The following is a 64,777-nucleotide window of genomic DNA, read 5'->3' as shown; positions in this document are numbered from 1 at the left end:
TTTGTTTATATTCTTCATATTTCATAATTTTTATATACCTACGTATATGTACATATTTTTTATATATATACATATTTATATATTCTTTATATTTTAAAATATATTATATATTTTATAATTCACATATACATATATATTTTAATTTATATCTATGTACATATATATATGTATATATCTCTTTACATTTTTAATTGTATTCATTATTTATTTATTTTATTTTCATGAATGTTTTAATTTTATTCGTTTATATACGTTGTTATTTTGTATGTTGTAGATTTGACCTTTTATTTATTTTGTATTGTGCTATTTCTCGTATCATTTTTATACTTTCGTATTCATTATGGTTTTGCCATGCATAACAATAATATAATTTATTCTCGCATTCTTTTCATTACGATATCATGTTTTATTTTACTCAGTATATCAAAATTCGTTTAAATAAATGGCTTTTCTCGTGTTTAGATTCGAGAAGATCGTACCCTAACTTACTGGGTTTCGACTTTCATAATAAATTTAAATACACGAATTTTTTCAAACTCAAGTTTTAAACGATCTCGAGAATTAAGAAAAAATTGTATCCTAACTTACTGGGCGTGATATCTTTTTTAAATCCCGAGATAGTTAAAATATCTTTTACATAAACATTTTTTATTCGCGTATCGTGAATTCGAGACATTGTGTCCTAACTTACTTGATATGATTCTCTTTCTCGAATAACGTGAAATATGTCCCTTTTCCTGAAAATTTTCAACGTTTTAATACAAAGATCCTATTTTTAAATTCTTCAAAGTTTTCACTCTTCGACATTAAGACATTAAGTAATCAACTAGGTACCAATTTTGGGCGTATCGAGGGTGCTAATCCTTCCTCGTGCGTAACCGACTCTCGAACCCGTTTTTTTAAATTTCGTGGACCAAATTTGTTGTTTTAATAAAATCAAACCGTTTATTAAAAACAATCACTTTTCAAGGTGATCCAATCACACCTCATAAAAAAAAGGGATTGGTGGCGACTCCTGTTTCATTTTTTTAAAACCCAAGTCGACCCCGTTTTTCATCCAAAAAATGGTGTCAACACTTCTAATTTTTATTCTCTTTATACATTTAAAATTTAGTCACTCTATTTTTATTTTAAAATATTTAATCTCACCATATTTTGTTTTAAAATGCAAGCCTAGTGACCTCACTAATTTTTTTTTGTTGAAATTAAGCTTGCAGTATCATATATGAGGTTTTTTTTTAAAATTTTAAAATATCAAAACAAGGAATTTAATAAAATACTTTTAATATTGTTAACAATTGAATATAAATTTAAAAAAAATTCCTAAAAATAAAAGTAATAAAAAGAAATAGAGACTCAAGTGATACTGATAAGGATAAAGATTCTAAAGAAGATAGAAATGTCCGTCGGTTGCTTTGGACAATTGAGGTAGAGAATGAAGGCTTTAAGTTGGAACACTTGATCTAGCAATATAAAACCAATTTAAGGGGTTTTTTTAATGGAAACTAGGAAGTCCTTAAATTTTATGTGTAATTGAGTTGGGAAATGGGGATTTTGCAATGTGGTGGGCACATATGGACCTTTGGTCACCCCAATCTCTTTTAATAAAAATGACATATTGCTTTATGTGTCTCATTTTAGATTACTTGTGTGTATGGTAATAAGAAGGAAGTTCGAGATCAATTAAGAGATTATTTTATTCCAAAATTGAGCAAAACAGTCAAGTTCTAAAGATATAGTAGTTTGAAACTCAAGAAACGAGATCCAATGAAGCTCAGAACAAAATTGCTCAACTCCAGTGATTAACTCTTTAGGCCTAAGATCAAATGAAAGCCAAGCCCCATTAAATCACATCCTATAGCATCCTACAAGGTTCCAGAACTCAGTCTTTAACTTACTTATTAGAATACCAACATTATAATAAACCTCAATCCTAAAAAGATTAAGTGGTTTTTAACATCATCAGACGAAAATTATTGGTAAAAGTTATCATGGAGGCTCTCTGTTAAAAATGTCATCTATTTCTACTGTTAAAAATTGGTCTTTGTACATCAACCACCCCAGTTTTTATAGGAAAAATAGATGAAATTTTTAATAAAAAATACCGATTTACTCTTTGATTTAACATATAAAGACTAATTTATCTATTGTTTGAGTAAAGAGAACAAATGCATTCTAACTCGTAATACAAGAGCTTCTATGATACTTTTACAGGAAATCACTTAAACTTCTGCTATCACTGCCTGCACTAACAATCCTCAAAAAAAAAAAAACAAACAAATTTAACTCAAAAACAACTCGACCCTACTCAACACACTTTTGGTTGTGATGGTGATTGGTGGCTCATGAAATAACAAGTAAGCAAAGAGAAGCTTCCTTTATCACATCATATTTCTTCACAAAGTATGAGTCTGCTCGTGAGAATTGATCACTTAAGACCAAACCAAACCATAGAAAAAACAAAATTTAAAACAAAAAGACAGCTTTCTTTTACTTTATTTTTTTGTATCCATGATCCTTCCTATCCTTTTTTTGTTGCCACAAATTCCACATGATTTGTTGATAAAGAGTATCAACGGTAGTGAAGAAAAAAAGGGAAAAGAGTTTTGGTTTAGGATATGAGAGGGCTATTTAAATCACATATATTTCAGATCAGATTTCGAATCGGATTATTATATATTTTATTATAATTATATAATAGGATTGAATTGAAAGTTTGATGTGCATAAATAATTTCGTTATTAATCTGATTATGTTTATTGATTTTTTATATAAAATAAATCATAATTGATAATAGGAATTATTGTAAAATTTGGTTTTAAATTAGTCAATTTTAATCTCTATATCTTTTAAAATTTGAAATTTTATTCTTGACTACAGTTTAAATTTGTTAGGTCAAATTATGCTATTAGTCATGTACTATGGGTAAATTTTGGATATAGCTTAAGCTATCCGATATGATTATTTTTAATCTTTATACTTTTCGGATTTGGAATTTTTAATATTTACTTAAACGATAGCCATTAAACAAATTAACTAAAATAATGTGGCATTTTGTGAGTGTTATTTATGAAAATAACAAGTTGACATAAAATTATCGAAATAACAAAATTTAATTTAATGAATTTAATATTTATAATTATTCATAAATTGAGATTTTAAAATTAAAAAAAAATTATGAAACTGAAAAACAATGAAATTAGAATTCGGAGATTAAATTCATTTATTATTTATAGATAAAAGAATTGATTAAGGAATTAAGATATGCTTCAAATTCTAATAGTTATCCGACTAATTATTTGACCACCATTTTCAAGTGTAATTATTGCCTTCTATAGGAATAATTAATCAAATTGTACAATTTTGACATTGCAATTAGCATTATTTGTCGTACATTACTCTCGTAATCTAAACATTTTCATATGGGTAGATAGATACTATTTTGTATTCATTGAAATTTTACAAAATGTTGATTAAAAGTTACAAGTTATTTTTCTTTAAAGCAACCTACATATTATTTGTTGACTCTTATAATAGAATTTCTGTTATGATGCTAATTATTATCAACCCACTAACCTGTTAATTTATCGTGTCTTGATCTGTATTCTGTATGGGTTCGCACATGCATAGTGCTTGTACATGGGTGAACACTAGAGGAGGACGCGTAATATGGGTTCACCTACACATTGTGCAAACTCACTTTAAGTATACACATGTTAACCTTAAGCTAGGGTATGTGTCATTATGCATGGAAACCTACCCAGTATGTCACATCTATGAATAGTGACCGTATTATATAAATACACAGAATTAACCCACCTAAGAGGAGATATGAAAAAACACTCAACAATTTTATATATTTTTAATGAGTATCTATTTAAAAAAAACAATACTAATAATTAAAAAAAGCATCCTCGTTAAACAATATCAATTACCCATAGTAAAAATACACCCAAAAGAAAAAAGAAAAGAAAGAAAAAGAATTGCACACAATTACAAACCAAAACTTCTTTTTGTTTGTTTTCTCCTTTATCAAAAAAAAAAAATCAAACATTATAATTCCCAGCTCTCTCAGCACTTATTTGGCAAATGGCAAATCTTCAGCAGTATTTAGCAATTTCCTTGCAAAGCAGAGCAGCTTCAAGCACACATGTGGGACTTCGGGGCATTAGCTTCAAACTAGACCTTTTCCCTTCAATAACCTTGTAAATCTTTTTCACCATTCCCTGCATTCCATTGTATAAAAAATTATCATTAATCTATAAACAGTGGGTAGATTCATTTGTGAGAAGTAACCAATTAATCTCCTAATAATGTCAAATATTCTCTTGATGAGAGTTTTGTTTTCCATATTTTGTCAAGAGCCAACATGCTGTGAGCGGCTGTCCGATAGGTTTGGCTCACAGAATCTTGTAGATCCACCAATTGAGGCATTCTTGGCGGCGTAGATGGGTTTTGTCTCCCATAGTCTGTTGAGAGCTAGTGTGCCGTAAGTGACTGCCCAATGATCTTGGCTCACAAAATCTTGCAAGTCCACCACCAATTGAATCGTTCCCTGCAATGTAAACCAACCCCACCGAGCAGCCTCTTGCGGCACACCAACTCTTAGTAGAGTATAAGAGACAAAACCCTCATTGAGAACAATACCTTCAATTATTGGAGGACTAGCCGGCTGCCTAACCGATAATATTTTGAAATTTTCTCTCGAAATAGTTCCCTCAACACATACATACATATATTTGAATTGGGTCTTACAGTGTTAATTACTTGGTTCACTCCATTGTGCAAGTGCCCCAAATTCTGTTCATCAACACTGTGATTAGTGATCCATAGTGCCACAGCTGCAGCAATTGCTGATGGAGGATAATCCAATGAATCAATGGCTGCTAAAATTATCAGAAACAAGAAATTAGGAAACAAAACAGATTTTTTTTTCTTCTTTTAAGCTAGCAAGGAATTTATTTACCTATACATGTATTAATAATGAGATCAGACGCTAAAGAAAACAGGTGACAAAGCCTGTTTGGTTGGTGGGAATCACTAAAACATGACGAAATCCTGGCAATGAAACAATGTACAAAATCGAAAGGTGTAATGATACGCAATCGCCAATTCAAGGTTTGCATGACTAAAACCTCCATTCTTTGGACTGTTTTGGGCTTAAACAAGAATCTGGGTTTCATTATTTGCAAGTCTAGGAGAAAAGGAACAGTTGTTTCCTCCATTTTTGCTGCTAGTGAAAGGCATGATACTGATAAAAGCTGCATTGGCCAACCTTTCCCTTGCTAAATTGACATGAATTTTCAAAAACGAAATCAACCAAATTAGTGCTTCATCAAAAAAAAAAAAAAATCAGTGAGATTAAAAATAGGTAAAAGTACTGTCCTTGTCTGCAAAGTACATTTTGGTTCATGTATTGTAAAAATGAGTAAAAATATCCTTATAGGATTATGCTGTAGTGGAATCAAGCATTAACTTTTAGATGGTATAATTAAAATTTTTCAAAAATATTGTACAAGGACTTTTGTGCTCTTTCTAAAAGTATAAAAACCAAAATACACACTGCTCTATAGTACAAGGACCTATATAGCAATTTTACCTAAAAAATAACCATTCTAAATCTTCTAAAATCCAATTGAAGTAAACAATATATATACCGGCAAAGGTCGAGCTGATAGGAATCGATCCATGTAATTAATTGAAAGATAAGCAGTTTCAGGCCTAAACCTGTAGAAACAGTGAACCTGAAATTTGTTTGAAACATTAACAATAACATCACAAATCTAAGGTAAAAATACCATGAAAGTTCCTATATCAAGGGTCAGACTACATTTTGTCTCTCTTCTATTCAGAAAATAGGTAAATTAAAATTTTTATGTTAGATTAAAGAGCAAATTAATCTTTTCTTTTAAAAGTTTCATCTATTTCTACTGTTAAAATTTGATATAGTTGACAAAATAACTAAACAGTTACAAATGACGTGCCTCGTGAAGTTTATGCCGACATACATAGACCGGTTTTTAACTATAGAAATTGGTGAAACTTTTAAAAGAAAGATTAGTTTATTCTTTGATCTATGGGACTAATTTGCTCATTTTTAATTGAGGGAAAAAAATATAATCTGTCTCCTAATACAAGTACCTCCATGTCTCCTAATACAAGTACCTCCATGATACTTTTACGGGATCTAACAAAGAAAAAAAAACAGGGTTTACGTAGTACCTTTAACATCCATTGGATAGCATCTTTACGAGCAGTAACAATACTATGATGAAATCTTGATGAAACAACCTTGGATTCCAGCATCTGATCAACCTCGGTCTCAAACAAATTAATCAATAAATCGTCGTCGTAGTCGACTGAGCAGTGATCACTTTCATTATCATCATCATCATCACCATAAGCTTCGCAGGAGACAACAATCTCATTTGGTGCTTCATTGCAGTACAAGTTTAGGGACACTGCCATTGGGTTTCTTTTGTTGGTGGAGCTGAATCAACACAAGAGCCTATATATATATATGGTGATAAAGGAGGGATGTAGGGGGGACCTGTAGGAGAATTGTGCATGAAACTTCGTTGTGGAGTTGATACAAAAAGAGTAGGGACAATGGGTTGGGTCCTGGAATATTTGGAAGACATTCAGCTAAAAGTACCATGGAGTATCGTCTACTAGAGTTAGATTATATTTTATCCTTTTTACTAAATAATTGGTAAATTAGTCATTAGATTAATGAGTAAATTGATTCTTTTTTTGTTAAAATTTCATCCATTTGTACTATTAAAAATTGACATGTCTACTAGAATTACCATACAGCGACATATAGTGTGCTATGTATACCTCATTCTGACATACAAGGATCAATTTTGAACAACATAAATAAATAAAATTTTTAATAAAAAGATTAATTTACTTTTAATTCTAGCGTACAAAAATTAATTTATCTATTTTTTAATAAATGAGATAAAATATAATTTAATTCTTAATAAAAAAAACTTTCATATTACTTTCATGATTAATTACTTTCACTGTTTTGTTTTATCTCATTAGTGATTTCACATCAGTAGCTATAGATGTATGAGATACATCAGTGCAACATCCTTTTCATGTGTAGTTCTTTGACATTATCTAATCTTTATCAGACCAATTATTGTTCTTTTTTCTCAGTTTCAAAGTAGAGGAAAGATTTAAATTACTATTATACGTTAAAAATGATGATTTTTGAAAATTGTTTAATTGAAAATTTTATACTCTAAAAGAAGTTTAATTCAAATAGAGTCGCATCGATTTTGAAAAAAAGTTGTTCAACCGAAGAGATTGAACTCATTTTCAAAATTAAGTCGCATCAATTTTGGAAAAGTTACTCTCTGATTTTGTCCAATTGATAGACCCGTTTTCAATATCAAGTTTGGATAACTTTTGAAGTAGAATCATTAATCTAATATCAAAACTCTCAAAGACTTTTAGATCAAAACTCTCTTAAATCCCTTTCCATCAATACAAAGAAGATAAAACTTTTTTTTATCAAGTTTAGAAAACCCTTAAAGCAAAATCATTTGTCCAAGATCAACTCTCGAATAGTCGATTGGTATAGGCATTGTTGCCAATAAATAGGGACGTGGGTTCAAGTGCGCTGAAGTGCATTATCCTCTTATTTATGGGTTAGGGAGAGGGTATGGGTAGTTCTAGACATTATGTCACAAAGAACAGATATGATCAAAACTTATAATAAGATTATTAAAAAAAAATCAACTCTCGAATACTCTTACATACACCCTCTCCAAACTGGTTTTCAAAGTTAAATCTTGACGACACTTAAAGCCAACCTTATTAGTTTAAGATTAAAACATAGTTAAATAAAATGATTTAGTTGCACTCGGTATCTCTAAACTAGGAACTAGATTTTAATTTAATTCATGAACTCTAAAATGTTTTCATTGAGTTCTCGAAATACATGGATCAATTTTTTAATATATGAATACCTATTGTAAGGATAATTTTGATCCGGTGTCTAAAAGAATAAAAAATATTAATAAAATTTAGAAGGGCTATGTCTTTTTTTTAACACGTCAAAATTCAAGCTATCTATGCAATAGGTACAAATGTGTTTGCTTTTGATCCACATATTTTAAATATGCTCATTATCATATTCGAGATAACATTCAACCCTCACATTGATGGCTAGGTTGGTAGAAATACTTAATTGATACAATTCTGACATTTTAAGATTCAATTATAACATTTTAAAATTTAAATACTAATTTAAAATTTGAACCATAGTTGAAGACTTTGGGTGTAATTAACCCAACAAATATTTGAAAAGATGATTGAATGAATTAAGATATGTAGGAGTTTGGGCCTGAAAATAATGGACTACTTTTTTTCTGGTAGGCCTAAGTTTTACAATTCGAGGCACTTACATTTTCTTCTCAATATATATAAATAATAATACCAAAAAGTATTTAACTCTCTATGAATTTTGTTACAAAATATTTAACAATTATAAAATTATGGGTAAATATACATTTTTGCACCTGAACTTGGCTTCAAGGTTCAAATTGGTACCTAAGATTTTTTTGGTCGAATTAGGGGCATAAACTTGGCCGTAAGGTTCAATTTGGTACCTAACTCTTTTTAATCCAATTAGGTACATGAACTTGACTTTTAGTTCAAATTAGTACCTGAACTTGGTTTCATAGTTCAAATCAAGTAAGTCATTTACTATAAATGCTAATTTGGACCAAAAAGCCAAGTTCAGATACCTAATTAGACCAAATAAACTTTAGGTATCAAATTGAACTTTAAAGCCAAGTTTAAGTACCTAATTGAAACAAAAAAAAGACTTTAGGTACCAATTTAAACCTTGAAATCAAGTTCAAGTGTCAAAATATATATTTACCCTTAAATTATCTATCCACCCTTTACTCAACTAAGTATAAAATTAACTTGGTTATCTCTATTTTTTTTCTAACTGAAATCATTCTAACTGAATTGATTTCAAGTTAACTAGTAACTCTAACTTACTATGGGTGCAGTAGCAAAGTATATTACACTCTCAAAAAGAGAACGGAATTCAAATGAGATTACATTGTTAAAAAGGACAACTACAAATCTTGAACATAAATTATAAAATGAACCTGAAAAGTATAAAAAAAAAAGCTATCAACACTAACTTAATAAAAAATTTAAATAATATATATGATATCACTTAATCACTAATAATAATTGTATATATATATATATATGCAGACATTACAAAGTTAGTAACTCCAGCTTAAAGAAAAAAATGAAGAATTTCGCATCTAATTGTATGGAAGTTGACGAAAGTTGGTGAATAGAAAATTGAATCTAAAATAGCTTAGTGTTTGTATAGTGAATCTCACTCACGTGATATGTCTTTGAAAACGTATAATAGTTTTAATGGAGGAGAGGTGGCGGCGGTGCATTGGCCATTAATTTTTTATGCGACGGCGGCTAATCGGACCGGTGGGCAGCTACTTGAATTTGGAGTGGCCTTCTACCTTCCAGAAAACAGTTCACTTTTCACCCCAACTAATTTAGATGATTATTCGAATTAAATTGAACCAATCAAGTAAATGATGTAAATTGCAATTCGAATTTTAGTATAAAGACTTTAACAGGCTTGACTTTAGAGGTTATTTGAGAGTATAGCCGCCGAGGGTCCTAGTCTGGAAGGAGTCTCAAAAAAATATTTTTTCACCTTTTAATATGGGAAAAAATTATTTATTAAATGTCTAGAGTTTTCAATTTGTCACCATAAATTTTTTTTTAAAATAGACCTAATTGATTGTTTCGCTTAAGGCCCAAAAATGTCAAGAACAAACTTGAATTTTGATAATACTTTTATCGGATCAAATCATATATTTGAAGAAAATTTAAAGGTGTAAGAAAATGATGGAATAATGTTATTAGCAACTAAAAATAATTAGTTGGTAAAATTCACAATTTCAAATTTTCAATTGAAAAAGAGAATGAGAGAAAACTAGAGAGAAGAAAGTTAAAAAGGTTGGAGTGTCTTTTAAGTTTTAACTTATTATGGTGTAAGAATCATTAAAGATTTAATTCCCCAAAAGGGAAGAGTTTGAGAAGGTAAAACATTTAAAGTTCTTAAATAAGGTGAAAATAATGTAAATAAATGTAAAAGTTTTTACGAAAAATATTTTTAATTTTTTTTATATTTATTTCATATAAAATAGGATGGTCAACTTAAAAGGTTTTCCAAACACCGTAAAATTACCCTTTTATTCACTGTAAAACCTCCATACTCGACTCGAGCATCAGGTCAAAGTACTGAGATATTACATTCTCTACTACATTCTTCACTTATCAAATATTTTCTTACAAACTTTCATAACTTTTCAATTTGTCCTTTTTTGTCATAAAAGTTTAATATTCACTAATTAATCATATTAAATCAAATTTCTTTCTTGTTACACTTTAATCACTTAATTTATCTCAATATCTTGTTTCACATATCAACTTCCATGTATTTTGCTTCTATCATTTTGTCCACATATTTTCTCAAGTTTAACAATTTAGTCCTTATCATCATAAAAATTCCATATTTTTCCACAATTTCACATTTACAATACTTTATGCATATTTCATCATCTCATAACACATTCATTAAGCTTTTATCATAATTTCCTTATTCGCTTATTAAATTGTTTCACACTAAAACTTTTGTACATTTTTAAATTTAGTTCATATTTCCATGTAATTTATTTTTCACCATATAAGCACTTTAATCAAATAATTTATTATAATATCTTATTTTTAATAACAAATTTTCATGCATATCACTTCTCTTGTTTCAATTATAAATTTCACAAAGTTTACAATTTAATCCTTAACATCTTGAAGATTCACTATTTACTATAATTTCACCTTAACATCACTTTGTAATCAATTCACTACTTATCATAAATCTCAAATGTATGTTTGTTTTATTGAAAATAACTTTTATGAAATATTTTCAAGAAATCTACCAAACAATAGAAAATATTTTACACAAGTTCATCCAAACACTAGAAAATATTAGTTTTCTAAAAAATAAATAAGTTATTTTCTAAAAATCATTTTCCCAAAGCCATTTTTAGTGAAAGAAACGGAGTCCAAGATATTCAAAAATAATTTGCCCAAAACATGTTTTTAATATGTTTGGTAATAAATTTATTTAATTGTATAAATGATCAAAATTATTATAATAATTAAGTTATACAGTACAGGAAGTTGAAGAATGAGGGGATATTTATAGTAATGATGGGATATTTATACAAGGAGGCTAATTTGGCATGGGGTCCAAATTAGAGGTGTCCATGGGTCGGGCCGGGTCAAAAAAATTTTTCATCCCGCTTCCTAGGCCCGGGTCTGGCCCGGTCCGGCCTATTTTTTAATTAAAATTAAAATTATATTTTTATTAAAATTAAAACTAATTGTTATCAAAATTAATTGTTATTAAAATTGTATCAAATTATATTTTTTTTGTACCAATCAACATTTTGTAAGTAAAATTATTAATTTTTAATTGTATTAATTGTTATTAAAATTATCAAATTATATCAAATTATTAATTCTTAATTGTTACTAACATTTTGTTAGTAAAATTATTAATTGTTAATTGTATTAATTGTTAGTAAAATTATCAAATATATCAAATTATTAATTGTTAATTGTATTAATTGTTGTAACAAAATATAACATTTTGCAACTTAAAACTTAAAATAAAACTAAAACTAGTATATTTTAAAAATAAAAATATATATATTTAATATATTTTCGGGCCGGGCCGGGCTAAAAAATTTACCCGAGGCCCGGCCCACTTTTCTAAACTGGCCTCGTTTTTTGTCCAAGCCCATATTTCGGGCCTATATTTTTACTCAAACCCTCTCATATTTCGGACGGACTGCCCAGCCCATGGATACCTCTAATCCAAATCCTCAAAGCACTTTGTAGAATGACAAATTGTCAGCTTAAGGGTATTGTTGGAATCGACATGAAAGGACGTTAAAATGATCAGATAGGTATCATCAAGCTTGAGGGCGATGGATTGACAAATAATGGTAGGAATTCTTCCTTATACATCCTTTTGGGATTGTGCGAGCCTCTTTATGTGATGTGATACTTTGGCAACGCAAGGTTGAGGCTAATCTCTTAGCAAGGCTACAAGATCGAGTTTTCTTTTAATTATAAACGGACAGTTCGACAAAAAACGATATAAGGAAGGTATAACAAAAAAAGATACATATTTCAATTGTTTTAAAAGAAATTTCTATATTTAAATATTACTTTATGTATTTCAAGACTTGTTAATTTTATTTATAAAATCTAAATTTTAGAATCAAATAATTTCTTTTTAAAAAAAAGTAATTTTCCATTTTTTTTCACAAGCCAAGATTAGTGTAATTAATTTATTTTCTGGACAGCTATGATTATAATAACATTATGATTTTCCTTTTAAGGATTTTGATGTAATTAATTTGTTTTCTCTTATTCCACTTTAAGAACTGAAAATGCTAAATATCTTTAAAAAGATAATAGTATTTAATAAATTACAGTATATATATAATAATTACATGTGTTTCCTTATTAATAAAAATATATAACCATAATGCATAGATTTACTTTATGTATATATGCCAACAAATCATGGTACTAATTAATCAATTTATCATCAAATGATTATTTTTATCAATGATTCAATGTATCACTAAATCATAAGATGTTGAATTGTATCCAAATGTTCCAAAACAATTATGTTTTCATGCCTCATGATCATTACTTATTAAAAATCATGCAAAGCCCATAAAAAACACCGAAGTCAAAAAATCTTTTTAGGGTTCGAAATTAAATTACAATTCTACCATTTCAAGCAACCGGCTTAAATGAATTTTTTTTTTATTTTAAGGGAGTCAAGGCCCCTTCCAGCCCTCGCCACCAATGTTAATAGAGACCTATGGAATAGTAATAAGGTAAAATCTTTATAATAAACATATTTTTCTAAAACTTCATAATTTTGTCGGCAAAAAGTTTGTTGTTTAATAGTCAAGGCGAAGTGACGGAAGTTGGTAAAAGTTCTAACTTTTACTCTCAAATTTATAGTTTGGTCTTTTGAGTATGTTAGAATTTTATTTTAATCCTTTTGAAAACCATAAAGATATAAGTCAATACAAGAGTAAAATTTGTATTTCAACTCTCATAAAAATATATAACTTAATCTCAACTCTCTTAAAAAGATTTTCTAACTTCACTCCTGACAATAGGCCTCGACTAAATCTAAAATTCAGATAGATCAAACTCCTAAACCAAAAAAAAAGTTCGTACCCTCAAATTTCTTACTAGTCAGTCCATGAATCATTACTCATTAGCCAATAGTCATATAGGTTTAGGGCTTGTGTGTGAAAGTGGGACCAATGGCTTGGTCCATTCCCATTTAAAACAGCAGCAAGGCAAAGCAACGAAGGTTATTGCATCAGCTGACGATAATTCTCATTCAATTGGTAAAGTAATAATGCAATATCCCCACTTCTGTTAGAGGTTGCCCAGGTGGCTTTTGCACCTTTAACACGTCTCCCCTTTGTATTGCATTTGCGCCCTACTGGGGAAAAAAATTTAATAACAATCATAAATGGATGGCCAGAAACGAAATTATTTAAAATCCGACACGTATTATATAACTATTTTTTCTCTCCCATTCATTGTGTATATTAATTAAAATATAGCATATAAAATTATTAAAAATCAGTAAAAATTTTATAACGTTTCATATATAATATTATTAAAAAATTAAAAATAATATTAATTTTTAATTTTTATGACGATGGTAATTTAAATTTAAATTGAATTAAGTGTGTATATGTATATGATCCTTATTATATGAATGAGTATTCAATGTTGATATATTTTTACGGCCAACTCTCTCTATAATAATCTCATTTGCCTGTCAAGATTTTGTCTGCTATAACAACATGCTAATTATTTGTCACGTGAATTTGACACTTTTAAAGGTGATTTTTTTAATTATTTCAGTTAAAATACTAACGTGAATCTTTTAAAGGTTTAATACATAATTTGATACTTGAATTTGACACTTTTTTAATTGGGTGCCTATGTTTTTTTTTTGTCCAATCTAGTACTTATATTTGACAAAAGTTATATATTTTGAAACTCAAATGTACTAGTGTTAACTTTATTGTGTTTTAATTCGAGTTTTAGAGTTGATTTGATGAAAATTAAATTAAACAAATTTACAATTAATACTAAATTTATTCTATTAACAAAATTATGAAAATTTCAAATCTAATAATATTAGCAATCAACTTTCATCAAATTGACCCTAAAACTCGAATTAAACACTAAATAGTTAACATCATTACCGTTGGGTACTAAAATATATAAAATTTTTCAAATACAAGTACTAGATTAGACTAAAAAATAACACAAGTACCCATTAGAAAAAAAGTATGAAACTCGGGTACCAAATAATGTATTAAGCCCTTTTTTTAAAAAAATTATTTCTAACTCATAACATTGACAATTTGACATAATGTTTTGTATTAGAAGAGGTGTTTTTAAGAAAACCCATATTATCAGAATAATTAACTACACTAATTATTTGGATTAATTAATCATTTTATAGAGGTAAAAGATTAAATTATACTAGCTTATAGTATAAAAATTAAATTTCAAATTTGAGCATAATAGAAAGATCAAAAGCATAATTATACAAAGACTTTTTTATTTTGAACCGATACCCTTCAATATACAATAGTCACATTAGATACTATGGAAATCCGGATTTGAGTCAAGTTAGGTCCTAAACGAAGGGCAAAACACTCCTATGCTATTTTCTTTATTCATAAGACTTGAATTTAAAAAAACATTTAAAGGATATTGAACTCCTTTATTGGTAAATTCAACGTGCATTTTTTTAATGGAATTTACAAGTATATTCAATTAAAATTACAATCAACTTAATACAAAAAAATAACAAATTAAAAATTAAAATATACCCATACATTATTAACTTAAAAAAATCAAAAATACAAATTTACGCAGGATAAAACTCGAAATTCCGGACTAAATCGTCGTTGGCAAACACCCATTGCTTTTGTTTTCAACGTATTAGACCATAACACTTTCAAAAGATATGGATACAATTAATTTCATTTTGTCTAAACATGTAATTGGGTCAGCATCTGCCCCCAAAAAATATTATAAAAGTATAAGATTACAAGACTCCCCCACTGTTTTCGCATTTACGCTTCTTCCCTTTGTTTTCATCATCATCGTCAGTACTTTTGCAAATCCCTTACTGATATAATACATAGATATATATATGCTACCAAAGACCCCTCACAACTCACCATTGCCTTTAATTTCCCATCATTTTCCTAAACAACCACCACCACCATTGTTTCTCCTTCAAGCCATCCCCCTTCTCTCTCATGGCGTAAAACTCCTCTTTGGTTCTTTCTTAACGTCAACACAAATACGTTTTCGTTTTTCTTTTTTATAAGTTTTTGACTGTGAATTTTTTATATATATATCGTATATGGGAAACTGTCAAGCAGCTGAAGCAGTCACCGTGGTGATTCAACACCCAGGGAACAAGATCGAGAGGATTTATTGGTCGGTTAGTGCAAATGAAATCATGGGGTCGAATCCAGGTCATTACGTTGCCCTTGTGGTGACTTCACTGACGATGAAGAATGAAAATGGTACGCCGGTGAAACAGCTTAAGCTGTTGAAACCTGATGATACTCTGTTGATCGGTCAAGTTTATAGGCTCGTCAGCTTTGAAGGTAAAAAAAAATTCTATTACTTGATCTCTTTACGTCTGCTATGGAATTTTTTCTTATTTGCTTTGTTGTATTGGCAGATGTTTTGAAAGAATTTGCTGCAAAAAAGTGTGTGAAATTGGGGAAATTGTTGAAAGAAAATGGAGGACTTGGGCTTGGAATGGAGTTGAAGAAGAAGAAAAGGGATTTGCCAAGAACTAAACTTGGTTCTGAATCTGGGAATTGCAGTGGTGTTAAGGTAAACTTAATTTGATAAACCTCGTACCCTCAAAACATTGCATCGAGTCTCTCTTTACTTAAATAAAAAGTCAGTAAAAAATAACGTAACCAAATATACCTCATTCAATGAATTTTTAATCTATTATACAATACTTTTTCTATGCTTATAAGAATGGACTAATCTTTCAAGTTTCATGTGTGAATTACCAGAAAAAAATTGTCAGAAACTGAACTGAATATTATTAATTTGGGGTCTCGAATTTTGTAGCCATTTGCAGTGAGGGGATGATAATTCAGGGCTTATGATTTCGATGCAGAAAAAAAAAAGTAAATCTTTTATGGTTCTGAAAAAAGTTTTGAAGATAACAAAAAAAGTGGGAAAGGAAAATATTCATCTGCAAAAGGGCTTGTAATTTTGTATACTACTTTTTAATTTCTTTTGCCTTTTTTCTATCTCTTCCTGTTTGTGGGTTTGATAAGTTAAAAAATGTTATCATTTAGAAGAATCTGAAACTTTGTTTAAATGAAAGATCTCTCAAGGTATACTTGCTCTTTGAAAACAAATTAATTTAACATTTAACACACTTTTATATCATGTTGAAATTCTTCTTCAACCAATTGTTTTAGTGGAATTTGGCACCCTTTTCTTTTACCTTTTTAATGTTGGAAGTGTTAGACGAGTCATTGGTCAATATATAGAAAAAGAAAGTTATTTTTTTTTATCGATTGAGTCTTAGTTCGATTGTCAATGTAGAAGGATATGGGTTTAAATACGCTGAAGCGCAATATTCTCTTATTTATAGGTTGGAGAGAAGCTATGAGTCAGAACTAGCCTAAAAAGGAAAATTTTTCATTTTAGTCCTTTAAAATTTTTAAATTTTTGAATTACTAAAGATAAAATTGTACTTTGTCCCCCTAAAAGTGATAAAATTTTGATTTAATCTTTTAAAAATTACATTTTTATTATGGTTAAAATTACAATTTATTAAAAGATTTTCTGACTTCACCCATGATTATATGAAATGAATGATTTAGGATTAGCTTTGTATTTGAAAAAGAAAATTACAACAATGATCACCATTCATCATGCATTCTTATGCTAGATTTTATGATGTCTACTTATATATAAAGAGACAAATGACAATATTCTTATTGATTATGAAAGTTATACTTTATGAAAAAGCTAGAGCCTTTTTATTAGTGGGGTGGAAATTTTTTTAAAAATAATATATTGTTAACATGAAATGACCATATACTTTGTTTGTATGCATTTACTGGGGAATGTGTGCACGTGTGTGCCTTTCATCAAAAGCTTAATTAGACACATAAATTGCCCATAACAATTTTAGTCCAACAATATCTTGCCTTCTCCCTATGGTCGTAATTTAAATTCCAAACTCCGAAATGAATGGATAAGGTCAATGAATAGGATCCAAGTGTAATGGAAAAAACATGGTTTCAAAATTGACTTATTACACAAACTTTTCATGGAATTGTCATTGTCTTATGGGTGCCATTGCTTTTGTCCTTTGTTGTTGTGTTTTTTTGAATCTTTTCATAGGTGGAGCAGGAAGTTAATAGGGTTGGAACCAGTGGTGGTGGTGGTGGTGGCAGTAGGTACATAGGCAGACATCATGGCGGTGGTGGGCAATGGAGGCCAGCCTTGCAGAGCATTGCAGAGATTGGAATTTGAAATGCAGTACCATTTGCATGCTGTCATTCTCTCCCCCCACCCAATAAAATTGCAAACACCTATATATATATAATCAAGTTATTATCTCTTTTTTTCTCCTAGATGGATAGAGCTTGTGTTAGATGTAAAATCATTTGGACATTTAGAAGATTATAATATGTAATGATCAATTTTCTTTAATAATCTTTATATTTCAATGTTAAAAACTCGAAAACTTTAGAAATTAATACTTGAATCTTAAATAAACCAATATTATGATAAGACATAATAATCTTAAATAAATAAAAATTCTTAGAATTTCAAAATTTTCCAAAGTTCAATGCTCAATCTAAGGTTATACATAATTCTATGTTGTTAAATTCAAGAATGTAGAAGGACCAAAAGCAAAACTATATAAAAAAGTGTGGGAAAAAAAAAACACCATCATGAAGTAGTTACTTTTTTTTGAAAGTAGTAGTAACTTTTTCTTGCATAGGGAAAAGGAATATTTGTACGTAACACATATTCAATATAGATAGATGATTAATAATTAAAATTTTAAATATATTCGTATTGAGAATATATATATATTCGAATTTGAATAACATAAATATTATGATTATTTGATAGGGATCTAACTTTGTTACGATATAAAATACGAGTTATTTGCTATAACGGTTCACATCGTAAGGGTGTAAAGAGTCATTAGGATAAAGGTGATTCACAGAAAAGTGCGAGAATTCTTAAGAGATTGTGGAAAGGAGTTTTGGTAAGGTTATTAGTGTTATCGTGTCTCTTTGCCCTTGTGTTGAAGGAGTATTGCTAGAGCAAGGGAGGTCCCAACCATCGAGCATAGATGTTATAGGAAGACGGATGTTAGCCTAAAGCATTACTAGGGTCGATCTAAATGGACTAGACGAGAGGTTTGCTAGAGATATAATGAATTGATGGGTGTCATTAAGATTCTTTCTCAATATATCTTCAGCAAATTGTGTAAGCCCGTTAAATATGATGTTTAGGAGAAAATGTGAGGCTATATCATCAACCCCATAAAATGATTGATTGTTCTAACCATGAGGAGGCTTAAGGTAGAAGTTCCTTTGAAAACCCTCTGACAAGGGCCCTCCATCTATATTACAAAGTAGAGCTTTCAAAGAATTTGGAGGACTCAAATTGAATAAAGAATAGTGGAGGGGACCGTCTAATTTTCATTGCAAACAAACATTTTTCATGTAGATACAATCAATGCGAGGAATGTTCTTGCTTTAGTTGCTACTTACCATGTAAATTCGACTTAAAATTCAATTCAACTCAAAACCAATTATGAATGTTAATAGTTCGGATCGATTTAATTGAACTTGAGTTTAATCCAAACCAAAAATGACTTGAGTTCTAAAATATTAGAATTCTAAATGACCCGACCCCAAAAATTTAAGCTTTAAAATTTAAATTGACTTTATCAATTTTATCCTATCTAAGTATACAACTTTCTAGTAATTCTTAATTTTTATATTTTTTCCACAACTACTAAAGGATAAACTATATTAGTAGTCACCCAATTATTTTTTTCTTTTTTAGTCACCTAACTATGAAAAGTTACAAAATAGTCACTCAATTATCTAATTGTCTTTTTCTACAGCTTGCTAATGTAAATATAAAAACCCAAAAATCTAAGATAATATGACCATGTTATAATATTTTATAGTTGGATCATTCGTAACATAATTTATCCATTATTAAAAAAAATACAGAAGAAGGGTTCCAACATATTATAGTGGTCTCTCCACTTAAATGACCTTTTTGCAAAGGTAAGAAATGGTAATAATAAAATTTTATATTTTCGGGGTTTAAATATGTAATGTTTGAAAGTAAATAATTGAGCAATCATAAAACTTGGCTTTTCCCAGCTTTAGGTTACATTCTCCCCTTTAATGGATCCTTTGTGAACACCAAAATTTTTCTTGGGGTTTGCATTTTTGGCTGATTTTGCTTTCACCTCTCGTTACAAACTACGATATTTAAGATTTGATTTGGTGGGTTGTAATGTCCACACGATTTTCCCAATAATTATTTAAAGATATTAATTGCTTTTCATTATTTTCATTATTATTCAAGAATTAGATTTTTTTTATGGTAATAGTTTGTCTTATCTCATTCTATTTGTAAGATGGTAAAATTAACGCGAAACATGTATAGCAGTAATGGATTTGACAGCATCCATTTTTCACCATTCCATTATTATCCCGAATTAGATATTTTATAAATGTTAAATTCATTATTTTTAATAAATTTGGGTAGGAAGATTTGAATTCATAAATATTAACAATTATGAACATCCGACAATGTGATGTTTGTTGTTGATTACCACGTGTGGCTTGCATTGCTTTATTGTGCTTTTTGTAGGGTTCTCAGATTTGAGAGTCCATCATGATAGGTATTTCGTAACTGAATTTCTTCAAGTTTAAGCTTTCTTTGGCAGTAAGATACATGAATGAACCGTTAATTATTCAATGGTTTCGCAAAGGAAAGCAGTACCTTTGAAGCCTCCATTTGTTTGGAGGAAATTGAAACCGACACCAATCTATTCGCTTGCTTGATGTCGGATAACGATGGGATTATGAATTGCTTAAAATATGTGAGAAGTTCTTTATAAATTTTAATTTTTATTTATGTGCTTTTATATTTACAATTTTAGTCTCTTTGTTAAAATTATTTTTGTTAAATAGAATTGAACCTAAATTTTAAAATCTTGAAGACATAGAGATATTAAATTCCTGAAAATAAAAATATAATAATTAAACTCTAAATTTATGAAAAGTATATTAACCTATGAAATATTTTAACCTTATTAATTTAACCAATTTTTAACACTTTTATCGATTAGGAACAAATTGTTTTGTCTACAACAATTCACAAAATTACTAACAAAAAAGTACTTATAAAGCAAAAGATGTGTTTTTGAATGCGAAAAAAGAGCAAATAGTTGTTTCGGGGGTTAAAAAGTTTTATGCTTACATTATCAAAAACAAACAGTACGGGAAAACCTTCATAGCTGAGAAGATCCAGATGCAGCAGCAGCAGATGGGACGGGCGCTGCTGGTGGTGGTGGTGGTGGTGGTGGTGGTGGGGCAGAGCCTGATGAAGTAGATGCTGGTGGTGGTTGTGCGCTTGTTGAAGCTGGTGCACTCACAGGTGGTGAAGGTCTTGGAGGTCCAGGGTGTTGATAATGTTGAGGTGGGCCTCGAGGTGGAGGCATTGCTGAATGGTATGGTGGATACTGTTGATAAGGTGGCATCGGTTGCATGTACCCATATGGCGGATAATGTTGATGAGGATATTGTCCAGGTGGCGGCGGCGGCATACCTTGGTAAGGATAGTGTTGTGCTTGTTGTTTATCTGATCCGGGTTTGTTCTCCCCGTCCTGAGACGGAACCAGAGCACCCATTCTTTGAGGGTCCATTGATGGATAGTAGGCTCTATCCATCTGAGGTGGAGGTGGGATATTAAAGTACTGCATAGGTGGTGGTTGGTCGTGCATGCCAGGTCCAGATGGCTGGAATTGATTCTGCTGCTGAGATATTACTGCCCGGGGCAACATTCCGCTATGAGCCACTGCTGCTTGCTGCCTGGATCCATCGGAGGTTTCTGACTCAGGCCTTGGGGCTTGGGGCTTACCCCACATTAGCTTCAGCCTAAGACCCTTTATGACTAGCTTGCTAGAAAGCTCTTCTGCAGCCTTTTCAGCTCCTTCTCTGGTTGTGTATGTAACAAAGGCGCATGCCTTGTCGAGGACCATCTTTATCGATTCAATTTCACCATGGGCATAAAAGTTATCCCTTAAATCTTGCTCGGTGATCCTTTTATCCAGCCCTCCCACATAAAGGGTTTTAATGCTTTCATCCTCAGGCGCTTCCAAAGAAGGCATTTCACCAGCCTTGTTAAGTAGCTTTAGTGCCACTGGATCATTCACCCTGCAAATATTTAGGGGGGAAATAGAGACAAACAGTCATTCGCAATATTAAAATTTTTATCACTAGCAAAATATAAAAATAAAAACAAAAACCAAAACCGAGCTTACCCATAGTAACGGTCTTTTATATTTTGCTGGGACAACTCCCCAGCTTCTGGCATCTCATGCCTATAAGGGCACTCAGCACCTCTTGTACATTCACCCCGCACATAGAAACTGCAAATATGTGCTCGGTTTCTCTTGTAGTAAGGTGTTGTCCTCTGAAGCTTCAGAATAGTGTCGTTTGGACGTACCTTCCCATATGAGGATTCATAATCTAGACCAGCTCTCGCCTGCAAGCCACAAATATTTTTAACCAAGGATAAAGAGAGAACAAAAATAGAAATTAAGAAATCATAGCCATCTAAAACAAATAAATTAGGCACACTTAAAACCATCAACTTATATGGAAGATTACGAATCAACAAAAAACATGAAGAAAAGCTGTAACATCTTGTTATAAACATCATAACAAATTTATTCTCGTAACATGTGATGGTAATTAGTAAGTAAAAACTGAAAATCCATGAAGGATTCATAATCTAGACCAGCTCTCGCCTGCAAGCCACAAATATTTTTAACTAAGGATAAAGAGTGAACAAAAATAGAAATTAAGAAATCATAGCCATCTAAAACAAATAAATTAGGCACACTTAAAACCATCAACTTATATGGAAGATTACGAATCAACAAAAAACATGAAGGAAAGCTGTAACATCTTGTTATAAACATCATAACAAATTTATTCTCGTAACATGTGATGGTAATTAGTAAGTAAAAACTGAAAATCCATGAACCCAAAAAGCAGTGAATACCCTAAACTCAAAGCCTCACATGACCTAAACTCTGGCTACTAAGAGAAAATGGAGGAGAGATAGGGGTATCATATCAACTGAAAAAAATGTAAGATGCACTTGTGTATTTGGCATGTATATGACAGAAATGCAAAGTGTCGTTATAGCAAGTACGCAATGCCAAGTCCACATGATTCAGCAACTGCAATGACAGTAATAACAACTATATTCTAAAAAGTAAACAGTTTACCAGGATGTTGCTTGAAAATTTTCATACAACACCTTTAATTTCTTCATAAAATGATGCTAAAAGATAACTGTTAAGCATGAAGCTACATACCCTCCTGTCATGCTCCTCGGCGAAATACTCTCTATTGACATCACTCTTTGGAATGGCATCATTGGAGTTTATACTTAGAGCAGTATCCCGAACTTGAACTGGCAATCCATATTCAAGATCTAAAACGCAGACTTGACAAGCATTTTTCAACTTACTGCAAGTCTGACAAACCTCAGTTTTCTTATACCTTGCATCACGACCAGGTCTCCACCTAAAGACTGTAAATGGCCGTGTACAAATCTTGCACCCCTTATCATAATCAGCTTTAGTCTGTAGTCAAAGTGTAAAGAAGCCCATAAGAGTAAACACAGAAATTTTTATTATTGAAGAAACAAAAGGATATTTTTTACTATCAGAATACCATGGTGAATCTATAGGTTTAGAACCATAGTCTAACAGACTTAATATATCATAATCCCTTCTTGCTGCTTATTTAGATGCTGATTTGTGTTATCTCATCCATTGTAACAGAGAAAATACAAAAGGTTAGAAAATTTTCAAATATGTCCCATTAGTATTACGATTAATACCTATATGCCAGTGTAAATCATGTTGTTTTGCATACAGAAAATCCATTTTGAAGAATCTTATCTCAAGTTTAGCTAAGGTTATAGAAGTCATAGAACTGGAAGCATAAAAAGAAAATGTAGGAATAAAGAATATAATAAGTCTAGTAGATCTTCTCATTATTAAAAAGTGGCAAGAGTAGAGAGACAAGCACAGCAAAGAACAAGCCTTAGACTCAAACTTGATAATCCATGTCTACATGAAAATGTCCTTCCAACTGTATTTTGATTTACTTATTCTACATTTTCACCTCCAAAAAAGAGAGGCTCGACCATGTTATAGAAAGTATTGCCATATTTCACAACTCTGCTCTCATCCACAAACATGATGGTTAACATATATAGACATATGACTAAAAGCACAGCCAAAAATATAAACAAAGACAGAAACCATATTGATTTAGTTACAGAAAACTTGACTTTACAGTTCCCATATAAAAAATACAATTTCAGATCCATAAATAGGGGCCGACCTCTAGAGTGAGTGAGAGAGAGTATTAAAGAGATAAGGATTAATACCATTCGGACATATGGATTGTCACCAAGGCATGACTCGCAAATGATAGGAAAATCAGAGCGTTCCCAGCCATCCGCCTCATGATCTCTTAACAATCGGTGTGCCATCGAATACTTCACACAACCTCGTGTAGCTATTCAGAGCCTTTAATTTGCAGTCTATTTCCTTAATTCCTACCGCAAGTGAATTTAAGAGACGGACACAAGAACATCATATCAAAATCTGATTTAACATATATACAATTATAGAAACATAAAACATAAACACGTGAACCTTTAGCAGATCTTTCTTATTTAACATAGTATTTATCATTAGAACATTTTAATTTTTTTTTTCATTCATTGCTATAAACCCTACCGACTCAAATAAACGATAATTTCACGCATCAAACTATTTGAAAAGAGTTTCAATTTAGTAATTTCATTTTTCTCGTCTTTCCTACTCAACTGATCAAACTAAAACCATATAAACACCAGATAGAACAAGAAAATCACAAAAGAAAATGACAAATGTTTAAAAGGACATCAAAAGTTGAAATTTAGAGTCTAGAAAGTACCTGAACCGCTATCGATAAGGTGGACTAGTAGAACCGCCGGTTGCGACTGCACGCTGGCGATTAAAACTCAACGGTAAAAGAGATCGGAGGAGATCGGAGAGTAGAACCGAGAGAGCTCTCGCAGGGCCGCCGCGAGGGAGGGAGGGATAAGGGTTCCTTTACGCACTTGATTTTTCTTTTTCTATTTTATTAGCGGTTTTTTTTTTATTTCTTTCAAAGATTTCGTGTTTGGACTCGGAATGGGCCCAGACAAAGCCCAAGTATCTCACCGCCTTCTGCTTTACTAGTGTTATGCTAAGCCCAATGATTAAGCCGCTAAAGAAAGCCTAAAATGCATAGATTTTAGGTTAAAATATGCTTCAAGTCCCGAACTCTTAGTACATTTGAAATTTAGTCCCTATATTTTTATTTCTAGAAATTTAGTTCATCTTCTTTTTGAATTTAAAATTTCAAGTATGAGCTTAACTACTTCCCATAAAGTTGTAAACAATTAGAATTTTTATCATATTAAAAAATTATTTTAAGTACTCTCAATAGAAGAACTCATATTTAAATATTGAAAACAATATTGTTACGAGAAACAACAATGAACCCTAAAATGATTAGTCTATATAGATAATAAAACATATATGAATGTGTTGAGTAATATTTTGCATGTGTCTTATTGATATGAATATACGGGTATTTATATATGTTGTTACTGCTACCATTACAACTCATGATAGGACCTTACTATTTTGTCTTAACTTTGTTGCATCCAGTATTGGCATTCTCTGTGAGCTCCAAGTTTGTTGGGCATGTGTCTACAAAGCATGCAATCCTTTCTGTTCCGAGACTGGCATTCAAGGCAAGCTTCGTACCTACTGGACGCGTTCTTGGGTGGCTTGTGGAGCACGTGACACTTTCTTCAAGTTCCTTGGGTGCATATGAGGTGAGACTGCGACCTTCCCTATGTCCTCACAAGTTGGGCCTGTAAACTTTATCTTGCAAGTTGTATCTACGATATTGCCCTATAAATTTGCGCAAGGTTCCTACGAGCTGGGTCTGTTGCCTTGCTTTACGATCTGGTTCGCCTTATTGTCCTTTCGTGGTCGGGTCATGGATCGGAGACTTGGATCTTTTCTAGGGTTCGAGTCTTAAGCTATTGACATATAACAAATTACTCCACCTTAAAATGGGCCTAAGGGGTGCCATAAAGTGGTACTCCTTAGGTCTATCATATCAACATTAAATGCAACTTATTGGGCACGTTTGCACGTGATTCTCACATGTGCGTATCTGGTCTTTGAAAATTGAACCATTTTCGTTCGTTCATATTTGGGTTGTTGATTTCCTTTGGTCACACGAATTGTCTAAGAGGCGAGAAGGGAACTTCTTCTTTAAAAGGATGTCTCTTTGAACCCTAAATCCCTCATCTTCATCATAACTCAAGTAAAAGAAGAAAACATAATTTTTAAAAGAAAAAAACAATGTTTCTAAAAAATTACCTTTGTATTGATTGCAAAAAAATGCTAAAGATGAAGGATTCATATATATATTAAAATATAATACAATAAAAACACTAAAAACATTAAAATAAATGTTTCCCAACAAATTGAAAATAATTTTTTTAAATTATACTTAAATAACACTAACATAGGTGCAACTTAACAAGCAAATACCTCTAAAATAGTAGCAAAATTAACAATAAAATAAGAATTATACAACATCCAAATAATAACAACAAAATAGTAGTAATATAATACTGAAATGATAACAAAACAGTGAGAAAACAACAATAAAACAATAAGAAAACAACAATTTTTTTTTTGCAAATTCAGACCGAGGCCAGGCAAAAAAACCTTACCTGAGGCCCAACTTGTTTTCTAGAGGAGTCTTGTTTTTTTGTCCAATTCCATTTTTCGAGCCTATATTTTTATCTAAATCCTCCCACTTTTCAGGCGAACCCCATAAACAAATCTAGTTGCAATTAAATTTATATTATATATTAAACTCTTGATTAAGCATTAATTTAATTTTGATTATTTTTTATAAAATAAATTATATTATAATTTTTTCTTATTTTTATATAAAATAAATAAAAAAACAAATATAAAATAAGAATGAAATCTATTATATTATACAAGTTTAATGTTATCATTTCAATTAAAATTTTATTAATTTTTAATAAATATATTTTTTTCATAAACATAGTAATTCTACTATGATGAGAATATTCCTTTAATGATGAGAATATTATACTCAATTATTTTATTCTCAGAAAAATAGTAAACAAACTAAAAATTACTCATCCATCCAGACGTGAAGTCAGAAAAAATTTTTAGGGCCAGAGTGAAATTTTAATTTTTTATAGTCTATATCTTTATAATTTTTAAAAGATTAAATCGAATTTTTATAAGGACTAAAGTATAATTTTAATTTGATTAATTTAAAATTTTATAAAATTTATAAGACCTAATTTTATATTTTAAGGGCGGGGTGTGAATCGTGTGATTCGCCATCCGTCAACTTTAATAATTCTAAAAAGTTAAAGTCGAAAAAATTCCCAAAATAATGTAGGAAAATAAATAAACAAAATAAACGGCATCCATGGCCATGGGGACCACCATGTATTATTATTACATGAACTCAGAACAAGTGTGGGCTTAGATTCCCAGGTCAGTTTGCTTGTTTTTGTTTTTATTTTTGTCTCTCTTTTATAAAAATTATTTTTTATTTTGGTTCAAAGCCTTCTCTTTCACTATCCAGCCACCCACCTCTTCACACCGTTTAGCCGCGTTTTCTGTTTTTTTTTTCTGGTTCGACGATGGCGACAGCAGCTAAATCAAACCCTCATCATCAACCATGGAATTCCCGACAAGGAATTTGCAGTTCATGTTGTGATAAACAGGGTTTTAAGGGTTTCGTAAGGTTCAAAAGGAGTATGTTTTTTAATCAAGGTTTTCAAGGGATGTTATCGAGATCGGTTGTTAATGGTGAAGCGAAAGCCATCAATGTCTGCTGCTGCTGCTGCTGCTGCAGCTTGGAGAAGGTTTATGATGTGGCCGAGGAAGACCGGCGGTTCGTGGCGGCGTTGAGGGAGGCTCAGTCGTATGTTTATTTGCACCGAGGGAGCACATTTGTGTTGCTCTTGTCAGCTGAAATTGTCGCTAGTTCTTACTTGGATGCCATTCTCAGGACATGTTTGGTTCAGTGTATTAGGTAATCCATTACTGACCAATTACGCGGCTATTACATTACGCCCCTAATCCGGCGTTTGGTTCGCTGTAATAGGTATTACGCGCGTAATACAATCCCCACCTAATTCCCAAATTCCCTGCTTTTCTAATCCCTTCCCAAATCGAGTAATAGGTATTACGTCCGGCTTCCCTCCCCAACTCTCTGTTTTACCCTCCCTCCCTACCCGACCCTCTCCTCTTCTGTCCTCATAATTTCTCCTCCCATTTCCCACTGCTTTCGTTGATGATTCTGTCCTCATCGTTTCTTCTCTCAGTCTCGGCGTTTGGTTTTTGAGGTATGAATAAACTTTTTAATTTCTTGAAGCATTTTACATGAATCTTTTCGTAATAATAGTTTAGCCATTTTTTGAATGAGTTGGGTTTTTTCCCAGAATTTTCCCTTTGCTTGTTTCTTCTAGTTCTATTTCTTCGTTTTTGTTTTTGGTGCTAAATACTCGCTTGAATATCGAGTTAACTCTTTTTCTTTCTGCTAGTTCTATTTCTTCGTTTTGCTTGTTTCATTTTTTGGTGCTAGTTCCAGAACGTTTTGCTTGTTATACTAATCGATCCCAAGGATCGGGTGGAAGCGAGGGGAAATAAATTTATGCTAAGTGATGCATATTGATGGTGTGAATGTAGTTCACACTTGTAAAGCAAAGCAGTAAAGCCGATAAGATCACTGCTTGCTGATCTGCATGGATTCTTTTTTACTTTGCAAAGCTTTTTTAGATTGAAACATATGCTTTGCTTGCACAGTGTGATCAAATAATGCAGATGATTGAAAAAAGTTGCACAATTCCTAGTTTTCTTCTTTAAACAAGGATTTGTACTTTCTGCTTCTTTTTCTTCATAAAGAGCAATTCTGCCTTACTTGTTAAAACATTCAATCATATTTCAAGTGTGCGCATCTTACTTGAATTGGTACTTTAAACATTTGTCTAGGTATAAGCTCCTTCAGCTTTTGAGTCAAAGCCCTCCCAACAAAATATGCCTACAAAATGTTAGCTGATATTCGATTAAACTGCTTATTCAACATACAAAATATGAAATTCATAGAAAGGGGCCGAAATTCAGATAGGAGTTGTACTATTTTAATATCACAACTGTTAAAACCAGAAATTAAGAATGCAAGCAAACACATATCAATACTAGCAAAACATTCTCAAATAATAACATACTAAAGCATTATACAAATTAGGTTGGAAGAAAATTCAAGAAAACAATCTGGACCATGGTTGTTAATATGCTTTTAGCCTGTAAGATTTGAATGACAGTTTTAGACAAAGACCAGACCAATAGAAATGTATACAACCATTGACACATTAAGTTTTACTTAGGTTAGCAATTTACTTGTATAATTTATTTGTATTCACAAAATGCTCATTATTACTTACATTACAATCTCACCTGATATACATATATTGAGACACTCCTGAATTACTCTAGACTTAGATAGGCTGTATGAACACCATAGGCTGAAAATATATGGGGTAAATTCTATACAACTCCTATTTCAACCATTCCCACATAGCACCTTATGATTTTTTCTTTTCCAATTAAAACCTTGTAGTTAAGTTTCAGTTACATAGAGGATTAACATGCCAATTTTATCTAATAAAATTATGAAAAGAACCTTAGTGTGAATAGATGACTTCTGAGTTGAGGGTATTTTTATAATTTAGCTGATAAATTTAGTGGCATAACTCCCTGAGTTTATAGAATTTAAATACAGGATGATAATTGTAACCCAAAGGAAAAAAAAAGAACCACATGGTGCCACGAGGTAAAAGTTGAAACCACAGACATAAATGGAATATAACCTTTTACTCAAAGAATACCAGTAAATATTTGTAACAATTCAAATAAAAAAAGAGGAGCACTAGACAGCTGACTATGCCAACCAATTCTACTTGTATTTTTTAATTTTTAGTAACTACTTGTTAAAACATTTAAGCTGACTATGCCACCACATTTAGCACAAGTCTCGGCTGTTCGGGAGGCTTTATTATGGTTAAACCCTGCCCATATGTGAAGGATTTGATTTGTGTTGAGATCAATTCTCAACACGTTTTCAATGCCGTATATATATAACCTCTAAAAATACTACTAGCTGCATTGGTATTCATGGAGATCAGCTAGTGTTTTTGACTGTATATATATAACCTCTAAAAATACTACTAGCTGCATACATATCAGACAAAAGAAAAAACCTCCATTAATACAAGCTCTTGTTTTTTTTTCCTAGTTCTTTCTATCTGATTTATCTTGTTTCTGGTCCTTCATGTGTTTAACATCCTTAGCATGTGTTGTGTTTTCGAGATTCTTTTGATATTACAATGATTACTCTTTAACAGTTTATTTGTTGTTTAGTTGAATATATTTTGCGGAATCACCCATTTCCTTTGTTTTTATCTTGTTTTCATAATGTTTGCTGTAATATTCATTTTGAATCATATATATTCAAAGCTGCCAAGTTGGTATATTTAATAATCTAAAGGAATGGTTACTAAAAGAGAGGCTGCTTTGGTAAAGTATATGATCAATTTTATAAACTGATTATTTTTGTAACATCGATTTCCCTTTATTGGTTACAGGTTCTTTGTTCCAACACTTCTACATCGCAGTCGTCCCCGATTTGCTCATTACAGGTTAGTTTTCCATTGGTATTCATGGTTGCGAAGGATTTAGGATAGTAGGGTATGTAGTTTTGGGTGTTTAGCTTGCTGCTTTGTTTTATCTGTTAGGCAACACGATAGTGAATTACTTTTGTTGTTCATTGGAGAAGCTTTCACATCTGCTTAGGTTGCTCCAACTATTGTTGGGGTTTCACTCCTTGCACTGAGAAATGGGGCACCAGATGTGTTTGCCAATATAGCTGCATTTTTGGGGACAAATACATGTGAAGTGGGTCTTAATAGTGTGTTGGGTGGTGCAATTTTTGTTAGTTGTGTTGTTGCAGGGACTGTCTCCCTTTGTGTAGCAGAGAAGAGGATCCAGATTGATAAACGATGCTTTATTAGAGAACCGGAGTAGGGGGAAGGATGGTAGGGGAGAGGGAAAGAATCAGAGTAGGGGAAAAGGGTTAGTAAAGCTACGATGTGAAGGGGGAAGGGAAATCATAAGAGTAGGAGGAGGGATGGTAAGGAAAAGGGAGAGGGATGGGAAATGGGGATGGAAAATGAAAATCTGTAACGGAATCTACTTTGATGGGAGTTCCAGCAGAAAAGTGCAGTTGATGGAATCTACTTTGAAGAGAATGATGAGGTCTCTCTCTGATTTTTTCATCTCCATGAACTTCAATCTCTCTCTCTATATATATGTATATAAACAACATCATCCCTCACCATTCCTGCTTTTAACTTGTGCAGTATGCTCCTGTGGTTGAGATGTTGGATGAGCCGAGCGGTAGCGAACCCACATCTTAGATAGTTACATCATGTCTTATTATTTTTTGTTAATACATTAACGGCTGTGAGGGTAGTTTTCAACTTTGGAAATAGCAAGTCTGTGGTATATCAGCCTATAGGATCAGAGGTAAACAACACTTGAAATTAATTCCATGTATAAATCAATTATCTAAACTACAATGAACTTCCAATCTTGTCTCAAAATTGTGTGATCATGGACTGGGACATATGCTTAATTTAAGCCCTGAAATGCAGTGTTCGATAGATACAGCTATTTTTTACTTGATGTTCTTTTGTTCCATTCTGTTTATCCTGCTTTGGTTAGAGAACTAGACAAGGGGTGATGCATTTATGATGAACTCCTTTCTCAAAATAAAAAATTGTCTAAAATTCAGTACAATATTCAGAAGATAATAGTAATGGTTATTGAATTTATGTTTATTAAAAATTAATCAATAATTGAGTTGAAGTAAACCGGTGAAATGCTTACAAATAAATATTCTTTTAAGTTTGGATTCAATCTTTAAAATTGCATATAAAAATACCAAAAGATGAGAACACCGTTATATAAATATTTAATTATTTTATTAAAATAATTAACTTAGAAACAAATATTATATTTTTGTTCATGTAAATAATTCTTAAATTTGAATCTAGATAATTATTTTAAATTTTATTAAATCATATATTTTAATTAAAATATATTTAATATTAATTATTTCAAATTATATTTTATAGTATCATATATTATAATTTTAGTAAATTCATATAAGAATATTGATTATTAGAATTTTATTAAATTATATATTTTAATTAAAATATATTTAATAATTATTATTTTAATTTATATTTTACAGTATCATATATTATGATTTGAGTAAATTCATATAAGAATATTAATTATTAAGAATTTTATTAAATTATATATTTTAATTAAAATATATTTAATAATAATTATGTTTAAATATGAGTAAATTATTTATTATTGATATTAATAATCTTATTAAAATTTAAATAAAATAATTTACCAAAACAAATTTCTGCTAATTATTAAGAATTTTATTAAATTATATATTTTAATTAAAATATATTAAATAATAATTATGTTTAAATATGATTAAATTATTTATTTTTGATAATAAATAATCTTATTAAAATTTAAATAACAATAACAATAATCATTTACCAAAACAAATTTATGCTAAGGGTATTCTGGTCATTTTAGTTTTCTCCATTATGCTATTACACCTCTATTACATTCAACCAAACACAGTTTTACTATTACGCCTCTATTCCATTACATTCAACCAAACAGTTGATTTGCTATTACACATCTATTCCATTACACCTCTAATCCAATACACCTCTAATCCAATACAGCGAACCAAACGTGCCCTCAAGGTATCTCAATTTCTTTCCTTTTCTAAAATATTTTGGGTAAATATATCTTGAGGCCGGTTAGTATAATTCATATTACATGAATTAATCCTTTAGATAAATGAGTAGATTAATATTTTATATTAAAAATTTCATCTATTTGTATTGTTAAAATCTGACGATGAAATAATTAAACAGTGACACGTGATATGTCATGTGTAACTTTTATTGACATACAATCATCGATTTTTAAAGGTCAAAATAAATGAAATTTTTAAAAGAAAGATAGATTTACTCTTTTATCTACTTAGAATGATTTATTGAGAATTTTTACCATATTTTTGGTTGTTTAAGTTAAAATAATATTTTGCATCATTAAAATATTAAAAAATAAATAAGATATTATTTTTTAAAATATGTTAATTTAAATTTGATAACATATGAGAAAGAACTCGCTATTGGCAAATCTAATCACAAACTTGTGGTGGATAATGATTTTATTTCATTTTGGGTTAATTCCAATTAACATTCTCAAACTGTAGTCTAGATTGTAAATTGGTTCTAAAATTTTAAATTGTTCTAATTAAATATCAAAATATCAATTAGGTCCTTTTTTTTTCAATTTAGTGTTAGTTGGAGTGTTAAATGTTAGCTTAGATTTAACATTAAACATGTTTATGCCAAGGGACGAAAAGTAAGTAGGGACTTGGCTCTCTTGGTTAAATGAGAAAATTGCTTTTTAATCCCTTTCCAAAATTAAAACATTCAAATTTATGTTTTTTTAGCCTAATATTGTATCTTTGTTCTCTTTCAATGATTTATAAATTCACTTTAAGCCCCTTTAATAAAACAAATTCTAGGTTTTTCAACCAAAATTTTATTAGTTTATCTTCACATCTTAAACAAAATTCATTACTTCAACTTAGTTTAGTTACTAAGTATACACATGTTCAAAATTTAATCTACATATTTTTTTTGAGAACATTCATGTGTTTTAAATGCGTTCCACATTATATCTAAAGTAGCATTTAAGGACTTGTTTGACATGATACTAAAAGTAAAAAGTTCTATTCAGTCCTTCTTAATTTAAAAATTGAACAAATTGATCCCTTTCAAAAAAATTAGAGCAATTTAATTCCTATCAATGTCAAAAGTAAGCAACTAAGTACAATTAATCACAACGTTAATTTCTTTCGTCAATTGTACATAATTTTTATTGGTATAGTAACGAATTTAGCCTTCGATGTTTACATATTTTGTCATTTTGGCATTAATTCTAAAAAATTCAACAAATTTGAACTCGACATTTACACAAATATTGCGGGTCCTAAATTTGTTAAATTAGGAGCAATTTGACAAAATGTGTAAACTTTGAAAGCTAAATTTATTATCATACCAATTAAGATCATATACAATTGATGAAAAATATTAACACTGTGATTAATTATCCTTCATTACTCACTTTCGAATTTAATTTTATTTAAAGAGATCAATTTATTCAGTTTCAAAATTTAGACGAACTGGAGAGGTATTTTTATCGAATTTAAGGACGTCAACTGAAATTAATTATTTTTATTTTAGTTATACTCGTTTTCTTTTGTTGTCCTTTGAAATACTTTCCACGTAAGCAATAATGAAATGGTTTAGGACCGTAGTCAGATTGTCGGCTTACGGACGAGATGGGAATATGGGGGGCTCACTTGAATTATAGTAATATTACATGTCCCTTCAGCCATCACAAACGTTTCGTATGAAAGTGGAAAATATCTATTAATATTATTGTTAGTATAAAATAATATAGGTCGAAATGCGTTGAAGCTCATTATTATTATTTATTTAAGGGAATAGAAGGAGTTATGGGTAGTTTTAAATATTATATAAAAAAATTTATAATAATATTAAAAAAATTATAGAAAATAATTTAAATATATATAAATAGGTTAAAGTATATCATAAGTTCCTGTACTTTTTGAGAATTTATCTTTATACTTTTATTTTTAAGAATTTAGTCTTTACCGTCTAAATTTCAAATTTTAGTTTTAACTATTAACTCTGTTTTTTGTTTGTTTGTTAAATTCGGGTTTATTACAATGTCTTTTTTTAATTATATGGTTATCAAGTGAATATTTTTTTATTTTAAAATGTTACACCGATAGATTTAACAAAAAAAATAATAGTGTTAATAGTGTGATCTGAATTTTGAAATTTGAAAAGTAAAATAACTAAATTTTTAAAAATAAAAATATATGGGCCAAATTCCAATATTTTGAAAAGTATTGAGAATTATGACATATTTTAATTATATAAATAAAGAAGAAATTTAATTTTTGATCTCTTAAAGTTTTAAGTAATTGATTAAGTTAGTATTACGAGATAAGGAGACATTAATTTAATTAATAAATAATTAAAAAATTATTCATTTAAGGCATAGTGATTTTATTTGGCCCTCTAACTTAAAAAAAAATTCTAACCCTCAATTTAAATTTTGCCTCTCTTAACTATTGAATTTGTATTGTTTGTCAAATAAAAGATTTTGCTAAAAAAAATTAAACATATTAATTTTTATTATAATTTTCATACTTTTTAAATATTTTTTGAATCTTAAAAAATTAATTAATTGTTGATGTGGCATTCATGCATATATCGCGTTAACAAAATTAACAAACATCAAAATTTTTATTTTTTTAAGTGATTTAACAAATAACACAAAATTAAGGGCTAAAAGAGATGAAAATTAAATGAATAACCAAAATAACTTTTTTAAAAGAAAGTTGGAGAGCTAAATAAGTGATTATACATTCTTTTAAATAAAAAAATTTTAATTTTTTAAATAAAAGGACTAAATCTAAAATTTTGTTGAAGTATAGAGAGTAACCGCATATTTTAACCTAAAATGTAAAGATCAAAAGGTAAAGTCGAATTCTTTCTCCACGCTTTTTCGTATTGAATAAATTAATTACACCAAAATTCATCCCCAGGCCCCACAATCCATGTGTCATAAATACTATTATCGATATTTTTCCTTATTTTTTCATATTTTGCTTTTAAGTTAAAAAAAAAAAAAGAGGTTCACTGCTATGTTCTAAAACAAGCTATTGAGGGCCGCCACCCACAATGGCCGCCTCATGTTCAACGGCTCGCCTTCCTCGCTTTCTTCCCGGTCGAACCAAACCTTTTTCATCCCGCCACGCCTTCCAAACCGACATCGTAAGGCTCAGACCGGAATCGAAGTTCCGGTCTCATTACCTTAAACCGGAACCCGGGTCCAAGAGAGGTGATTCGGTTAAGCGCAATGTGATTATTGAAAACGACGATGGCGTGGACGAAATTTACAGCTCCGTCGACGATAAGCAGTTCGTGCGGTGGTTCCGTGAGGCTTGGCCTTACCTCTGGGCTCACCGTGGCGGCACTTTCGTTGTTATAATTTCCGGCGAAATCGTTGCTTCCCCCTTTTTAGACACCATTTTAAAGGCAAAATTAATAAATTCGTAAAATCTTTTAGGTTTTTTATGATCAAGGTTTTAACTTTTTTCTTTTTCTTTTTATATAAATTTGCAGGATATTGCGTTTTTGCATCACCTTGGGATCAAATTTGTTATTGTTCCGGGAACTCACGTTCAAATCGACAAGCTTTTGGCTGAGAGAGGTGAGCTACACAAGAAAACAGCATTGTTTCATGTTCCTCTTATTTCACTTTGTTCTCATGATAATTGTTTGTAGCAGTTAGTTTATTATTTGAGTTTAATTTTATCTCATGTTTTAGTTGATAATTCAGTGTTTGTCTCTCTTTTACTATAAATAGAGTAGTGATACTTAAATGAGCCTTGAAAATCATGCAGGGCATGAACCTAAGTATTATGGTAGATATAGAATAACGGACTCGGAATCTCTAGCCGCTGCGACGGAAGCGGCAGGAGGGATCCGTTTAATGATAGAAGCAAAACTTTCTCCTGGACCTTCTATATGTAATATTCGTCGGCATGGTGATAGTAGCCGTTGGCATGAAGTTGGTGTCAGTGTTGCTAGTGGTAACTTCCTTGCAGCTAAGGTTAGAATGTTTCTGTTTTGAAAATAATATTTGATTTGGGTTGTGGATTTATGTGCATTGATGTTATTCCGATTGGGACGATGGCTAAGCCCTTGCAAATTGATTGAGTGGGGATACATATAGTGATGGGTAGCCTGCAGAAGCATGTTTTTGGTGTTGGCTCTGCTATTAGACATGTTATGATATTGCCTCTTTTTAAACACTTTTGCAGAGAAGGGGAGTTGTTGAAGGTGTTGATTATGGAGCAACTGGTGAAGTAAAGAAAGTAGATGTTGCTCGATTGCGTGAGAGGCTTGATGGTGGTTGTATAGTAATATTAAGCAACCTGGGGTATTCGAGCTCTGGTGAAGTTTTGAATTGCAAGTATGCTGTGTAACTTTTAATGATTTTTGGTTGCAGCTTGCACTGATCTATTTTCCTGTGAAGTAAAAATTCCTTGAGTTGTCACCCTAAACCATCCATTTTAACATATTCTGCAATTCAAATAGTTTAGTAGTAGCAGTCATCGGTATTCCAAAAAGCAAGCTTTTACATTTTACTATTTCTTTCTGTAAATCCTAAGTATTTTTTTCTCAGATACAGAGGGATTATAAGTTTGGTGCCCTAGTTTGTGCTTTTGTAGGATTATGAAGATGTCAATCAAAAGGATTTAGTGGGGGGAGGGGGAACCCAACTCCTGAAGTTGCAATCTCTTTAGGAGTTGAATAAACCTTTATTAATTCGTGTTATGCGTTTTTTTTATCTTAAAAGCTAGTTTGTTTGCTTTATGATGTATCTTGGACCAGCCCAGAAGTTTTATTTTACTTGCCAATGATTTAGAACCTGATTGGTAATGCTTTATGTTTTCCTAAATTTCAGCACATATGAAGTTGCCACGGCTTGTGCATTAGCTCTTGGAGCAGATAAGCTTATTTGCATTATAGATGGCCCTATTTTGGATGAGAATGGACGCCTTATTAGTTTCTTGCCTCTTCAAGAAGCAGATATGTTGATCCGTCAACGGGTCAAACAAAGTGAGATAGCTGCTAAATATGTTAAAGCTGTTGGTGAAGAAGATCTCACTTGCATTGGACATGATGATACTAGTTCAGTTGTTCACTCTTTGCAAAATGGGAAGGCTCTTAATAGTATTCGTAATCCAACCTTTCAGAATGGTGTTGGTTTTGATAATGGGAATGGACTATGGTCTGGAGAACAGGGCTTTGCCATCGGAGGTCAGGAGCGGCTAAGTCGAGATAATGGTTACCTTTCAGAGTTGGCTGCTGCAGCCTTTGTCTGCAGGGTAAGTTCTAATAGCTTGCCTTCCAGCTTAGCATATTTAGATGCTTTCCAAGCGAAAACAATAAGCCAATTGTATTTTCTGCTTGATTGTCAGGGTGGCGTACAAAGAGTTCATTTGTTAGATGGCACTATCGGTGGGGTCTTATTATTGGAATTGTTCAAAAGAGATGGAATGGGGACAATGGTGGCTAGGTATCTAATATTTACAGTGGACTTAGCTTAGCATTATGGGAAAATGGATATTTGCTGATAGGCATGAAGTACAAAACATGGTTAATTCCCTACGCGTTCCCAGTCGTTCCATGACTAGTAACCTATTCCGATGTTTCAATGGGCTCTGCCACTCAGGTGGAGTTTTAAATCTAAAATATATGTTATATGCTACCAAGTACAAGTGCTTATAGGTAAATTTGGGTGATACTTTAGGGGACCTTATGTTATTACCACAAATTCTTTTCCAACTTTCATGGTCTTAATAGGATGAGGGATCTCAGATTAACTCAATCTGGCCGATATTTATTAGTTTTTATGAAATACCACTGCAAGATTTAGCAAGTCATTAAGCTATTTTGCATTCAATTCCCTGACTTCAGTTTTACTTGTTATTTAGTGATCTATATGAAGGGGCTAGGATGGCTATGGTGACTGATCTCGCTGGAATCAGGCAAATCATACAACCTTTAGAAGAGTCTGGCACATTGGTTCGCAGGAGTGATGAAGAGGTTATACTACTCTTTTAGACTTTTGTTTGATCAATCTCGATCTCTTTTATGTGTATACTTTTTCAATGAGGTGCCCGTTGTAAAATTAGCTTTTGTTTCAAATCTTACCAAAAGAAAAACAAAATGGAAGGTGAAAAATGCCTTCATTCTTTTGAGTCAGAGCCAGCCAGAATCTGAAAATTAATTTCTTGTCTCCTTTTTATTCGAACAGCTACTTAAGGCCCTAGATTCATTTGTTGTTATGGAAAGGGAAGGTCAAATCATTGCTTGTGCTGCTCTTTTTCCATTCTTCAAGGACAAGTGTGGAGAAGTTGCTTGTATTGCAGTTTCTCCTGACTGTCGAGGACAAGGACAAGGAGATAAATTGCTTGGTACGTTGTTGAACATCTATAACTTCACTGTTTGCGCTATGTTCGACACGGTCATACTCTGCTACTTATTCTGGTGTAGTTGAAAGAGATGCAATGCTTGAACTTGTGATTTCATATTTGATGGAAGCATCTTTACCCATTTCAGAAGAATAACTAAGAAAGGCACACGTCTTTTGGCTGTGCTAGACTGCATATAAAGCATTTTCTGATAAGTCCAGTTCCCATGGCCTAACCATAGAATGATGCTCGATTTGATCTGACTGGTTTTTGTTTTTATGATCATCCCTGCGTTGTGATACTACTACGGGATATTTGTTTGTGGTCTACAAACCATATGATTCCTAATGATAATGCTTACTTTTTAGTATCAATAATATATTTGCAGATTACGTCGAGAAGAAGGCATCCTCTCTCGGATTGGATATGCTTTTCTTGTTGACAACTCGTACTGCTGACTGGTTTGTATTTTTCTTATTCATAATCTTTCGAGCACATTTGATTATTTTCATGCACCATCTAATGATAAATTCTAACTTTTTAGTCATCCTAGCATCGTGGAGAGAGAGTTTCAGTTACTGTATAATGTTCATTCAGTATATCAGCCATTATTTACACCCAGGTTACTACAAATAAAACCATGCCAATACTTGCTTCTGCTTTTACAGGTTTGTTAGGCGCGGCTTTACTGAATGTACGATCAACATGATACCGGAAGAAAGGAGGAAAAAGATAAACCTATCCCGTAAATCCAAGTATTACATGAAGAAACTCATACCAGATCGAAGTGGAATAACAGCTGATAAAGCATTTAAATAAAGCTTACAGCCGATAAACCGGATCTACGGAGAAGACAATGCTACCTCATTGGTCCGATTTGGCTTAGAGAAACCATTTACTTCCAAGTTAAATGTTTAGCTGGGATTGGATTTGATTTTCTATGCATCTGGTTTTTGTTATGAGCTGTGATTTTATTATTACCACAAAAATAGTAGTAGTTGACATAATTTTTTAGGCGAAATGTAATTATGTAGCAGTGCTTCAAAATATGGTAAATAAATTTTCTTTAGGAGTGCTCTAATTTGTTATTATTATTATTGAATTATTAAGTAATTTTCATAAGCTAATGAGATCTTGGTTTAATGGCTATAAGATTTTTTAAGATTTATTCTGCTTTGGGTTTTGTATAAAATTTATTTTAGTTTTGGAAATATTTCTTTTGGTGAATTACAACAATAGAGAAAATCCAAATAATAAAAATAAGTAGCGCGACTTCAATTCAAATTACACTTGGAGTGGTAAATAACTTTGATTTTAATTATAGATGTTCAAATTGCTTGTAATTATCATTATATTTATTATTTCACAATTTTTTCTTTTAATGGACTGAAAAATGGTAGCTTGACTTTATAAAATAAATGTATATATGTTTCTATTTTTAAATATTTTTTTAACTTTACATATTTATGGTTTCTAAAAGAAAACTCAGAATATATATTTTTTTCCTTAAAAAATATGTATGTTACTATGTTTCTTACAACTTTTTCTTCTTTTATCACATTATGAGTATGAACATATACAAAACAGAATCTTCTAAACAGATTTTAAAAATGAAAAAAATAAGTGTAGCTCAAAAGTCAATGTATTAAATCATTTTTAATGAAATAAAAAATTTAGATACGAAATGAATACAATAAAAAATAATTAAAACATGAAAGTCGATTGGCATGGGTATTATTGTCAATGTAGGACGTGGTTTGAAGTACATTAAAACGCATTATCCTCCTATTGGAGTTTGGGGATAAAAAAAAACAGATATGATATATATGGGCAAAAAGTTAAAATAAATGATTTTCGATTCCTTTCTAATTAAAATTTATTATTGATAAATATTTTTAAAAATATAAATATTTAAAAAATTAATAAAATATTTTTTAATATAGTTTTTATAAAATTCAAAAATTTTAATGGTAATAATTATTAACTTTTTAAAACGAGTTAATATATTTTTTGCTCATGAACAAGTAATTAGGTTTACTTTGGTACTTATATTTTTTTGTGGTTCACTTTTGCACTTGAACTAAACAACGAAGTTTATTTTAGTCCTGAACTTAAAAATATAAAAGTTTGATGATATGATGTTTGAATATTTAAAAAATTATATAAATTTGCTAGCTATGACATGATATAATCTTAGAGAATCACATCCAGTACTTTAATAAACGAATTGATAGTTGAATCGATCAGACCACTTGTTTCCAATTCAACCGATTTGATTGATTAAACATGTTCATCTATTGATATTTATCCCAATTTTTATTTTTACTAATTTCAAGCAATTCCTGATTCAATGATTCAACATCTTTTGTTCGGACCATTATATCGATTAATTCTTGGTCCAATCAATTTGACCAATCTTTTTCTACTAACATTGGTTACATAATCAAATCTCGACAGAATTCAAATTCAAGGACCAAAATGAATTTATTTACCAAATTAGGGAAAAATTATATTACCCCTTTTAAAATTAACATAAATATACAATACTTTAAATAAAATTAAAGAAAAAAGAAAAGCACGTAGGCTAAAGTCAAAACTAAAATAAAAGAGTAGCAGCTACAGACTAGATTTCAGAAAGCCAAATAAGCAAAATTAAATTAACCCCATAAAATAATAGTAAAAAAGGAAAAAGAAAATTTTATATTTAAATTAAAATATTCTTACGGACATAAAATAAAAGCCAATCTCTCCTTACATGTTTTTTATTTTATTTTTGTCACTCCTTTTGTTTTGTAAGAAATAATTTTTTCTCGTTAAAACAAAAATTTCCGATGCTCCGCGCGTGATCTCTTCCTCCCTTCCCACGTTTCTCCGATCAGGTACTCCATTTTTAATCATCAAATTTTCTCCAAAATTATCCCCTCTAAGTATGTTAAAATTCAGTGCTTAATGTAAAAGTTCTGTTCTTTTTTTTTTTGGGTTTGATTTTTATAGATAAAATCGATCCTTTGATGAATTTCATTAAATTCTAAGCTTTGGATGAAAATGCATCAATCTGATTTATTTTTTTCCCGTTATTGTTAACGTTGTTTCTTTTATTGGAATTTTAGATTTTCAAATATTTCAGAAATATATAATTTTGATTGTGTAGTTTGATGGGGCATTAAAGATTTATGATTATACTTGTATATTTACTACCTCTGATTATCTGCTGTGATGGGTTTGAGTTTAAATTCATGCATAATTTGAGTTAAAAGAGAATTTGGAACTTGAAACTTTGAGTTTTGTGCTTAAAACTGGTTTTGAATTTGTAAAATTTTTGTCTAGAATTTTGAAACTTGATTGCATTAAATATTTATATTGGTAAATTTCTGAAATTTGCATCATTTAGATATCAGAATGGTTGAGAATTGGAGCTTCAAATGAATTTTTTTAGAACATGTCAGCAAAAAAAAAAAAGTCCAGGAATGTCAAAACTTGATGAATAGGCACAAAAGCATATATGATCGATTAGTATTAGTGTTCAATCTTTTTCGAATTTCAATTGTTGATGTTTTCATGTATTGATGGGATTTCAGGAATTTGTTGATGGGTGCCCCTAAGCAGAAATGGACAGCAGAAGAAGAAGCTGCCCTCAAGGCAGGAGTTCTCAAGCACGGAACCGGAAAATGGCGCAATATACTTTCAGATCCCGAGTTTAGTTCGGTCCTGCGGTCGCGCTCGAATGTGGATCTCAAGGTTTGTAGTTGAGCCTTGAGGAGGACTCACCAATCATCATCACAATAAAATTTTTAATGTTATGCATATTTTGGTTACCAATGTTATGTCATGCATAGAGGTGAATTAATGTGATAGTGTTAATATGACCAGGATAAATGGAGAAATATAAATGCCACGGCCATATGGGGATCAAGACAAAAAGCTAAGCTTGCTCTTAAAAGAAATCAGTTAGCCGCTAAACACGATGATAACCCCATGGCACTAATCACCGTACCTCCGACTGAAGAAGTCGTTGATCCTAAGCCCCTTGCCATTTCTAGTAGAACACCAAGGGTAACTGGACCCAAAAAACCAGTTTCAAGGTATTTTTATGTATTTTCTTATACCATAAACCAAGTGCCTTAGATTAGGGCTTTAGATCAGTCCTTGTCGGTCGAACAATTTTGTGTTGAGAGCCTCACTATTCTGATTGTATGGGCATAATGAATGCTGCTTAAGTGATATCCTCTCGATGCTTGTAGGTTGGAGAATATTTTATTGGAGGCTATCACTAGTTTGAGAGAGCCAGGTGGTTCCGATAGAGCTTCGATTGCTTTATACATAGAGGTACTTTTCTTTCTTGGGTTGGTCACATTCTAAATACTTTAAGAAAAGATAACCCATTTGATTAAACCACTGAAGGCCTTTGCTTCTTTCAATGGCTATATATGACAACAACTTTCCTTCTGTCTCGTTCCGAGTAAGTGTGGAACTTAGGGTTTCTGTTTCTTCTTATTTCTTGTCCATTCTATTTCGAGCATTAAAATCCAAATCTCATCTCTGAAACTATCGCAAATGACTTCCTGAAACATTGGAACTAATTTGAGTTTGTTTTTTGACATTATAGGAGAAATATGCTGCACCGCTGAACCTCAAGAAGCTTTTGGCTACGAAACTAAAGCTGTTGGTAGCAAATGGGACATTGACAAAGGTAATTCTACTGTTTGATTATTCGTGTAACACTATCTTAGAATATTATTCTTCATTATGTATATAAATTATTTTAGCCTATGATGTAGCACGAATGCCAGAAATGTCAAAAGTTCTTTGCATTTGATATTGGTTTTTCTGATGTACTTGTGGAAGTTATTGGCGTGTTTGCAAAGAAGATTAACTTGAATGTTCATAAGTCAGGATTGGTTCATTGTTATGATGTATATGTTGATAGGTAAAGCATAAGTACAGGATTGCACCACATTCAACTATTTCCGAAACAAGATCTCCTCTGCTTGCTTTGGAAGGAAGGCAGAAGGATTCTTCGAAATCGGAGAAGAAAGCCATCAACATTCTTACTAAAACCCAAGTTGATGTTGAGTTGTCCAAAATGAAGACCATGACTGCCGAAGAGGCCGCTGCAGCTGCTGCACGAGCTGTTGCAGAGGCAGAATTCGCAATTGCAGAGGCCGAAAAGGCAGCAAGAGAAGCAGGTGCCGCGGAAGCTGAAGCTGAAGCAGCAAAAATTTTCGCTAAAGCAGCAGCTAAAGCTTTGAAGTCTAGGATGCTCGTTACCTGGTAAATCCTTGTTCTTATATATAATGTTCATACATCTCGAAACACTGGGTTTCTTTTTGCTGTTTATCTTCTTGATTTTGGTTGTAAACTTGTGCAGATGGTACAAGGAGACACCATTTGGTCTTTAGTTCGCTGCTGAAACCACGCATCGCACTCGACATCATGCTGGCCTGGTATATCAAACTATCATCATGTCTATAAAACTGTAAATATATTAGGCTTGTAAAGGATAAAAATGTGAGATTAATCCATGAAGTCGTGCTTCTTTTTGGACGATGAACATTCGTTGAGAAGCTTAGAGGGTTTTTTTTGGTGTTTCTATAGCTTTTATCTTTAAGTAAAGAGGGTATATAGATATAGCAAAAGAAAAAGAGATGGCATTGTGATGGCATAATTGAGATTATGATCTGTTCTTTTTCTGAAAGTCCATCTGAATAAATTAAACTACAGTTTTGCATGTTGGTGTCCAAGCAATGTAGTGTTATTGTTGGCTATTGGCCCCTTAATGAACCTTCTCTCTCCCTTTGGGGTATAGCATGCATGCATACATGCATGTGCGCACACACAAATACATGAAAATTTTGAACATTTTTGGTTACCATCATAGAGGGTCCCAATCTCCCAACAAACATTGGCCAAAGCCTTTTGGTCATCATGTCATCTTTGGAACACCTTTTTGATGAAAGCTGCAATGAGCACTACACAAGGGGCTGTTTTTCTGGGTTAAAATATGCTGTTGGTCCTAGTATAGAATTTGAGATTTAAAGTTAAAAATTCAATCTTTCTACTTTTTCAATTTAAAAATTTTAGTTTGTTAGTAGTTTCTATTAAAACTTGTCAATTTATATGTTTATTTGTCACGTCACGGCATAATGAAAGTTTTTTAAATAAAAAAAATAGAAAAATTGAATTTTTTAATTTTCTAAATACATAAATTAAATCTCAATTTTTATCAAAGTACTTGATAGCATATTTTAACTTTTTTTTACCCACTATCCAAGCCATCTCAAAATTTTGATATTGATTAGTCAAAAGCATCATAGAAATGGCTTTAGAGTTTACATTTGCAAACTCTCTAAGATGGCTCCACTTGTACCTCACAATGGGCATAGATTGATGATTACTATGATGATGATCATCATCATTTCAAGGGCTAAAAACCATGTCTCCAATTTCAATTGAAGGAATACATGCATGCATGCATGCATACATGCATACATACATATCATCATTTAATCATCAATACTCAAACATTGACATGAACCAAAGTTTCATTGCATTCAGCTATTTGACTTGAATGATAAGAATACATGAAAAATCTTGTTCAAAGATTTAAGCCTACTTGAATTACAAATGTGATGATCCAATGCTACATTACACGATGAGAAAACAATAATTAAACAATCGGGAAATCAAGTTAGGGAGAAACCGAAAACCATAAACCTTAAAACACGAATTGTATCCCTTTTCAGAAACTTGATACATAAAACACAGATTCATCACAGAAGAGATTAGACAAAGAAACCCCTTTTTGATTTCAGCTCTTAGATTTTGAATGCTTTACGAGCCAATCAATAACCGAGTCGATGTTGGTCGAGTTCTTGCATGATATCATGAAGCAGCATACTTCTCTATCTGTAATTGACTTGAGTCCCCTGCATAACAAAATATTCAATGTCACGAAGAAGTTTCTAGTTAATCGAGCAAATCAAGTGAATGTCTTCTCTTACATATCGTCAGTTAAAGCCTGTTTCGACAAAGCTTCTGGCTTGTCGATTTTGTTGCCTAACAGCAGAAGAGGGATACCACTAAGTGAGGGTTTACTCAGCAAATCATGAAGCTCACTTCTTGAGATGCTCAAGTTATCGGGATCAGCGGCATCCACCACGTAACTGCAAGAAAATCAAGTTTAATCGAATAGATTATACTCAAAAACTAAGAAAGGTATTTCACGGTTCTAGAAGTAGAAGGTACAATGGCATGCAACTGAAGGCCAGTAACATACTGCAAAACTTATATAAATAACAGGATCAGATAACTTCAGTACGTTAGCTACAGTTTTCAAAGACATAGGCCTAAACCGAAATTAAGAACGGTCTGAAATTAAGAACGGTTCGATTTTAGTTAATACTACTACCAAGCTAGCATTGAAATGGTCACTAACCGAAGCAGAGACAGGCAAATCGTTAGCAGAGAAACTATCATTGCCCCAAAAGTGTTAAAGCAATTAAGAACAAATAAACAAGTAGCTTCTTACACAATTGCCGAAACCGCACGGCAGTATCGTTCCCACATGCTACGAAACCTAGGTTGACCTCCGAGATCCCATAATTTTATAGTAACATTTCCTTTTGTCACTTTCCTCATGTTGAATCCGACCTGAAAAAGAAGCCATTCGACATTAAATTACCTTCTACGACAGAAAGAAAAGGACTATAAAAGTACTGGAAACGTAATATCATCGCAGCCCTCAAAATAATCCAAACTCACCGTAGGGATCATATCTTCGCTATATCCACCAGTCTGGGGAAAAAAACAACCAGCCAACTTGAAGTTAAATCACGGGATAAGAGAGAAAACGTTCTAGATCGCTCTTAATCAACCCTTTGTACGCTGCAACGACATTTACAAGTTCTAATTTACTTACTGCAACAACATTTACTAGTGAGGTTTTTCCCGCGTTCTGAAGTCCGATCAAAGATAGCTCCATTTCCTGCTTGAAAAACAGGCTGCAAAGAACAACATACACGAAAAGTGAACCTTATAGTATTGTGAAGACTAAACTACCATGATTAACTCGGAAAAGCCTTAATCAAAGGTTCGAAAACACTGCAACCACAGGCAACCTACTAACATAAATGAATTAAACAAAGCAACATTCAGCAATACAGCAAGTTTAACACATACACATCCATGAAGAACCCCAAACATACTTGGAGAAGAAGTAAAAAACTCGATATACAAACCGTTCCCTGACCTGAATATATTCAAAACACCATTTACAACTTACACTAGAATCTGAAAACTATATGGTGGAGCAGATAGAACTAACTGTAGCTTTGATCAAAGCCAGTGAAAGACTAAATACACAAGCTACTGCATTTAACTTCACTAACATAACACTTATAAGTCTATGATTAACATAAACTAAACCATCTTAATGCAAAAACAAAAATAAAAACCATTGACTCATTTGAAAATTGCAATCGATATGCTACCGAAAATCGAAGCATTCTTATCAAAAACAAAAACCCAGATTTTATTACCCTATTTTGTTCATTATTTTAACATCAAACACATTCTTTTTCAAGCAAAACGCTGGAAAATTCACTGGTTTTTTAATTCTAAACTCCAATGTCAAACACTAAGTTAAAAGGATAAAAAGAATGAAAATTTAGCTTAAATATGTAAAACCCAACTCTATATAAACCATAATTCTCAATCCAATAGAAATATTTTTCCTAAAAACTCAACAGATTTTTTTTTTTAAAAGTGACATTGCAAGAAATGTAAAAAAAAAATTATACCTTCGAAGCCAATTGAGAAAAGCTTCCCACAAACCCATTTGGGAATTCAAAGAGAAACAGAAGCAAAACAAAGAAAAAAAATTGAAGCTTTTTAGTCAATTTTTTCAATGAGAGATAAAAGGAGCCAGAGATCTCTCTTCCTTTAATTCCCTCCTTCATAAATAGTATAAATACACAAATATAATATAAAAAATAAAATTTGAAATAATAACATTATTCAAATTAAAATTTAGATAAACTGATAAACATAATGTTTTTAAATTACTTGCGGTTAATTTCACCATAGGTCCTCAACTTGTGACCTATATTTTAAACTAGTCAAAATTCCAAAACTTTTTAATCGAGTCCTTCATTGTTAATATCCTATAAATCAAGTTCTTCTACTAGTTTCATTGTCAGTTCAAGTATAAATTTTAGCTCAAATTTGATACGTATGGATAATTTGTATATGATGATATCGTTAAAATTTTTAATGTCTAAGCTGATGGTTTAAGGACTTGATTAAAAATGTTTTGAATTTGGAGGATTAATTTAAAATATAAGTAATAATTTGAGGATGTTTGTCAAAATTAATCCATTAAATTCATTTAACTAGAGTGAAAAGAAAGAAATGGAATACCAGATGGATTTAAATATCAATGGGCGATAATTTAAAAAAAAGGTAATTATTAATTATGAATAGAAATCTCAGCCGTTGAAAGTGGGTTATGATGACATTTATGGACGGTTAGGATCTTATTTGGATCTTTTACTTACAGTTGTCCGAATTCGGACCAATTGGAGGAAAAAGATTCCGTGAAAAATGTGAGAGAATATCGGTTGAAGAAATAGTTTCATTAAATAACAGTCTCGGCAATGGCGAGTGCAGTTCACGGGAAAATATGATTGATTGAATGAAATAAAGATGATTGGAAGGTGTGATTCAGTCGCGATTAATGGAATATCCAGAGAGACGTAATAAAATACATGTTATTACAGAAGAAGTGAGGTGGTAAGGAACTATTACTTACTCAACTGTAACTGACAACTAACCTTTTGCTGGATAGTATGGTCCTAACTCATATGCCTATAATAATAATAATATTGTTGATTGAGTATTAATTTAATATTATTATCAATATAAGAGAACGTAAGTTTGAGTGTACAGAAGTGCGTTATCATCTTATTTATGGGTTGAGGACGGGTTATAGGTATATTTAAGTATTGTGTTTAAAAAAACAGATATGATATCATTCATAATTGTTAAAGTCTGATTAAATTTAAAATACGGGTTTCAAACTTTATCAAGCTAATTTAAATTTACCATTATTTTTTATTACATATAATGATTTATTTAGTCCTTTAACTTTAAAAAAGAGTTATTTTAGCTTTCTATTTATTTTTCGTCTTTTTTAACTTTCAAACTCAATATTTTTTTGTCAAATCATCTCAAAAAAAAATGAAAAGGTTAATAGATGTTACTTTGTTGATATGAAATCCACATGTATACCATACCAACAATTAATTAAATTTTTAAATAAAAAATTCAAAAAAATTAGAAAATTATTTTAAAAATTGTAAGAAATAAAAACATTATAGAATCTTTAAAATCTTTAAATACATATATTTCAAATAATTGTTTTTTATTTTCTTTAAAAAAATATTATACATAGTCACGTAAATTTTGTTAACCTTTTCATCTATTTTTGAAAAATTTGGTAATAGACACAAATTTAAGGATTAAGAGAGACAAAAAATTAAATAAGGTATTAAAATAAATTTTTTGAGTAAAATTAAAGGGTTAAATAAATCATTATACCTTTTTATTTTAAATTTATTAATTTGATATATGTTTTTCTTCATTGAAATTGTAAATAAAAATAAAAAAATTTATATTATAGTCTTATGTAAATATTTAATTTTCATATTGACAAAAAAAAACATATTTTTTTCGTTTAATTTTAATTTTTCTTTTTACAAATTGATACATCAATTTTCTGAGTTTAGCTCTATTTCTTGAGAATTAATTAATAATGAATTTTCAGTCAGTTGCTACTACTAATGGGTTGGATCCGGTTGGTGCTTAATTTCTTTCTTGATTTGCATAATTAGGGTTGTGTAATTTGGTTAAAATATAATTAACACAATTAATCAGTCTGCTATTAAAATTAGTTCAATCAAAATTTTTGAAATTTCATTCATTAGTTAATTTGATTTGAAAATCACTAATTAATTAAATGGCAAATTTTCTGATTGATGAAGGCGGTGATGACTCTCGGTCTACTGAGGATCGAAATACTAAGAAAGTAATATTTAAGGAGCATAATGGCGATGTGGCTGTCGACATGGTAGTGGATTTGGACCCGATTTTGACTTTGTCATCGAAGGATAAGCTATTAGGGAAAGGTGTCGCCGATTTTGGGGAGGTGGTTGTTGGCTCTGACGGTGGGAGCGATGTAGAGATTGATTTTTTTTTGAAGGCGATGTCACAAGATCTACTATCAACAGAATCCCAACAATAGACTTCTCGGACCGTATTCAACAAATCCTCTTTAAGGAGATGGCGATGACAGTCGTGCTGAAATTATTGGGGCATAGTATTGGTTACGTCTCACTTCAAAATAGGATCAGTAGTCTTTGACGACCCTTAAAACTGTTTCACCTTATGGATATGAATCCTAACAGCCGCCCACTATTCCATTGATCGCAGCAAAACCCACATCAATCCTAACGGTGATGCGGAACCCCGGATCTAGACACAAGAGAAACATAAATTAGAAATAAAAATGAGAATAAATAAAATTAGTTAAATAATAAAAGGATAGATTTGCCCTATGGAACCCTTGGTTAACTTGCAACCAAAAACGCCAATAATTGAGCGGCTCCTTACGAAACCCCTAGAAGAAGAACCTCTAGAAACACCGATGAACGGGAAAGAAATTTGAATATTTGTAACTCTGAAATACCCTTGAAAGTAACAAACTCCAAACTAAATAGCAAGAGAAGAATGACTCTACTCTCAAAAATTTGCCTCATACAAATTTGGAAGAAAACAAATACTCTCTTTTTTATCCTTCAATGTGTAGAAAACAAGCCTATTTATAGGCAAATTACAAGAGTAATTGAATCCTAATAAAAACTCTTTAAAGAACAATTGAATCCTAATAAAACTCTTTAAAATTATCTAAGAAAATAAATAATTAATAACCTAACCAATAAAATTACTTAACTCATAAATGATGTGTCCCAACCAATGAGAATTAAGTAAATAATAATAATAAGATACATAAAAGATTAATCCACCAATTTATGGGCTTTCACTATTCCAAGATTGGTCCAGTGAATTGCATTCCCGTATTTGTCAATGTCATGAACATGATGAATTAAATTTGTAGCAACAAAGTCTTGGACAAAAGCATTCATCTTTGATTTTAATTGTCGTGCATTGCTTCGAGTGATTGGACCACTAGGAAAAACAACCCCTTGAGTGTCACATCCTTGGCTCGTATCAAACGGTACCATCAATATTCAAACGAACCCAGTTGCCTGCTGATGATGGAAATGAATTTGATCTTCATGACTTGGGCGATGTTGCCCTATTAGGGAAGGCATCTTGTTTTGCCCAATTATAAGACACCTTGATAATTTCGTCACAACTCCATGGAATACCCTGAAATTTGAAGAGGTTTCAGCTCTTTCAAATACACCAAGCAATAATCCCAAAGAGACACTGTCAATCCACCTCACCCAAGCACATACTTTATTGATTCTGCAAGTTCGACACAAACCACTCCAACAACTCTTTAAAACAAAACCAATGATGTCTTCTTACTGGAATTAATTGATCCCAAGTATCTCTTACCATAGGACAATCTCTAATAATAAAAATATATTTAAACATAGTGCCTATAAAACACAAATATTTACACATAATACTTTGTATTATATAAAAATATATATATGCTTATATGATTAACGAATAATTAAATCTACATCGAACTAAAGAATATAGTTGAGCTTTTAAGAACTGACATTATGAGATAATTAAATATTTAATAAATTGAAATTAGTTCACCCAAACAATTAAATAAATTGAATGAAAAAGCTGTCTGGAGCACGTGAGTTTGTGTGTTTAGGAAGATAATTAGAGATCAAAGTACCTAATCTTTTGGCTTTTATTTATAAATTGACCTCTCAACTATACTCTAATTTCCAAATTGGTTCTCTAAAGTTCTTTTTTTGTCAAAGTGATCCTTAATTATCAATTTTGTTAAAGTTTACTCAAAAACGATATCAACCAATAAAAATAAAACATGTGTTATATTTTTACTGGATATTGTATGCTTTTTGAATAAAACTGGACAAAATTGAAAGATTATTAGAAATAATCTATGTAATTAAACAGAATTATTTTAAAAAGAAAAGAAGTGGGGGGGGGGGAGAGTAGATCTAAATGAGTTGACGTGGCATCTACGGTTCTAATTGGTTGACCCAATTTTAACACTAAATCTTTAAGGGTAAATTATACTGATAGTCATTCGATTATTAGTAATTTTTTTTGTCACCCAACTATTTAATTTTGTATTTTTAATCACAAGGTGGCTAAAGGTGGCAGATTCTAAAATTGGCATAATAACAACTTTATCCCTCAATATTTATAAATTATGTCAATTTAGTCTTGATTTTAAAAATTTTAAAATTGATCTTATTTTTCTTTTGCAGTTTACTTTTTCTTATGACATTGAGGGTTAATTTGTTTTAACCATTATTTTTGTATATTTTTAATTAAATTTAGTTCACAATATTTTTAAAATTTTTAGATGAAAGGATAAAAAATTTTTAAAAAAAAACTCAAATTATGCAATGGTCTCTGTTTTTTTTCTTTATTACCCCTTTTATTATTATTTAAAGAAAAGGTAAATGTTGGAAAATTGGACAGCTCTTAACCCCTAAAATCATCAAAGTCTTCAACTGTTGAACTGTCAATTATACACCTCATGTATAGAAATCTTAACAATTATAAAATACCCAATAGTCTCCTTAATTAATTAATCACTTGATAATTACATATAAAAAACCATATAATCAATTGCTCAAAATCAATAAAATCATCATTTGCTCAAAATGTTATCCAAGAACAACCAAAATATCATTAAAAATCTAACATCTGATCTGAAAATCAGGGATTTTGTGTTGAAAACATAGGGAAAAAGAGTAAAACACACACAAAACTAAATAAAAAAGAAAAAAGGAACTTTTTTTGTTCAATAGTCATAATCCATCTTCAAGGAAACCTTCTTTAGATCTTTATTTTAAATTACTATACTTCTCCTCACTTTGTCTTCTTCTTCTTATTGTCAAATTTTACTCCTTTCTGTGAAGTTGGTTCCCCCCCCCCCACTATTTGCTGGTTTTTGTATTTGGAACTTTGAAGAACAAGGTAAAGCAGAGATGGCCATATCTGGAACTGGGAATCTTCATAGAGCTTTGTCAGGTTCATTTTCTTTTCTGGGTATTGATAGTTTTCTGCAAAGGTCATTTTTTTTGCATGCTCTTTGAATCTGCTATAGGGGTTTTGGATTTTACAATTAAAGTTGATTATTTGAAAGTTTGGTATTTGATACTGAACTTAAGTGCTTATTTATGCTGAAAACATGGTGAAATTAATGCAAATTTTCATATTTCTGTTTCTTTCAATTTGATCCTTTTTTGTTTATGATTAGGAGTTTATAAAGGTTGCATTTTCTTACAATGTTCTGAACTTGGCTGCTGTTGATTCTGAATCTAGTATTGGTTTAGGGTTTGTTCTGCATAAATTTCAATGGAATTTAGGATAAAGAGTAGATGAACATGGTTGGAATTCATATTTAGGCCAAATACTTTAACAAATATAGGAAACCAACCGCGCAGGGTACAGATGCTCGAGGTCAGCTATGGTGTGGAGTTTGGTGGGATTACTTCTTATGCTCCAATTGTACTCATTTGCTAGCCGGAGAAATGTAGTGAGAGGAGATATCCAATTGTATGTGAGTCGTCATCCGTTAGTCCGGGAACTTGAACAAGTGGAGGAGGAGAATATTCAAGTTCCACCTCCTAAGAAGAAAAAATCTCCGCATGCTGCTAAACGGAGACGCAAGCGATCAGCCACTCTGATCGATGAATTTCTCGATGAGAATTCCCAGATTCGGCATGTATTCTTTCCGGATATGAAAAGTGCCATAGATCCAGTAAAGGGTGTGGAAAACGGTAGCCATCACTACTATCCCGGGAAAATTTGGTTGGATACCGAAGGAAATCCTATTCAAGCTCATGGAGGTGGTATGCTATATGATGAAAGGTCCAATACATACTATTGGTATGGAGAGTACAAAGATGGACCCACATACCGTGCTCATAAAAGGGGCGCAGCTCGAGTAAGTTTATTATTTTGAACACGTAATCCGAGTTTATTATCTTGTTTTCTTACTAAAGAATATGTTGCTTGCATTCATAGAACGAAAGCAGAACATGTAAGATTTGTTTAGTGAAGAAATGTTTTTTTGAGGATTTTAGTGATTACCATTGAGGACTAAGGAACTACCTAAATGTTTATCGAGGATTTTGCGTTCATAGGTATATTGGTCTTGGTTGTGACTCGTACAAATTCTGTTTTAGAAGTACTAAACTCCGAGGAACCACCCAAATGCAAGTAATATGTAACTCATTTTTAGCTCCTATTTCAGCCTTTAGTTCTAAGAAGTTTTCCTTCTTGTAATCAGGTTGACGTTATAGGAGTCGGTTGCTATTCTTCCAAGGATTTATGGACATGGAAAAACCAAGGTATCGTGTTAGCTGCAGAACAAACAAACGAGACCCACGATCTCCACAAATCCAACGTGTTGGAGCGGCCAAAAGTTGTTTTCAACGAGAAAACAGGGAAGTATGTAATGTGGATGCATATTGATGATGCCAATTACACTAAAGCTTCTGTCGGCATTGCTATCAGTGATTACCCAACAGGTCCTTTTGAGTATCTCCATAGCCAAAGGCCCCATGGATTTGACAGCCGGGACATGACCATCTTCAAGGACGACGATGGTGCAGTGTATCTAATTTATTCATCTCAAGACAATAGTGAACTTCACATTGGACCACTAACCAGTGATTATCTAGATGTACAACCCGATATGCGAAGGATCTTGATTGGACAACACCGAGAAGCCCCAGCTCTATTTAAGTACCAAGGAACATATTACATGATCACATCAGGTTGTACCGGATGGGCACCAAACGAAGCATTAGCACATGCGGCTGAGTCAATCATGGGTCCATGGGAAACAATGGGAAACCCATGCATCGGTGGAAACAAAATGTTCCGACTAGCAACTTTTTTCGCACAAAGTACATTCGTAGTTCCTTTACCAGGCATTCCAGGTTCATATATCTTCATGGCAGATCGGTGGAATCCAGCTGAATTACGGAACTCAAGGTACGTATGGTTACCTTTAATAGTCGGTGGCCCTCCTGACCGTCCTCTCGAGTACAATTTCGGATTCCCACCGTGGCCAAGGGTGTCAATATATTGGCATAAGAAGTGGAGACTTCCCTCTAGTTGGAAGGTATCGAAATGATCTGCTCGTTTTTCTTTCAATTCTAGCGTATATGTACATTAAAGCTCTTCCCCTATTCTTCCACCGATTCACATCGTTGTCTCGTGATTTTTTCGAAGCTGTTTTTGAGCATACACACCTCAATATTTCAGTGTACATGGCTTGACACATTCATACATACATATTTATATATCTGGTGTATGTTTTTTTGCCCCAAAAGAAGGGGGAAAGGCCCATTTTGCTTGTGCCACAAGTTTTGCCAACTCATGCTACTTTGGGGGACATGGAAATTGCTTGTGAAATAAATTTCTAAGTGTCTCCCTTACTAAACAAGGGAAATCGGTGTTGAAACAAATAACCCAAAAAGGGGCCAAAAGAAAAAAGTGAAAAAGTGGGGGTGTTTTGATAATGATTTAGGACCATAATTTACAGTGACAAGTTGACAAGGTTGTCCTATACGATAACAATGAAAGAAAAAAGTTAAGGTCCCCCATTACCCCAAAGCTTGTGGCCTTTTCTCTCACATACAAATGTCCCAATATCTTAATTAAACTGTAATTAAAACCAAACGAAAACATTTCTCTACATACACTTCATACTACAAAGATGTTAAATTTCACCAATTTAAAATAAAAAAAATTCAAAAAATAAAAAAAAAATTCTGTCAATGATTAATACCAACAAATGTCGGACAACTTTTAATTAATGGTCATGACATTAGCAACATGAGAGAAGTCAGACATGGTACGTTTTCATTAGTTTGGTGCGGTACCTATTTTTTTAACATCATCCACTTTTTTTTTTTACCAAAAACTATAATGAAGAGATAATTTAGGTATCAAAATGAAAAAACGAGTGTAATTTTGAAGCTAAATTAGTAATATAAACCACTTCGTATTTATAGACTAACCTTAACTAGGGTTATACATTAGGATTTTGGGGGATAAATAGAAATTTTGGAACATAATTCAAGAAGGGAAATTGTTTGGGACATTTTGTTTTGCATAATTCCTAAGTTTGGCATTTAGTGTGTTGGAATGTACACTTAGACAACTCCCTGGAAATGTTCCCTAATTCCCCCCATAAATCTAATTAAAGCATTATCATTATTATAATGATTATTCTAATATGGTAAACTTCAACTAATTATGATGGCAATTTAACGAGACAGGTGATCTTTTGTTATCCGCGATTCGATTTTAATTTAATTTTTTTAAAAAAATTATTTAACTTTAACTCAAACTACTTTAAAATATTACTTATTTTCTATATTATATTAAATTTTATAAAATAAAAAATAGTTAAAATATTATAGAAGTTTTAAAAAATTTCTAATTAAAATTAGTTATAAAATTAATAATGGGTTTAAAGAGAGTTAAAACCAGTGTAAGAAGAAGCGGGTTGGAATGTATTTATCCTCAAATTTAAGGATTGGGGGAAGGATTATAAGTAGTTCTAGTTATCGTATCAAAAATGATATTTTTAAGGGCTTAATACATTTATTTGGTACTTGAGTTAGACACTTTTTTTAGTATGGTACTTTTTTTTGGTCCAATGTTACTTATATTTGAAAAAAAGTTATACATTTTGGTATTGGAAGGTAATAGTGCTAATTTTTTTGTGTGTATAATTCGAGTTTTAAGGTTAATTTGAAAAAAAATCACTACCTTTAATTATTGTATTTAACAAATTAAACACATAAATAAACAATATTATAATTACACTAAATTTGTTCTATTAACAAGATCATGAAAAATTCAAACCTAATCATATTAATAATTAACTTTCATCAAATCAACACTAAAAATCGAATAAAATACTAAAAAATTAACATCGTTACCAATAAAAAAAAGGGTAAACTACAAAAATGGTCACTAAACTATTACCTCCCTTCTATTTTGGACATTGAACTATTAACTTTGTCGATCTAGCCACTAAACTTTTCGAAATCAAATATTTTGGTCACTCAAAGTTGATATAGCCTTTTTTTTCTTGTCTAATAATGAATTTGGCCCTCAATGTTTACAAAATTTGTCATTTTAGTTTGAATTCTAAAAAAATTCACATATTTATAATTAAACAATCTATTTTCCATAATTTTATCTTCCGTTTTGAAGCTGAAGATAGCAACTTGAGCTTACTTTCTTTTTTCTATTTGGAGTATTGAATTTTGTTGCTTGGTAGTGTTTTTTTTATTATTATAAGCTAGTTGGTTGATTGTCGCAGTCTCTACCAAAGATTTGTAATCAACTTTACTTCATCAATTGTAACGTTTTAAATGTCATTACTATATAGTGCTCTTTTAATTTCTTTTTTTTCCTTTTTCCATGTGTTGGGTTGGTAAATAGTGTATATAAAAATAATTTATGCCAAAGACGATGCTCGAAATTTTATGTTGGAGTAAGATAACATTATAAAATTTGAAACCTAAAAACTAAGATTTTTGGGTTAAGAAGGTTAAATTATTAATTTTTGTAAAGGACCAAAAATTAATTCATTAAAATTTTTAGAATTGAAACTAAATTGAAATTTTTATAAAATTTGAGGGCTAAATTTATTAACTTTTTTAGAATTCAAACTAAAATAATTTTTTTTGTAAACATTGAGGGCTATATTTGTTGAATATTTTATATTTAGGATTGAATTGATATAATGTGTAAACATTAGAGAGCTAAATTTTTTATTAGACCAATAAAAAAAACTCAAGTCGACTTTGAGTGATCAGAATATTTGATTTTTAAAAGTTTAGTGACTAAATAAAAATAATAATAATTCAATGACCAAAATAAAACGAATGCAATAGTTTAATAACCATTTTTATAATTTACCCCTGAGAAAATACATGAAGATTTTCATCCAAAAATCTAAAATTGGTAATGTGGCTTTGTTTCCCTCATCTCAATTAGAAAATTCTACATAATTGTATTTATAATCAGATATATTTAGCATTTTATGTTTATTGAATTTTAGTTTTAAAGAAAAAAAAGAGAATTTGGTGTTAATGAGTGTATCATATTAAAAAAAAAGTATTTTCATTTATAAGAACCATAAATAACAGTAATATATAGATGCGATACATAATATATATGATGAATAAAACACTATAAATTATTGCGCAAATACCACAGTTGCAAAAAAGAATAAAGCCCAATGGAGGAGAAAGACAATTGCCAATAACTGCTAATAACTATTAATCTTGATCAACTGTCAATAATTGCATCCTAGCTCGCCAATCTGACAACTGACAACTAACTACGACCAACCAATTAACTACTGCAAAAGACCCCTAAGAGTCCCTTCCGCATAAGTGATACATGAAAATTTAAGTTTCAAATGATTTATCTTCCTCATCTTGGAGTCCAAATAGATTTAGTAGCGCGCTTATTTTAATAACTCTCATTTATACGTTAAAAATTAAAACTAAAACCAACAGACTTTCACTTGATACTTCTCGATAAATCTATAATTTTTTTAATATATATATATAAAATAACTTAAGTTAAACTCTTATATAATGTAAAAAGGGCCAATTAACAACCAAAAGATCAAAGAAATTTGATTGAATAATCTTCTTGTGAACATATGATTAGTGTCTTCTAACTTAAACTTAGGCTGGCCCTCCAATCAAATATATATATTGAGTCCCAATATACAGTAGCTAGGTGGTCATTTGTCAATGACATAAAGCAAATTCGAAGCTTAATTAATTAAAGCTTAATGAACAAACATATATGGACCGACTCAAACCCACACACACGTAGAGTGGTTGCATAAAATAATAATAATAATAATAATAATAATAATAATATTAATATTATCAACTCTAAAAGCAAAAGAAAGTAAGGGGAAAAATGATAATCAGAAAAAAGTAGTACAAAAAAGATAGAAAGAAAAAATAATTTAAGATGAGAATTTAAAAAGAAAAAAAAATAAAAGAGTGGGTCTTATCAAAAGATAAAGATGTGAACCATCTTAAAAGAAGCTACCCCCACTATACATATTTAATTTTATTATTTATTTATTCGGGTCCGAGTCAATTTGGTATTCGATAAACATATTAAATTTTGATTAAATTTAAAATTAAATTGAGTTAGACTCTGAACAAAAATTGAGATAAAAACTCATTTTATATTATTTTTTTATTTATAAAATTCGAACTCAATACAAACTCATTCGATCTGATAAAATTTTGGGTTTTTATTTTTTAAAATTTTTTTCTTCTTAACTTTCTTTTTCCTTTTATGCGTGGGCCAAAAAGCAACACTTGTTAACGTTACCACACCACCATGAATGCACTTTTTTAGGTTATGGTGGGGGCTAACTTATATGTGGAAAAACCAAAGGCTTTCCCTTTCTAAGAATTAAAAGGTAAAAAGAAAATATTGATTTCATTTGTGTTTATAATTAAAATAAAAAAAGACATATTTTTCGGGTACAAAATATAATGGTAAATTTTTTTGGTCAAAATTAAAGTTCTCGAGTTATTGCAATTTCATCTATTGGAGAAACTTTTATCGTTATTAATGGTGAATTATAATACTTCCGTATTGAATTAGGATGACCATTTATCTCCCGATTATTTTACTAAAGAAATAAAGAAATAAAATAAATCAAAAATTAGTTCAATTAATCCTACAATTACAAAAAAATCCCCTAAATTGGAACCCAAATCCCCCAACCAATGGCCGTCCTAAGACTCTAAACTAGATAAAGACCTATTTCTATTTCTATTTATATTGAGATGGATAATTTATAAATTTAAACCCTTTATTTTAATTATCAAAATAATTAAAATTTCATAAGCTGATATCACCCTTTTACACCAAATACCAAACCCATTTTAAATTTGGACCTATTTGCAAACAATGATTTATAAAATTAAAGATTACTTAGTAATGCTAATTATTTAATTAGTCCAACACCAACCTTATGTTTTAGGCTAAGAATTTTTTTTTATTTTTGTCTTCAATTTGTGCAGGCCAAATATGGGGTCAAATTAAGTTGGTGGTATCGATTAAATTTTTAATTTTTGATAGGAAAATGAGCCAAAAAATTTATATAAATTCAATTAATATCGTTATTGTTATAATTTTTCTTTTGAAAATTATGAGATTTAATTTAATTAGTAATCCAATTAAGAAAATTAAAAATTTTCATTTGATGCAAAAACACAAAAAATTCTATATAATAATAAAAATAATCACAAAAATAAAAAAATAACAATATTTAATTATAATTAGTGAAAATAAATTTTTAATTACTCCCAATCCTATTGAAAATAAGCAAATTCTTGGCACTCCCCAATACCATATTATAAAGAAAAAAATACGCCAATCCACATTACACGTACGAGAAAAAAAACCATAACACACGTGTGAACCACTCCCCTTGCCATGCAACAAAAAGGAAAAGAAAAGAAAAACGCCATCTGCCACCGGTCGCCGTCGTCAAGGCCGCCATGCACTGGCCCAAACCACCACCTGATCTTTCCACGACAAGAATATTCCGGCGTCAGGGCATTGTGTCATCGACCAACCATCTTTATACCTTCTCAACAAGGCGCGCACATCATCACACACTTCATCACTCAAACCCACAGGACTGAACCCACTTGCATGGAACCGCCTTGACCAACGCGCGGCTGGTTCACGCCGCTCTATCGACTCTGACGGCGAACAAGCCACTAAGTCAACGATGGCCCGGCCGGCGGCTCGTTCAAGCATCAACTTTTCGTTGCTTGTTCTATTGAAACTTTCATCTAAAGCTTCAAAATAAACCCTGAACCATCTTAAACATTCATGGAAACCTTTAATGAAATCGACCCCATCGACACCGATATCGAGGTCGGCTTCTTCTTCTACGACGGTGATTACCCTCGGTTTTAATCGCCGGAAGCTCGATATAACGATGTCCCGACTAGTATCCATGATCGAATGTAATGTGCCAACACAGTTGATGGCTAAAGCTTCATCGTCTTTAACATCAAGGTTTGATAAATCTAAGTCATATAAATCACCGGTATGGTGTATAACATTGAATTTAAAAGGAACTCCCATTAATCTAGCGAATTTTTCCATCCTTTTACCTATTTCTTTCATCACTTTTTGGACGGCGGCTCCACCGCCGGATGTTGAAACGCAGCCGTTTTTGGTGGTGACGATAGTTGTAAGCCTTAAACTCGGCGTATCGTCACTACGGGTAGCTAGGGCTTCGAGTAAAGTAGGCCATTGAGTGCAATATGTATTGCTTATATCAATTATATGTAACTTACTTTCACCTTCAAAAGCTTCCATGATTGCACCATTACAAGCAACATGACCAAAAGTAGTCCATGGACTTACCTCTTGAAATTTCAATACCATCTTCCTCATTGATTCAAACGAACATGTTTTCTCCGATGCCGATGATAACGTCCGGTAACAACGCTCACCGGAATCCGTCATACGACTGAACAAAGCTTGAAGAAAATAAGAACTCAGTTTTTGATCAATATCACCGTAAGGTGAACCGAGTTCATTCAACATCCACATCAACTGTTGAACACGTCCACTGTTCCGATCAGCAATAGCCGTCGCCGTTTCCAACAACACATCGGTTGCCCACTTGCCGGAGAAATCAAAGTTGTTCAAATCACTAGCTGGAGATGAAAAAGAAAAAGCAGCAGTTGAATAATCAGAAGATTCAAAAGCATGAGTAGTGGTGGGGGTGGAAGTGTTAGTGGGAGTCGTAACGGCTGCTACTCCACCACCACCACCTCCGCCGCCTCCGACGGAGGAAGAATGGGTATGGGGCTGATTTTGTTGCTGGTAAGGATAATAAGGGTAATAATTCCTAGAAGAAGACGAAGAAAAGTCTTCTTCATCCATGAAAACGTTGAAGCATTCTTCGTTATCTTCTTCTTCTTGATGATGATGATGATAACGATGGTTTTGTTTTGAAGATCGAGAACTGCTTGATGTTCTACTAGAATTCAAAGATTGATCAGATGATTGAAGACTTACTAACCTAAACAAAGTATCCATCAAAAAAACATGAAAAACAAGACCCACATCAATGAAAATTTTAAGACTTTGGATTTAAGGTTGTCGGGGCAAGGGAACAGCTATAACAGTGATGAGAGTTTATGTTTTTTTTTTTGTTCTAACAGTATATACTAGATTGAAGAAAGGGGGGGGGATCTTAAAACTATATGATTTTGCTAATTGGGTTTTAAAATAAAAATAAAAATAAAAATAAATAGAATTAAGAAAAAGAAAGTAAAGAGGGCTGGGGAATCTATGTCGTGACAGTCAAAAATATGCTTTTCTTTTTGTATAATCGATGGAGGTGGCCGGTTAGTGGTGATGCCTTCTTTTTCTAGCTTAGCTTATTTCTTTTAGGGCATGCTTTTGTTTTTCTTTTTTTTTTTTAAGAAATTCCATGGAGGAATTGACTCATATAGGGGCTTTATTAGCATTTTTTGGGGTTTTATTTTTTATTACTATTTTTAATATTTTTACCGAATCATTCGGTTGAATAAAATATCGATTTTAATAAAAAGATTTAATCGACTTTTAAGTAAACTATTTGGAATTGAGAAAGAAAATTGACAATCGAACCAATTTATAAATTTTTTAGATTTGGATGAAAAAGTGAGAAAAAGAATGGATGTCATGAGATGGATTAGTTGGATAACCTTATTTTCTAATACAATAATCACTTATATAATAAATTATCCTTTTAATTTTATAATATTAGTACTAAGTTCAAATTATTACGATGGTTTATCAATTTAGACCTATTAACAAAAAGAAAACAATCAAATCATGTCAAATTGTACTAAAATGGATTAAATTATAAATTTCAACATAATAGAGGGGCTAAAACTACAATTAAACCCTAAGTTTTCATAATGTATATTTTAAGAGAGAGAGAGAGATGGGTATAGATTGAAGTGAGTGTAGGCGTGCGAAATGGGGGGTTAAGAAAGAGAGTAAAAGAGGGTAAAAGCTGCCGGCGTGCATGGGCAGCACCAAAACCCACCACCACCATCATCATCATCATCATCAATCCAATACAATACAATACCCCATTCTCTATTCACATTCTTTGCCTCCTAATCCCTCACAAAACCCTGCCAATTTTTATACTTTTCTTTTACCCTTTTTCTATACTAATTTATTATATTACACTATATCCCATACTCTACCAATTTGTCATTATAATAATACTATTGTATACTATATTCCATTGCAAAACACTACTACCCTTTCCCAGGGGCATATGCATTGCACCCTTGCTTTCCTTTCCTTTCCTTTCTTTTATCATCCAATAGTATACACATCTTATCGGTTCGAGATATTCCGGTGTTTGATAGTTATATTGAGTTTCGATAAAATTTCAAGTGAGGTTGAATTAGACCCTTTAAACGGGGGAATAAAGTTTTTCTAGCAACGTTGTTTTCTTTATTCACAATATTCGAACTTGAAACCTTACTCGAGGAGTTAGGACATCGAACTTCTTACTATTTGACTGTAGTCATTAAAAAATAGGTATGCATATACCCTTTTTCTTTTTTCAATGTCATTGTATTTTCCGATTGTTTTCTTCATCTACGAGAATCAAATCTAAAACCTTGATTAAGGATATCAATTTCTTCACTATTTGATTCAACAAATATTAATATACCCTTTCTATAACAATTCAAGTTTGTTTTATAACTGATTTTTTATGCTATAATTTTATTCACTATAACAACAATCATAAAGTATGAAATACACTCTTTATTAAAATAGATCTCTATAATAACTCATTGTCTTAAATTTTAGTAAAATTAATTTTATTCTTAAGTGAAATAAAAATAATAAAATTTAATTAGGATATTTTTCAATAAAATATTTAAATTTTATATAAAAATATACTAATTATATTTTTATTAAATGATAATAATCTTTAATAAATAAAATTATTTTTGTAAATTTTATCAAAAATATAATCTAAATCTCAAATGTTGTTATAGGTATTTCGAATGTTATTATAAATGTATAACATCTTCCTCTCTATAACATCCAAAATTTTAACAGCTAAATAAAGCTGTTATAGAAAAGTTTAACCGTACCTTTCTTCCAATGTTATGTAGCATAATTTTCTCCGTCCACGTAAATCAAACCCGAAATCATAATTTAAAACATTAAACTCTTTCAATATCACTGTCCCCCAAAATCTTGCAAATCAAAATATCAAAACTCGATCCCCCTAATGATTTCACCACCTTTAAAACACACACATACACATATATTCATGCATATATCCATATAACCTTGAACTAAGGGTTGGGAAAAGAGAGATTTATGGTGTGTAAATATATTGTTTGTGTATTGGAAGGTTCCCAATTTCTGTCCTTATCTTTGGGGGGGGGGTTGAAGGGGTCAAGGCAAAATAGTAGTGGGTGAAGGGGTATGAGAAGAGAGTTTTAGGATTTAGGGTTAGGGGTAGGAGTGTTTATTATGTTGTTTTA

General features: G+C 31.2%; 8 protein-coding genes and 1 long non-coding RNA gene across 14 annotated transcripts; 5 read left to right on the top strand and 4 right to left on the bottom strand.

Annotated features, from left to right (window-relative positions):
• Positions 1 to 3,901: 3,901 nt before the first annotated feature.
• On the bottom strand, positions 3,902 to 6,548 carry LOC107932550 (cyclin-D4-1). Of its 4 annotated transcripts, none has more exons than XM_041089603.1 (5): positions 6,223 to 6,548; positions 5,658 to 5,744; positions 4,967 to 5,285; positions 4,768 to 4,883; positions 3,902 to 4,226 (listed from the first exon to the last, which is right to left on the bottom strand). In XM_041089603.1, the coding sequence occupies exons 1-5, from the start codon at positions 6,466 to 6,468 to the stop codon at positions 4,101 to 4,103; spliced, it is 894 nt and encodes a 297-aa protein (XP_040945537.1). In that variant the 5' UTR covers positions 6,469 to 6,548; the 3' UTR covers positions 3,902 to 4,100. The 4 variants fall into 4 exon arrangements, with proteins under 4 accessions (XP_040945537.1, XP_040945536.1, XP_040945535.1 ...); XM_041089602.1 differs by having other exon boundaries at positions 4,768 to 4,886; positions 6,223 to 6,547; XM_041089601.1 differs by having other exon boundaries at positions 4,756 to 4,883; positions 6,223 to 6,545.
• An 8,567-nt stretch (positions 6,549 to 15,115) lies between these two features.
• Positions 15,116 to 17,913, top strand: LOC107932596 (uncharacterized). 2 transcript variants are annotated; one of them, XM_016864653.2, is made up of 3 exons: positions 15,116 to 15,824; positions 15,902 to 16,059; positions 17,602 to 17,913. In XM_016864653.2, the coding sequence occupies exons 1-3, from the start codon at positions 15,575 to 15,577 to the stop codon at positions 17,731 to 17,733; spliced, it is 540 nt and encodes a 179-aa protein (XP_016720142.1). In that variant the 5' UTR covers positions 15,116 to 15,574; the 3' UTR covers positions 17,734 to 17,913. The 2 variants fall into 2 exon arrangements, with proteins under 2 accessions (XP_016720142.1, XP_016720143.1); XM_016864654.2 differs by having other exon boundaries at positions 15,214 to 15,824; positions 16,309 to 17,656.
• Positions 17,914 to 20,564: 2,651 nt separating this feature from the next.
• Positions 20,565 to 24,683, bottom strand: LOC107932572 (zinc finger CCCH domain-containing protein 40). The gene is made up of 5 exons (XM_041089600.1): positions 24,495 to 24,683; positions 23,941 to 24,111; positions 22,856 to 23,125; positions 21,791 to 22,014; positions 20,565 to 21,683 (listed from the first exon to the last, which is right to left on the bottom strand). The coding sequence occupies exons 2-5, from the start codon at positions 24,043 to 24,045 to the stop codon at positions 20,759 to 20,761; spliced, it is 1,524 nt and encodes a 507-aa protein (XP_040945534.1). The 5' UTR covers positions 24,046 to 24,111; positions 24,495 to 24,683; the 3' UTR covers positions 20,565 to 20,758.
• Positions 24,684 to 27,142: 2,459 nt separating this feature from the next.
• LOC107905889 (uncharacterized) lies at positions 27,143 to 31,400 on the top strand. 2 transcript variants are annotated; one of them, XR_001686628.2, is made up of 4 exons: positions 27,146 to 28,008; positions 30,307 to 30,360; positions 30,658 to 30,976; positions 31,081 to 31,400. It is a non-coding gene; the product is annotated as an uncharacterized lncRNA (long non-coding RNA). The 2 variants fall into 2 exon arrangements; XR_001686627.2 differs by having other exon boundaries at positions 27,143 to 28,008; positions 30,307 to 30,976.
• Positions 31,401 to 35,523: 4,123 nt separating this feature from the next.
• Positions 35,524 to 39,984, top strand: LOC107932571 (probable amino-acid acetyltransferase NAGS2, chloroplastic). Its single transcript, XM_041089599.1, has 10 exons — positions 35,524 to 35,967; positions 36,055 to 36,142; positions 36,336 to 36,544; positions 36,756 to 36,907; positions 37,403 to 37,826; positions 37,920 to 38,017; positions 38,436 to 38,547; positions 38,759 to 38,918; positions 39,304 to 39,376; positions 39,584 to 39,984. The coding sequence occupies exons 1-10, from the start codon at positions 35,611 to 35,613 to the stop codon at positions 39,732 to 39,734; spliced, it is 1,824 nt and encodes a 607-aa protein (XP_040945533.1). The 5' UTR covers positions 35,524 to 35,610; the 3' UTR covers positions 39,735 to 39,984.
• A 1,564-nt stretch (positions 39,985 to 41,548) lies between these two features.
• Positions 41,549 to 44,643, top strand: LOC107932529 (telomere repeat-binding factor 2). The gene is made up of 7 exons (XM_016864568.2): positions 41,549 to 41,794; positions 42,494 to 42,653; positions 42,786 to 42,997; positions 43,157 to 43,241; positions 43,522 to 43,605; positions 43,843 to 44,186; positions 44,284 to 44,643. Coding segments are annotated over exons 2-7 (876 nt in total). The 5' UTR covers positions 41,549 to 41,794; positions 42,494 to 42,503; the 3' UTR covers positions 44,285 to 44,643.
• Positions 44,644 to 45,439: 796 nt separating this feature from the next.
• Positions 45,440 to 47,932, bottom strand: LOC107932537 (ADP-ribosylation factor-like protein 8a). Its single transcript, XM_016864578.2, has 6 exons — positions 47,714 to 47,932; positions 46,834 to 46,915; positions 46,677 to 46,709; positions 46,444 to 46,565; positions 45,917 to 46,078; positions 45,440 to 45,841 (listed from the first exon to the last, which is right to left on the bottom strand). Exons 1-6 carry the CDS (start codon positions 47,749 to 47,751, stop codon positions 45,724 to 45,726), a joined length of 555 nt encoding a protein of 184 aa, XP_016720067.2. The 5' UTR covers positions 47,752 to 47,932; the 3' UTR covers positions 45,440 to 45,723.
• Positions 47,933 to 52,768: 4,836 nt separating this feature from the next.
• On the top strand, positions 52,769 to 55,517 carry LOC107932582 (uncharacterized). The gene is made up of 3 exons (XM_016864636.2): positions 52,769 to 53,186; positions 53,603 to 54,105; positions 54,451 to 55,517. Exons 1-3 carry the CDS (start codon positions 53,144 to 53,146, stop codon positions 55,300 to 55,302), a joined length of 1,398 nt encoding a protein of 465 aa, XP_016720125.1. The 5' UTR covers positions 52,769 to 53,143; the 3' UTR covers positions 55,303 to 55,517.
• Positions 55,518 to 60,517: 5,000 nt separating this feature from the next.
• Positions 60,518 to 62,641, bottom strand: LOC107932585 (protein SHORT-ROOT). The gene has a single exon (XM_016864641.2). It carries the CDS (start codon positions 62,301 to 62,303, stop codon positions 60,729 to 60,731), a length of 1,575 nt encoding a protein of 524 aa, XP_016720130.1. The 5' UTR covers positions 62,304 to 62,641; the 3' UTR covers positions 60,518 to 60,728.
• Between the last annotated feature and the right edge of the window lie 2,136 nt (positions 62,642 to 64,777).

This window comes from Gossypium hirsutum, chromosome D03, assembly GCF_007990345.1.
Source record: "Gossypium hirsutum isolate 1008001.06 chromosome D03, Gossypium_hirsutum_v2.1, whole genome shotgun sequence".
In the NCBI taxonomy this organism is placed as follows: domain Eukaryota; kingdom Viridiplantae; phylum Streptophyta; class Magnoliopsida; order Malvales; family Malvaceae; genus Gossypium; species Gossypium hirsutum.
Note: the sequence above shows the minus strand (reverse complement) of the source record. Positions and strands in the feature narration are given on the sequence as shown.

Excerpts from the sequence above, each read along its gene's own strand:
- LOC107932571 (XM_041089599.1), top strand. The coding sequence starts at position 35,611 with ATGGCCGCCTCATGTTCAACGGCTCGCCTTCCTCGCTTTCTTCCCGGT. Across the intron at positions 37,827-37,919 it reads CTGCAGCCTTTGTCTGCAGG|GGTGGCGTACAAAGAGTTCA; the intron begins GTAAGTTCTAAT and ends CTTGATTGTCAG. Across the intron at positions 38,018-38,435 it reads ATGGGGACAATGGTGGCTAG|TGATCTATATGAAGGGGCTA; the intron begins GTATCTAATATT and ends CTTGTTATTTAG.
- LOC107932529 (XM_016864568.2), top strand. The coding sequence starts at position 42,504 with ATGGGTGCCCCTAAGCAGAAATGGACAGCAGAAGAAGAAGCTGCCCTC. Across the intron at positions 42,998-43,156 it reads CCCAAAAAACCAGTTTCAAG|GTTGGAGAATATTTTATTGG; the intron begins GTATTTTTATGT and ends CGATGCTTGTAG. Across the intron at positions 43,606-43,842 it reads CAAATGGGACATTGACAAAG|GTAAAGCATAAGTACAGGAT; the intron begins GTAATTCTACTG and ends ATATGTTGATAG.
- LOC107932585 (XM_016864641.2), bottom strand. The coding sequence starts at position 62,303 with ATGGATACTTTGTTTAGGTTAGTAAGTCTTCAATCATCTGATCAATCT.
- LOC107932572 (XM_041089600.1), bottom strand. The coding sequence starts at position 24,045 with ATGGCACACCGATTGTTAAGAGATCATGAGGCGGATGGCTGGGAACGC. Across the intron at positions 23,126-23,940 it reads ACAATCCATATGTCCGAATG|ACTAAAGCTGATTATGATAA; the intron begins GTATTAATCCTT and ends CTTTGACTACAG. Across the intron at positions 21,684-21,790 it reads ATAAAAGACCGTTACTATGG|GGTGAATGATCCAGTGGCAC; the intron begins GTAAGCTCGGTT and ends AAATATTTGCAG.
- LOC107932582 (XM_016864636.2), top strand. The coding sequence starts at position 53,144 with ATGGCCATATCTGGAACTGGGAATCTTCATAGAGCTTTGTCAG. Across the intron at positions 53,187-53,602 it reads TCTTCATAGAGCTTTGTCAG|GGTACAGATGCTCGAGGTCA; the intron begins GTTCATTTTCTT and ends CCAACCGCGCAG. Across the intron at positions 54,106-54,450 it reads ATAAAAGGGGCGCAGCTCGA|GTTGACGTTATAGGAGTCGG; the intron begins GTAAGTTTATTA and ends TCTTGTAATCAG.
- LOC107932596 (XM_016864653.2), top strand. The coding sequence starts at position 15,575 with ATGGGAAACTGTCAAGCAGCTGAAGCAGTCACCGTGGTGATTCAACAC. Across the intron at positions 15,825-15,901 it reads TAGGCTCGTCAGCTTTGAAG|ATGTTTTGAAAGAATTTGCT; the intron begins GTAAAAAAAAAT and ends TTGTATTGGCAG. Across the intron at positions 16,060-17,601 it reads GGAATTGCAGTGGTGTTAAG|GTGGAGCAGGAAGTTAATAG; the intron begins GTAAACTTAATT and ends ATCTTTTCATAG.
- LOC107932550 (XM_016864594.2), bottom strand. The coding sequence starts at position 6,468 with ATGGCAGTGTCCCTAAACTTGTACTGCAATGAAGCACCAAATGAGATT. Across the intron at positions 5,286-5,657 it reads TATCAGCTCGACCTTTGCCG|CAAGGGAAAGGTTGGCCAAT; the intron begins GTATATATATTG and ends ATGTCAATTTAG. Across the intron at positions 4,227-4,755 it reads TGAACCAAGTAATTAACACT|GGAATGGTGAAAAAGATTTA; the intron begins GTAAGACCCAAT and ends AATGGAATGCAG.
- LOC107932537 (XM_016864578.2), bottom strand. The coding sequence starts at position 47,751 with ATGGGTTTGTGGGAAGCTTTTCTCAATTGGCTTCGAAG. Across the intron at positions 46,710-46,833 it reads CACTAGTAAATGTTGTTGCA|ACTGGTGGATATAGCGAAGA; the intron begins GTAAGTAAATTA and ends TTTTTTCCCCAG. Across the intron at positions 46,566-46,676 it reads GCGAAGATATGATCCCTACG|GTCGGATTCAACATGAGGAA; the intron begins GTGAGTTTGGAT and ends CTTCTTTTTCAG.